Source organism: Podarcis tiliguerta (genome assembly GCF_965153285.1).
Source record: "Podarcis tiliguerta genome assembly, chromosome: 12".
NCBI classification, from domain to species: domain Eukaryota; kingdom Metazoa; phylum Chordata; class Lepidosauria; order Squamata; family Lacertidae; genus Podarcis; species Podarcis tiliguerta.
This window is the reverse complement of record NC_139545.1, coordinates 49,684,523-49,756,611: the sequence shown is the minus strand read 5'-3', so window position 1 is coordinate 49,756,611 and position 72,089 is coordinate 49,684,523. Positions and strand designations below refer to the sequence as shown.

General features: G+C 45.3%; 1 long non-coding RNA gene across 1 annotated transcript; it reads left to right on the top strand.

Annotated features, from left to right (window-relative positions):
- The first annotated feature begins 27,028 nt into the window (after positions 1-27,028).
- Positions 27,029-68,902, top strand: LOC310661178. Its single transcript, XR_014503815.1, has 3 exons — positions 27,029-27,114; positions 30,464-30,559; positions 68,801-68,902. It is a non-coding gene; the product is annotated as an uncharacterized lncRNA (long non-coding RNA).
- The last annotated feature ends 3,187 nt before the right edge of the window (positions 68,903-72,089 follow it).

Genomic DNA, 72,089 nt, shown 5'->3' with positions numbered 1-72,089 from the left:
TGAATTGTGCTCGGAAACGTACTGGGAGCCAATATAGATCTTTCAAGACCGTGTTATGTGGCTTGGCTGCCGCCCCCTGTCACCAGTCTAGCTGCCACATTCTGGATTAGTTGTAGTTTCCGGGTCACCTTCAAAGGTAGCCCCACGTAGAGCGCACTGCAGTAGTCCAAGTATGTGCCAGCCTAATCTTTTCTGAAGCTGGGAAGGGCTGTAGTTGAATGGCAGAGCAGTCCTTGGCATCTCCTGGTAGGGTTTGGAAAGTCCCCAGTCTGAAACCAGTCAGTGTTGGTAATACCAAGCTAGATGGATCAACGGTTTGACTTACAGAATCATAGAATTGTAGAGTTGGAAGAGACACCGAAAGTCATCCATTCCAACCCCCTGCAATGCAGGAATCTCAATTGAAGCATCCATGACAGATGGCCACCCAACCTCTGCTTAAAAACCTCTAAGGAAGGAGATTTTGTATATAAGTGCCTTTGGAACTGCAGGGTGATAGTCCTTTTTTATAAAATAACCCCAAAGCAGAGTGCAATACCAGTTAAACACTATAAAATCAACTAGTAAACAACAAAAGAGTAAAGAAAACAGCACATCCTTACAGTCAAACAGCTGTTTATAGAGGGCAGCAGCTACACAGTGTCAGTCCAAAGTCTGGGTGAATAAGCTGGTTTCAACTGGTGCCGTAAGCTTATAAGACGTGGTGCCAACTGTATTGGGGGCTGATGGGGGGCGAGTTAGGCAAGCCAGGTGCCTGTATCGAGAACACCCTCTCTCATGTTGCTTCCGCTCTCGATTCATATTGCTGCTCAGGAATAATTTTTTTGGGTAAAAATACATGAAATCAATAACAGCAGCATTTGTGCGGTGTTTCAGCCTCTTCAAAGCATTTCCGCCATCACAGTGGTTCCCAGACTGTAGGCCATGACATACACACACACACACACACACACACACACTGTGGGGCAAGGAGTTACCCCCAAGGGCTTCACAAAGTTGCCTGTGTGAGTGAGGAGTGAAAGTGTGAGTGTGAAAGAGAACGAGAGAGGAATATGTGAGCAGAGGGGAAGGGAGGAATCGACCAGACTGCAGACAGTTTGTAAAACAATTGAATTTTATTAATTCATTATTTCCTGCCATTCACTGTAAGGTTCCAGGGTGGGTCGAAGCATTAAAAATGTAATAGAGTCATAGCTTGGTTTTTGAACAGCTTAGTTCCCGAACGTTTTGGCTCCTGAATACCACAAACCCAGTTTGCGAACTATTTTTGGAAGCCGAACGTCCGACGTGGCTTCCGTGGCTTCCGATTGGCTGCAGGAGCTTCCTGTAGCCAATCAGAAGCTGCGCCTTGGTTTCTGAATGTTTTGGAAGTCGAACCGACTTCCGGAACGGATTCCGTTTGACTTCCAAGGTATGACTGTACAGTATAGCTCAGTCAGTAGAGCATGAGACTCTTAATCTCAGGGTTGTGGGTTTGAGCCCCATTTTGGGCAAAAGATTCCTGCATTGCAGAGGGTTGGACTACATGATCCTTATGGCCCCTTGCAACTTTACAGTTCTATGGTTCTATTAAAAGCACTTATAACAAAAATCAGGGACGCGGGTTGCGCTGTGGGTAAAACCTCAGCGCCTAGGACTTGCCGATCGCATGGTCGGCGGTTCGAATCCCCGCGGCGGGGTGAGCTCCCGTTGTTTGGTCCCAGCGCCTGCCAACCTAGCAGTTCGAAAGCACCCTTGGGTGCAAGTAGATAAATAGGGACCGCTTACCAGCGGGAAGGTAAACGGCGTTCCGTGTGCTGCGCTGGCTCGCCAGATGCAGCTTGTCACGCTGGCCACATGACCCGGAAGTGTCTGCGGACAGCGCTGGCTCCCGGCCTCTAGAGTGAGATGAGCGCACAACCCTAGAGTCTGGCAAGACTGGCCCGTCCGGGCAGGGGTACCTTTACCTTTACTTTATAACAAAAATAAAATAGGGTGGGCTTTATGGCTACTGTTGCCAGTCAGTTCAACACCATTCACCGTGGGCACCATTGAAGATGAAGCCCAACTCTGCTATTCCTCTGTCTGGTTCCACCACCAAGTGTTGCACAGTTCAGGATACTCAAAGTCACCCATTACTACAGGACTTCCTCCTTTGATTTCGTTCTCTTAAGATCACTCTGGGTCAGGGGAGACAGTAGTTACAACCCTGTGGCGTTTGCTTCCTAGGATGGGTCATAAGGAAAGGGTTAAAATGGGTGTGATGTGATTGGCCAGTGAGAATGCAAGGGGGGAATAAAAGTTAGAGTGGGAGGTTTTGAAAGTCAGTTGAATTGGAGTGAGGTTTGGGAGTTGAAGAAGGAAGAGGGAGGTTTAGGTGTGGGTTGGTAGAGTTGTATTGTGAGAGACTGAGAGGAATTGTTAGGTGGAGTCAGATAGATAGTTGGAATAATCAGTTTGGAGTTGTTGTGAACAAAGAATAAGAAACTAACAAGAGAAAAATCAACTGAAACCATAAGCTTGTTCCTGCATCTAAAAATAAACTTGATTATTTGTTTATGTTAACAATTGACTGGACTCCGTGTGTCCCCGTGAGAAGCGGGGTGGTGGCACAGGGTCAATAGACCGTCAAACGTCCGGGGGCCCTGTGTGTGATCGCCACAAACCCCAGAACTAATTTACTCTTGAGGCCCAGGAGCGATTCTCTCAGGATTTTTACCTTCTTGGACTCTAAATGCCATCTTTGACGTACATTAGGAAGATTGATATGCTGCAGATGTCGAAAGAATCAGCTTGCACATGTTCGCCACACAGCCATTTTTAAAAATATGCTCCTCCAGCCACCTGGAAGCACAACTTATCTGTACATCCTCGACTTGCCCCAGATAGATAACACTCTTTTGAATTTATGCACTAACAAGGCTTTTCGTTTTCTTGAGGCTGAGTAAAACTATTCCTCTTAATCAGGACCTTGGGAAGACAAGGCATTGCACCCTTTTGTTGCAGGGAGTTTGTGAGCTGGAAACTTCTGATGGTAGTTTGGTTTTAAGTTGCTTTTATATAGGTTTTATTATGTATCTTAACTTTATGTTTGCCACTTTAAGAACCCTGCATACTGGCAAAGAAGCAGACTGTACATTTAAAAACTAAATTACAGTGCAATCCTATATATGTCTACTCAGGAGTAAGTCCCACCGAGTTAAATGGTGCTTACTCCCAGAATATAGGATTGCAGCTTTAATTAAACAAGTCTGGGATAATAGCTTCCCAAGAAAATTACATTTCCTTTTATAGGTTTTCTTCATGGCACCCTCTCCTTTTCACCCTCAGTTCCCCATCTGTGAAATGGGAATAATTATGATCTCCCCTGCAAACACAAGGCAGTTGTTGAAGCAAACACAGTAAAGAAGACTGCATAGTGGTTATATATGCCAAAGCCCTTTGCAAATTTTAAGTGCTATCTCATTATTACACTGGGGTGGCTATTACTCTGCATTTGTGCTACAATGTGTCATTCCATTTCCGTGTTTGGGGACATTTGTAATGGATTTAGGCTGCAGAAAACAACTTAAGGAAAATAACAAATGCTGTAACGATCCTTGAAGATGCTTGATTGATACAACATTAGGATCCAATTTTCCGCTCACCTTCAAGAAAACCTTCATCTCTGGTCTGGAAACATGTGTGAGAAATTACATTCTAATATTTCTTGGGGAAGGAAGAAGAGGGGGGGGGGGTTGACAAGGCGACTGGAGTTTCAATCCAAACTCACGCTCTACCTTCTCTCTTTCACTCCTCCCAACCCTACATTAAAGTTCTTTTCCTATAGAGAACAAAAGTTAGGAGTTTGTATTTTAGAGAATGGCCTGAGATTATGAGCTGTGCAAACAGAGAAGAAAAAAGAAGCCCCAAGGCTGCAATCCTATACCCTGAACATGTACAGTGGTACCTCGGGTTACATACGCTTCAGGTTACATACGCTTCAGGTCACAGACTCCGCTAACCCAGAAATAGTACCTCGGGTTAAGAACTTTGCTTCAGGGTGAGAACAGAAATTGTGCTCCGGCGGCGCAGCAGCAGCACGAGGCCCCATTAGCTAAAGTAGTGCTTCAGGTTAAGAACAGTTTCAGGTTAAAAACAGACCTCCAGAACGAATTAAGTTCTTAACCCGAGGTACCACTGTATAGGACTGCAGTTTCAGTTTGACAATGGAACCGTCTCCCTGGGGAGGTTGTGGACTCCTCTTCCTTGGAGGTTTTTAAGCAGAGGTTGGATGGCCATCTATCATGGATGCTTTAGTTGAGGTTCCTGAGTCTTGGGGTCCCTTCCGTCTCTACAATTCTGTGATTCTAAAAAGGTAGCCCACGTTCCACTCGATCTCTGGGTATGGCAATCTTTACAAAGTGATGCCAATCATCCAATTAAATTTCCCCTTCACAAGAACGTTGCAGGAATTATTTCTGTGTAGGATAATCCACATGGAAAGCGTTACTCAAAGGGACAAATCCATGATTCTGATTTTGAAGGAAAGCCCTTTGAAGCCATTTGCCATTTGTCATGGATCCTTCCTGTAAAATCCATGTGGATTTTCCTTTCCAACACAACGCTATGCAAATTGTGCGCCCATCAGATTTCTCGGGTGTCATGGCTATAGCTGGTCCTCAAAATGTTGCTTCCAGCCCAGATGGGAAGGATTAACGACTTGGGAGTTGCTGTGCCATTAAACTTCAGACAACAGATCTGGATAACAACCCGGATTGGAATGGAGTCGGGGGAAGCTGAGCTGGCAAATAGACAGTTGGGAAAATATACATACACAAATAAAGCTGTATTCGACGGACGAAAGGATATTTGATTTCTTACATGATTGAGAATCGTACAGCTAGGGACGGAGAACTTCAAAGCATTAAAATCGGGGTGTGGAAAATATGGAAACAACGAGGAGAAGCAGAACTGAGATCTGGTGAGGTCTTCAGATCTTCAGATCTTCAGAGGTCCAGACTGTGGGGAGCCCCGAAAAATCAACAATTACAATTTGGATTATAATTTGGTCTTTTTTATTTTAGTTTTTTGTTTTAATTGGATTATGATTGGATTTGTTGATTGGATGTTTTTTATTGGAAAATCAATAAAAATGATTAAAAAAAAAATGTTGCTAGCTTCCAGACTCTAAAGCTCAACCGCTCTCTCTCTCTCTCTCTCTCTCTCTCTCTCTCTGGGCTTGTCCATACTGTTGTTTAACGCCAATAGTAAGCTTCTTGCAGCTCCGTTAATTCTCTGTTGGTCATATGACATTCACTGGCTTCCCAACATTTCCCCTTCCCTCAATCCAGATTTATTCACACCCTCTTCCTTTTCAGAGTATCCTCAGTATGAGAGACGATAAAGTGCTGGAAAGCAGTGGTTTAGATTAGAGGAGAACATACTATTATGAGTTTGGGTGCCAGAGACTGTGGGTGCAAGACACCCATAATTCCTGGATTTAGTAAATGTTAGAATTTCATCAGTGCTTGGAGCACTGAGATGGGCTGACAGACGCTGGATTTAGCAAAGTGCTAAAATACAGGCCAAGCCCATTTTTCCCTGCTCAGGGAAACACCAGAGAGGCAGATCATTAACACAGAACAAGGCTCATCAGCAAGGCAAAAAAAAACACATTTCTGGCTGCCAGATGGGTGAAGCCTGAGCTCTTTGTTAGTTAACAGAAACAAAGGCCAGCAGTAGTAGAAGTTTTAGGATTACAGTTTCCCCTGATGTTTCTGTTGGTAATCAGTGACAAACTGGAGAATAAGGATGGACAGAGCACAATGGGAGCTGACAGTTTGACTCGGTGGCCACCCAGGAAGGAGACGAACCCTCTTGGGGTTTAATGCTGGAAGCCCCTCCATGGTACTCTCAGGTTGTATAAAGGTAAAGGGACCCCTGACCATTAGGTCCAGTCATGGCTGACTCTGGGGTTGCGGCGCTCATCTCGCTTTATTGCAGTGGCGTAGCGTGGGTTGTCAGCACCCGGGGCAAGGCAGTGAGAGAGAGTGAGTGAGCCAGGTAGGGGCAGAGAGCTGCAAGTGCGAGCGCCCCCCCCCCCCGATGTTGCGCCCGGTGCGGCCGGCCCCCCTGCACCCCCCACACTACGCCACTGCTTTATTGGCCGAAGGAGCCAGCGTACAGCTTCTGGGTCATGTGGCCAGCATGACTAAGCCACTTCTGGCGAACCAGAGCAGCGCACGGAAACGCCGTTTACCTTCCCACCAGATTTATCCACCTATTTATCTACTTGCACTTTGCTGTGCTTTCAAACTGCTAGGTTGGCAGGAGCAGGGCCTGAACAACGGGAGCTCACTCCGTCGCAGGGATTCGAACTGCCAACCTTCTGATCGGCAAGTCCTAGGCTCTGTGGTTTAACCCACAGCGCCACCCACGTCCCCCGAGGGTTGTATACCTGTGTAAATAAACCATACAGCATAAAGACGCCACAGTCTCTGCTGTCCCTCATTTCCCAAAGGAAACATGAACCCTGGGGAAGCTCCTGGATGCCAGAATTTTGCATCGACAAAGGAGAATCAGCGGTGGTGCAGGAATCCACATTAAATGACAGTATGGATGAGCCATCAGTCATGCCAAGCCTGCCAGTCAATTGCTCCGTTTCTCACACAGAAGACACCTGAATGATATTGCCTACAGCCAAGGAAGGGGAAAGAAAGATATGGCCATTCTGCCTCTCACTTCCAGATGAGTCTGCAGGTATTTAGTTTCCATAGCAACATCCCCTTAGCTTACATAACAAAGGGGATATGACAGATCGGCTGTTTACATAACTAAAGAAACTGGTTTGACCATTTCAGCTGTCCTCCTCTTTTCTAGACCCCAGTCTCACAACTATATAATGGTAGGGCTAGATTATCCCAAGGGATATCCAGCCCACCACATTAGTATTCTTGTTATCTTTCGTGGGAAATAAATCTCAGAACCAGTCACATAGACTCTATGAAGTCTACGGAGAGAGAAACATCACATTATTTTTCACCGTTGGGCAAAAGATTCCTGAATTGCAGGGGGCTGGACTAAATGACCCTCGTGTGCCTTCCAACTCTACAATTTTATGATTCTATGAAATGATCCGATTTATATGTTCACCTTACCTTTTGTAATGGCTCCCTTAGCTTTTTTCTTTTTCTTTTTAAAGCATGGGGATGTCTCCAATTGGATGGAGTCGAGGTTAAGACTTCTGGATTTCATTTAAAAAACCCCACCCTAGCCTTTCACTCCAGAGTTCAGACATAAACTGTCTGCTGTTATTTCCTCAAAGATGAGGCCTAGAAACTTGCTTGTGAAAATTTGAAAAGTTCAAAAACTATTATTCCTGGGGCCTGCAAACTCCCTTACAGTTCTCTATCCGATTTTACCTGTGGTTCCACAAGTGTGTATTCACAGAGGGAGAGTGAAATATACTCAGAATCAAGAGTGGATTTCATGCTCTTTATTCAGCTCATAGTGGTGAGGAGGGAATGAAAGTCCCCTCAAAGTATCTGCTTTATATACATTATTTACACAATGGGCTGCACATGATTGGCTAATTCTGGAATTATCCTGTAGGCCAATCAGGTTGTGGATTCACTTCTATCTGGAGCTGGATTGGGTGGCTCCTGCCGACCAATCATACTGCTGCATTGTTCTAGGACCAATCAGACTGCTGCATTCTGAATCCTATTGTTCTAGGACCAATCAGACTGCTGCATTTTGGATCCTATTGTTCTAGGACCAATCAGACTGCTGCAGTTTGGATCCTATTCAACTCAGTACATAAGGTAAAGGTAAAGGTACCCCTGCCCGTACGGGCCAGTCTTGACAGACTCTAGGGTTGTGCGCCCATCTCACTCAAGAGGCCGGGGGCCAGCGCTGTCTGGAGACACTTCCGGGTCACGTGGCCAGCGTGACATCGCTGCTCTGGCGAGCCAGAGCCGCACACGGAAATGCCGTTTACCTTCCCGCTAGTAAGCGGTCCCTATTTATCTACTTGCACCCGGGAGTGCTTTCGAACTGCTAGGTTGGCAGGCGCTGGGACTGAACAACGGGAGCGCACCCCGCCGCGGGGATTCGAACCGCCGACATTTCGATCGGCAAGCCCTAGGCGCTGAGGCTTTTACCCACAGCGCCACCCGCGTCCCACGTCCCACTATCTCATAAGATTGTGTCAAATATGGAGCAAACTCTTGGAGGGCAACCAAGATGATGAAGGGCCTGGAAACCAAGCCTGATGAGGAATGGTTGAAGGAGCTGGGTATGTTTGGCCTGGAAAAGAGGAGACTGAGAGGAGATATGAGAGCCATCTTCAAGCATCTAAAGGGTTGTCTCATGGAGGAGGGACCTTTCGATCGGCAAGCCCTAGGCGCTGAGGCTTTTACCCACAGCGCCACCCGCGCCCCAACTCAGTACATAACAGAGAGGCAAAATGACCTGTTCTCTCTGGGGATTATCGGAAAGTACCTAGTGAATTGATCATTCTCCAAGTCATTGGTGGGAAAGGAGGCCTCTCTAGCCTCTCCCTTTTCTTGGAGCACTCTTTGCTGATTGCAAACGGTCCTTAGTAGCTGAAATGGAAACAGCAAGCAGCTATTTTGAGCACGGGGCCCTCTAGGCAAGCTCAGTCCGTTGAACCCTCTCAGCTCTAATTTATTGGAGCAGATCAATACTAATTATTTTAGTGCTTAAGCCTTATGATGGTCCCTCTCAGAGCCATAATGATGATCTTTTACTACCTGTTTTGTAGCTTTACTGTATCATCCTTCATTACGGGGCACAGGGCTCCAAGCAGCAGAAGGAGAAGCCGCTCTAGGCAGGCTGACATGATACACAAGGCTCTTCAGAGCCACATCTTTATAGCTGTTTAACCGGGCAACATCCTTGAGCGTCCTATTGACAAAAAGGAGGGTGGATGTTGAAAGATTCTGGGAGAGGATGATTTCATGCCAGCCCAAAATTCACACCAGATTCCAGGTGCTAGGAAATTGGGAACTTAATGTTACAAGCTGGAGATCGACTCTGTAAGCTGCCGGCAACCCTTTAATGTAGTGGTGCATGCTCTAGTTATCTCCCGCTTGGACTACTGCAATGCGCTCTATGTGGGGCTACCTTTGAAGGTGACCCGGAAACTACAACTAATCCAGAATGCGGCAGCTAGACTGGTGACTGGGAGTGGCCGCTGAGACCATATAACATCGGTCCTGAACGATCTTCATTGGCTCCCAGTATGTTTCCGAGCACAATTCAAAGTGTTGGTGCTGACCTTTAAATCCCTAAATGGCCTCGGTCCTGTGTACCTGAAGGAGCGTCTCCACCCCCATCATCCAGCCCGGACACTGAGGTCCAGCGCCGAGGGCCTTCTGGCGGTTCTCTCGCTGCGAGAAGTGAGGTTACAGGTAACCAGGTAGAGGGCCTTCTCGGTAGTGGCGCCTGCCCTGTGGAACGCCCTCCCAGCAGATGTCAAGACAATAAACAACTATTTTACTTTTAAAAGACAACTGAAGGTGGCCCTGTTTAGGGAAGTTTTTAATGTCTGACACTGTAATATTTTTTTAATATTCGGTTGGAAGCCGCCCAGAGTGGCTGGGGAAACCCAGCCAGATGGGTGGGGTATTATTATTATTATTATTATTATTATTAGCATGTTTTGTGTTCTTCTGGCACCATAGAACCACAGAATTGTAGGTGACTGAGGGCCATTAAGTCAAGTTCCCTGCAATGCAGGCATTTTAAATAAAGAATCCCTGGCAGGTGTCCATCCAACCTCTGCTTAAAAATCTCCAATAGCGGAGAGTCCACTAGCTTCTGAGGGAGTCCATTCCAAGTCAAATGGCTCTAACTTGGAAACGCCCTTCTTGAAGCATCACTCCATTGGTTCTTGTCCTACTCTCTGGAGCAGAAGAAAACAAGCTTGCTCCATGTTCCACATAACAGTCCTTCAGATATTTGAAGAGGACTATCATATCACCTGGGACGCGGGTGGCGCTGTGGGTTAAAGCCTCAGGGCCTAGGGCTTGCTGATCGAAAGGTCGGCGGTTCGAATCCCCGCGGCGGGGTGCGCTCCCGCTGTTCGGTCCCAGCGCCTGCCAACCTAGCAGTTTGAAAGCACCCCTGGGTGCAAGTAGATAAATAGGGACCGCTTACTAGCGGGAAGGTAAACGGCGTTTCCGTGTGTGGCTCTGGCTCGCCAGAGCAGCGATGTCACGCTGGCCACGTGACCCGGAAGTGTCTTCGGACAGCGCTGGCCCTTGGCCTCTTTGAGTGAGATGGGTGCACAACCCTAGAGTCTGTCAAGACTGGCCCGTACGGGCAGGGGTACCTTTACCTTTTTATCATATCACCTCTTGGTCTTCTCTTCTCTAGGCTACACATACCTACCTCATTCTTGGCAAAGCTTGGTTTCCAGACCCTTGATTATTTTGGTCGCCTTCCTCTGTGGAAGCTCCAGCTTGTCAATATCATTCTTAAATTGTGGTGCCCAGAACTGGACACAGTATTCCAGGTGTGGTCTGGCCAAGGCAAAATAGAGCGGTATTTTTCCTTCTCTTGAGCTGGACACTTCAGCTGATGCAGCCTGGCATTGAATCTCATAACACAGTGTCCTTGCAAAAGAAACAGCTGCAAACTTAGGATGCTTCCATATCTGCTTATTTACAAATACATGACCTGAACTTCAGGGGAGCAGGCCAGCATCCAGGCAGGCAGTGTTGGCCTTATCAGTTGATACAGCTCCTTCCCCCACTGTCAGGGCTGGAGCCAGGCATAGGTCATCAACAAAGCAATAACTCACCCAAGGCCAGTGAAGTTAACTCTTTATGCAAGGAAACAACCACACCTCAGGCCTGGTGGTGTCAGCAACTCCTGTGAGGAAGTCTTGCCCTGATGAAACAGTTGTCAGGACTGAAGATCTCCACCTTCCCAGGGCTCACTAGGACTCCTCCTTTTCAGGGTCTTTCCCACACGGTCTCAGGCTGTGTCTACGCACAACCACCCTCTGTAATCCCCGTTTCATTTCTCTGTGTGTTCTAGGAGACCAGGTAGGAAGAGGAGCTGGTCACAGCAGGATGGAGAGACTCCCTGGATTCTTCAGCAGCCAGTTTCCACTTTGCATTTTGGCCACTCTCCCTTCCAGCCTCTGCTTCAGACTCAAGACTCTGCACTGCTCTCTGCCACAGCCTCTTCCTGTTCACTAAACCCCATCTCCCCTTCTGCTGACACCTCCTCCTCTCAGTCTGCTCCTTCTCTCTCTGGCCACTCATCGTCGTCCCACCACCAATCCCCTGGCTCTGAGCCTTCTTCCCCTGGGGGTTCTTAGGAGGTTCCCTGGCTGGTGCCTCCCCAAACTCCTCTGCCTCCGCACGAACCATGACACCCAGCAGCCAACATTCCCACTTGCTACAGCTCCTCCTTCCCAGGAAACCACAGAAACTCAAGCTTCCTTATCCTTTTCCAGCTGCATGCATTGTTCTCTTCAGGCCAAATACCTGCTCCCTCATTTCAGCTCTTTCCCAACTCAACAGCTTGCTGCCACCAGTCGTCAAGGCCTTTAAGCAAGCGAGCTTTGATAAAAGATCACTGCTCACATTCAACAGTTGCAAGGCTGGGCATTGGTTTAAAAAACGACTCCCCTGCCCCTTGTCTTCTCCTGGAAGGACTTTTTCTCTCCTATTGTCTAAGCCTGCCTGCAGAGCATCATGATTTTTGCAGGAGAATTCCAAGCACATACCGTAAATCGAGGTATGCACAATTAAAGTAGATTGAAGCACAAGAAGCACACTTTTGAAAAAAGGACTTTTTGCAGTTGGGAAAACGATGAGGAAATCTGCTGAAAAGTCTTTGATGAACGAATAAGGTTATAAAGATGTATAACCAACACACAAGCAAATCTGTAGAGAACAGGCATAATCTAACCTCTGTGTAAGCTTTGTGCAAGCAAAGCTGGATGCAATAAAGAGGACATCGGGAGGAGCTCTGACCTTTTTTGCATTTTGTGCAAAATGTCACTATGTGTGCATAACCCATTTAGCCTTCACAAAACTGTAGGGTTCCCTCCTAGACTTTGGGTGACATGATACATGCTGCATGGGAAGCAGAATTCCACCCCGTAAGAACCTTTCCCCCAGAAAAGGATTCTCTCTCCCTGCACCTTTTTGTAGACCTGGCCCTGAGAGGCAGAGCAATGCCAAAGTGTTCTAAATTCAAATTGGGGTGACCCCAGGAGGTCTCGCCAATTCGGAAGCAGCTGACACCGACGATATGATTCAGCAGATTGAGTCTGTATTAACAAAAAGCGGCAGATTATTTTCAGCCGGGCAGATTTCTTGCTATCAAAGCACTTGTTCAATTTGGGGCCGATGTGAGAGAGTTTCCCAGACAGCTTGCATAAACAGGAGTATCTCAAGAAATGAAGGGCCTGCTGGATTTATATAACCTTTATGGGAGGAAATAGATTATTGGCAGCGAGAGTGATGGAGAGGCATAAAATTACCCGGCAGTGCTTTAAAAAGAAAACTCTCGGAGAATTCCCATGTGCCCCTGGAAATCCTTTGTGCGTGGCTCAGAATATCTGATTCCTTTGTGATGGTAGGGATGTCTGAACTGTGAAGAAGTGAAGCAGGCTTTATTCTGACCCAGAGCATCATTTTGCCAGCAATTCAAGCAGCAGCCAATGAAGTGAAGCAGGGAGAAGGCATGACAACATCACATCCCTCATTGCGTATGAATGGACAGAGGATGAGGAGGTGGAGATATGGAGCGGATGTTTTAAGCAGATTACCACCCCATAACATCACAGGCTCACACCCTGCAAAACATCAATTCCCTCTTGAGGTGAATATAATAGGAAACAATTGCAAGGAGCTGATATTTTAGTGTGGCAGCAGGTGTGCTTAGGAACTCCCTGCCTATTGACATTAAGCAGCCGCCCTCACTATATTGGTTTAAAGGTAAAGGGACCCCTGACCATTAGGTCCAATCGTGGCCAACTCTGGGGTTGCGGTGCTCATCTCTCTTTATTGGCCGAGGGAATTGGCATACAGCTTCCGGGTCATGTGGCCAGCATGACTAAGCAGCTTCTGGCAAACCAGAGCAGCACACGGAAATGCCGTTTACCTTCCCACCAGAGTGGTACCTATTTATCTACTTGCACTTTGATGTGCTTTGGAACTGCTAGGTTGGCAGGAGCAGGGACCGAGCAACGGGAGCTCACCCCATCACGGGGATTCGAACCGCCGACCTTCTGATCGGCAAGTCCTAGGCTCTGTGGTTTAACCCACAGTGCCACCCACGTTTAGACGCCTGCTGAAAACTCAGCATGAGAACATGAGAAGAACCCTGCTGGAACAGGCGAATGACCCACCTAGCCCCACACCTTGTCCTCACTGTGGCCAACCAGATGCCCTCAAGGAAAGCTCACAAGCAGAATCTGAGTGCAGCAGCCTTCTCCCCACTTGCGACCCCCATCATTCAGAAGCATACTACCTTCAAAAGTAGGGATCAAACAGAGGCATTCTGGCTAGTCGCCATCGATAGCCCTCTCTGCTATGAATTTGTCTAATCCTCTTTTAAAGCCATCCGAGTAGGCGGCCATCTTGCCATCTTGTGGGTAGCACAATTTTTATCATTTATATATAATTTAATTAAGCATAGATAAAAGTTCCATTGATTTTATCTGTGTTTTAATGATGATGATATCCTTGCTTTTTAAAGAGTTTTGTGGATTTTAGCTGTCTTTTACCAGTAATTGCGCTGTGCACTCTGCTTAGAGTTTTGTGATTAAGTATTTTTTTCTAAACGAAAGAATAAATGAAATGTATTTTAACACATGATTGGACAGTGTTCTCAAAGCTACCAGCATGAGTTTGACCAAGCTGCGGGAGGCAGTGGAAGACAGGAGGGCCTGGCGTGCTCTGGTCCATGGGGTCACGAAGAGTCAGACACAACTAAACAACAACAACAAATTTTAACACAGTGTGTGTTTGTGGTGCTGGATCTTCTGTTCATGGGGCCCCATGGGACCCACATATTAGGAGTATAGGTTGACCACAGACAGTAATAAAAGTTCGGAATACAGCAATTGGTACGTCCCCTTTCTCTGCAGATATAGAATCATAGACTCATATAATTGTAGACTTGGAAGGGACTTTGAGAATCATCTAGTTCAACTCCCTGCAATGCAATGCAGCTGCCCCATACAGGGATTGGAGCTGCAGCCTTGGCTCATAGCTGTCAACTTTCAGATTTGAAAATAAGGGATCAGCAGCCTCACCTGTCCCGGGGACAGTCTACGAGATATCTAACAATCCGGGATAGCAGCGGGAAGCAGCGGGAAACGGCGCTGGAATAACGGAATTTCCTGCAAAAAAAGGGAAGGTTGACAGCTATGCCTTGGCTTTATCAGTTCCACACTGTAGCCAACTGAGCTATCCGTGGTACTACTAGATAGATAGATACAGTAGATGATAGATAGATAGAAAGAAGGATAGAACTTTCTTTATGTATGCCACAACAGCAGCAAGAATACTTATCGCAAAATATTGGAAGACACAAGATCTACCCACCCTGGAAGAATGGCAGATGAAGGTGATGGACTACATGGAATTGGCGGAGATGACTGGCAGAATCCGAGACCAGGGAGAAGAGCTGGTGGAGGAAGATTGGAAGAAATTTAAAGACTACTTACAAAAACACTATAAAATTAATGAATGTTAGAATGATGTTGGATTGAGGTTAAAGGGTTATTAGTAATTATGTGGTGAAGAAATATGGAAAGATGGATGGTTGAAAGATGAAAAACTAAAGGTATATTACACTAAGATAAAGATAAGGACAAGGTAGAGGGAAGGGATTTGCTGACTAAAATAATTGGAATTGGAATACAGAGACGGAGGTGTGGGGAAGTCCGGGGAACAAGCAAATGTAAGAAATATCATGGAAATTGAATTGTTTTTATTTGTTTTTATTTTTGTATTTCGCATTTTTGTATTTTGTATTTTTTTCTTTTTTCTTTTTTTTCTATCTGAAAACCTTAATAAAATATTTTTTAAAAAATAGATAGATAGATAGATAGATAGATAGATAGATAGATAGATAGATGATATAGATAGATAGATAGATAGATAGATAGATGATAGATGATGATAGATAGATAGATAGATGATAGATAGATAGATAGATAGATAGATAGATAGATAGATAGATAGATAGATGATATAGAATCAGAAGCGTGTCTATAAGGAGGGTGCACCTTTGATTAATTTGAGAGATTTGAGTGACAATTGATTGCATCTTCAACCCTTCAAGTGAAGCTTCCAAATGGGGATTTATTTGACCTGACGTTCTTGCAGCTTTGATGTCTTCTGCTGTTTTTTTGGGAGCAGATTGTGTGATGACATTTGCCTTGCTCCTCCCGAGCCCTCTAATTGCATCAGCCCTGAGGTTCCCTTCCTTTATTTGTTTTAAATCCTTTTGTAAAATCAAAAGTCGAAGGGGTTCATCGCTGCCAGGAATATTCTATGAGAGCAGAGGAGGAGTCAGTTACAGATGGGCAAAATTAGCTAAGCCAACAGGAATCACTGGAGGAATATTCTTATTAAACAAGGCAGAATTCTGTCACTTTCTTAATCACGAAATGTTGATGAAGCCGTAAGCAGCCCCTCCAAGGTGTTCACCTTTGCCCTGTTCTCCGTTTGTGGGCGTGCGTTTGTGTGCATGCGTGCAAAGACGGAAGAAGTGGAAGGAAAATTACCATTACTAGTGTTGTGTGCCATCCTAATCTCTGAGCAGTGTAGTGGGGTTCTGCCTCAAATTTTGTCACATGAAATTACAATGCGGAGCTCACGCTACTTACAGTGGTACCTCGCAAGATGAATGCCTCGGAAGACGAAAAACTCGCAAGACGAAAGAGTTTTTCATTTTCTGAGTTGCTTCGCAAGACGGATTTCCCTATGGGCTTGCTTCGCAAGACGGAACGTCTTGCGCCTTTTTTAAAAAAACGCCAATGCATTCCTATGGGAAACCGTCAATACACAGTGGTGCTTCGCAAGACGAAAAAACTCGTAGAATGAAAAAACTCGCAGAACGAATTAATTTCGTCTTGCGAGGCACCACTGTACTGAGTAAGCAGGGTTGCAAACCATTCCCCCCTCCCCCCCGAAACAATTAACATGGAAATGAGCACTAAACTTCTGCTAGATTTCCAGAGGTGGCTTTTATGTTGTGTGAATGATCACGCAAAATGCAGGCATTATCAGGTAAGAAAAATCGGAAGAAAGTTCTGTCCGAATGCAGCCTCAGACTCTGATCTGCAACGAGAAGAGCGACAACCGAGAACAGATATACTTGCAAAATGCTAGCTATCTTGTGGTATATCATGTATGAGGTTGTGGTGCAAGGGGCTCCCTGTTTCTGTATCCTTCCTGACCACAGAAGACACACAACCTGATCTTCAGCATTAACATCTTTTTTATTTTACGTTGGAAAACCTGGTTACTATTGACGATAAACAGGTAATTCTTTTTGCATGGATCAGCTCTTCTTCCTTGCAGACTCCTCCTGCTTTTCCTGTCCCTCTCCCAAGTCTCTGTGGCCTCAAAAGGCCTTCTAGAAAAAGGGGGGAAATGTGTGCTTTCTCCTTTAAATGTTAACCACAGGGTTAGAGCCAATTACTTGTCCTTTGATCAGCTACTGCGGCTGACAAAGACCACCTGATGTGATGTAACACAGCAGGACAGGACAGAACTAGCTACAGCAGAGCTGTCCTGTGTCCTTGCAACAGAGCGGCTGAGCTACTAAATGTGGTTTTCCTGTTGTTTCCTCCAGTCGCGCACACACCACCCCCAGCCGAAACCTCCTCCTACACATCATGGTTATGCCAGTCACAAAAGGAAAACGCTTCAATGGCTCAAGACCATCAGTCACAAATGACTGCTTTGAGCTCTGAGTGCTGCAATCATATACACACATTTAATTGGGGAGTAGGTGCCATTGAACTCAGTAGGGCTCTACCATTGAGTTAAAGGAGTGTAGGATCTCGCTGCACAGCCTTAAGCATTTTATGTTCAGTGGGACCTTTCACAACCGCCATCCATCCATCCAGGCTGGTTTATGCTTTAAGGTAACAATGGGAAACTTGTGACCCGTCAGATGTTTTTGTTGGACTCCAGATCCCATCAGCCCCAGCTAGCATAGTCAGGCATGATGGGAGTTGTAGTCCAGCCTCATGTGGAGAGCTAGAGCTTTCCCACTACTGCTCTAAGGCTGCAATCCAAGTTCTACTGGCTACACTAAGACTTATTTCTGAACAAACATGCCTAGCTGCAAAACACGCCTAGATAGCTTTGTGGGCTCTACTGAACACAATTAGATTTTCTTCCCACTCTAGATCTGCCTTCTGGAGCTTCTGGTCCTCATCTTTTGCCCTGTTCTTCTTCTCATGACTTGTTTGGAGTGTCTTCTTCCTTCCTTCCATTTGTATCCTTCTCCTTGAGGGACTGTACTTCATGGACAAAGCTAAGTGGCCAGTGCACCGTTGGAGGAGGGTGGGGAGGGGAATGGTAGAAGACATGGCTTTATCATCATCCACAGCACCTTTCCCAACCTTGGTGTTGTTGGATTACTATTCCCATCATCCTTGACCAGTGGGCCATGCTGGCTGGGGCTGATAGGAATAGCAGTCCAACAACATCTGGGGGCCCAAAGTTAGAAGAGGCTGGTGTAAAGCAGGGATGGGGAGCTGGTGACCCTCTAGATCAATGTTTCCCAAACTTGGGTCGCCATTTGGTTTTTGTACTATAACTCCCACCTTGCCTTGCTAGTAGGACCAGTGGTCAGGGATGATGGGAACTGTAGTCCAAAACAGCTGGAGACCCAAGTTTGGGAAGCAGTGCTCTAGATGTTGCTGGCCTCCATCTTCCAAAATCCCTGACCATTGGCTGGGCTGCTTAGGGCTGATGGGTGACAAGCAACATCTCATTCCCCATCCCTGATCTGAAGTCATGAATTGCAGTAGAGATATTAATATGAGATTGTCTTTCAATTAAGTTGGCAGATTGGAAAGAAGAAGTGATGGATTCTGGCAGGGATAACTTTTCTTTGGCTCTGTATCACAATCTTCCATGCATATTTCTGTACATACAGGAATTTTGTCCTCTGTTGCTGAATTTCATACCAGCATCTTCGGAGGCGCGGGTTCCATGCAACTCAATGAGATTTGCATGTGTAGGATTGCATGGTTATTTTCAATAATTTGATTTCACCAGCATGTCGAAACATTGCAGCAGTCCTTCTAGGGGGGGAAGCAAAAGGTTACTTCCTCTCGTACCTTCCCTTCATGCGGCTCTCTGTTCCTGCCTCCAAGTCTTGACCTTTTTATTATTTTATTTTACGATCACATTATCCCGTTGCAATTGTAAAAGCACATTATAAAAGCAACCAATATTGAACTAATTTTATCACAGGCCTGGTAATAAAGTTTAACACCAACTATAATGTTGCTGCACACTGAAAATATTGCGAGAGCGCTGTAATATCCTGTTAAAGTCATTTTTTCCAGTCAACACCATGAGATCTGCCAAGAGATGTGTGTTTGTGTGTGTGTGTGTGTGTGTGTGTGTGTATGGTTTGGTAAATTTGACTGTGATGTGCCTGATGTGCTTGTAGCTTTGTTGGTCCACAACCACTGGAGCTGGGAAGGGGGGAAGAAATCAATAGAGCAAACTGATACAGAGGAGCGAATAGGGGGAGAGAAGAGTGATGGATTAATCTTTTCCATTTTGCTGAGCCCAGATGAAGACTACTGCAAAAGGGCAAGGAAAGTATATTGATCAATATTCACCCTCAAGAAGCGCATGGGAAGGCCTTACTCGCTAACTGCATACATACAGAGTTGAAGCTGATAGAAAATCTAAATACATACATACACACATCATAACGGCTACTAGCCATAAGGCTATGATCTGGCTCCATAGCTGGAGGCAGGGATGCTTCTGAAGACCAGTTTTTGCGAACCACAGGAAAGAGCTCTTATGTTCAAGTCCTGCTTGTTGGGACATCAATGGAGAGCTAAACTTCCATGGATCTCTGATGGCAGATGAAGGTCCTGGTGCAGAGAGTGTGACTTGAGTCACCCAACCTCTCTTGGTGCAAAATGGAACTAGCCTGTTCCACAGCCAGCTTCAGCCAAAGTTCTTGAGTTGAAAACCACTTTACAGTGGTACCTCGGGTTACATACACTTCAGGTTGCATACGCTTCAGGTTACAGACTCTGCTGACCCAGAAATAGTGCTTCAGGTTAAGAACTTTGCTTCAGGATGAGAACAGAAATCGTGCTCCGGTGGCGCGGTGGCAACAGGAGGCTTCATTAGCTAAAGTGGTGCTTCAGGTTAAGAACAGTTTCAGGTTAAGAATGGACCTCCAGAACGAATTGAGTACTTACCCTGAGGTACCACTGTATAGGCGCATGGGAAACCCAGGATACATTTACTTTAATACTGTCTACACTCAGTCCCTCCCAAGAGCCCCTATTCTCCAGGGACAGTCCTGGATTTACTGTCCCTTTTTCTGATCCTAGAATGTCCCACTTTTCCTTAGGGTGTCCCTATTTTCAATGGAGAAATGTTGGGGGGTATGGAGTTATCCAACCCCCGAGCCGTCAGAAAGGCAATCCTCCAAAGAGAAGTTTTTTTAATGCTTAATGTTTTATTATGTTTTATATATGTTGGAAGCTGTCCAGAGTGGCTGGGACAACCAAGTAAGAAGTTTGGGGTAGTAAATTTATCATTATGGAATGGGACATCCCAATTTTCACTGGATAAATGTTGGAGGGTATGTACACTGCCTGCCAGTGGCTCCCCGGGTTTCAGGTTAGAGTCTTTGGGGAATGAAAACATCTGCTTTGTGGCCGAAGGTCTAGCAAGGAACTGCAGCCTTCCCTTGTTTAATTCTATTGGAGTGACAAAATGGCCTCAACCTTGCTATGTCTACTTAATGGTTCCTATTGCAGTCCTGTACCCCTCCCACCGCCAACCATATTGTGTTAAGTCTGCATTTTATTGAGGCTGTGCTGAACTTTGTGCCTGCAGCTACAATTTATATTTCATATGGATTTTGCATATTGAGTACGCTGTGTTTATGCTGATCAATGAAGAATCGTCCTTTGTTTTGCTTCTTTCCATATTTTCCACGCGCAAAACTCTAATTGCAAATGGCTATGGAGATAAAAGCAGGTCACTGGTCTAAGTTTTGTAATCTATCAAGGGGCCCCAACAGCAAGTAACAACAAAGAAGAAAGCAGTGTTGCCTAGAGTGTTGCTTTATGTATTTATTTAATGTATCATTTCATGTTTCAACGGGAAGCTCTTTTTTTTAAACACAGGAATCAGTGTAAGAAATACAACATGAATTTCTTATTCAAAACCCAATAATATTGAATCTCTAAGAGACAAAACTTTTGATCAAATGCAAAACAATGCAATAGCTGAGCTTTTCCAGAACAAGCAAGTAATTCACATGTTCTCTGCAAGATAGTTGGCCATTCTGTTTATAGCGAAATTAAGCTTTTTTTTAAAAAAAACTAAAACACAGGCCAATAATAATAATCCCACATTGTAGGTAACAATTCAACAGCAATAAATATCCCTAGACAATTTACACAAGCGAAAGAACAAAGAGGCACAAGACTAAATCATATACATCAAGACAGAACATCAAAATACAGCTATTATAACAAAATACATCGTAATGTGAATCCCTTCAGTATTACAGAAAAAAACAATTAAATCTTTCATTCGACAATCACCATGCTAAATCTTAATCATTCACACCTTCAGACTGCTGACCACTCACAGTGTTACGTAATGAGCCAAGAACTTGGGAGTAAGGGTGGGATGTAAATTTAATAAATCAATAGTCAATCAATCAATCAATCAATCAATCAATCAATATTCTTCTGCATCCCATGTCTTCCCTAAACTCCTCTTTGGTGAAAGAAAGAGTGTCCCAAAGGCAAAGAAGGGGCATAACTGGGACACCAGTTAACCAAGGACATTAGGCAAATTCATAGAATCATAAAGTTGGAAGAGACCACAAGGGCCATCGAGTCCAACCCCCTACCAAGCAGGAAACACCACCAGAGCACTCCTGACATATGGTTGTCAAGTCTCTGTTTAAAGGCCTCCAAAGAAGGAGACTCCACCACACTCCTTGGCAGCAAATTCCACTGTCGAACAGCTCTTACTGTCAGGAAGTTCTTCCTAATGTTTAGGTGGAATCTTCTTTCTTGTAGTTTGGATCCATTGTTCCGTGTCCGCTTCTCTGGAGCAGCAGAAAACAACCTTTCTCCCTCCTCTATGTGACATCCTTTTATATATTTGAACATGGCTATCATATCACCCCTTAACCTCCTCTTCTCCAGGCTAAACATGCCCAGCTCCCTTAGCCGTTCCTCATAAGGCATCGTTTCCAGGCCTTTGACCATTTTGGTTGCCCTCCTCTGGACACGTCCCAGTTTGTCAGTGTCCTTCTTGAACTGTGGTGCCCAGAACTGGACACAGTACTCCAGGTGAGGTCTGACCAGAGCAGAATACAGTGGCACTTAGTGGTGGCTAAGGGTGTCCAAAGTCATTGTAGCTATATATTACCTCCAGGTTCAGTGCCTCCAGTTACCTCCAAGAGCAGATAGGGTGTGTGGGCATCCCATGGGCTTCTCATGGGTCATTGAGGTAAGCAGAATGCTGGACTGGATGGTTCTTTGGAGGAAGACCGTAAGAACAGCATGCTGGATCCGGCCAATGTCTCCTCTAGTCCAGCATTCTGTTCTCACAGGGGACAACCAGATGCTATGGGAAGCCCGCAAGTGTGATGAGCATCACAACACTCTCTTTGCATGCAGAATGATACAGCAAGGCTCTTCTTAATGTTTTATGTTTGGAGATTGGTAATGAGGGATCTGTGTTGTTGTTGCTGCTGCTGCTGCTGTTGTCTTTTTAAATATCCTAGCAAAGTGATAAAATAGGCCCGAAGGGAAGCGGCAATAAGCCAGGCCTGTGCAATTTCTGACCGGTCAACAACATTTTATGGAGACCCACCTCCAAATGCTTAATAATCCTCCCATTTTTCTCTCTGGGGCTGCAACCAAGGAGTCGCCAAAGCCTTGAAAATTCATGATACGTTGCTGATGGATGGTCTGCCTTGGGCCCAGTGGACCACAAAGTGGGCAGACTTGCTTTGGTTACAGGAAGGTAGCCGCGTTGGTCTGCCGTAGTCAAAACAAAACAAAACAAAAAATAATATAAATAACTCCTTCCAGTAGCACCTTAGAGATCAACTAAGTTAGTTATTGGTATGCGCTTTTGTGTGCATGCACACTTCTTCAGATACACACTTCTTCAGACTTGCTTTGATGGGACTAGAAGGAGCAGACTCTCAATATTATCCAGGGGGACTCCTTGGCTGAGCCAATCTTTATTTTTTATTTTTTTTAAATGTAGGGTTCCTCCAACTACCTATTCAGATCCAGAACACGCAGTCCATCTGTTCTTTTGACAGTGTTCTTAGGTACATGTTTTGGTGGAAGAGTGGACTGTATCTTGCGGGGCCAGATCTGGTGATTGTACTGTATTTTTCCTGAGCTAAGGTCCTGTCAGATGGAGCTTAGAACTTAATATATTGTCTATGTTTACCAAGCTGTCTCTGGGAATGTCCATAATGATTCTGTTTTTTATCAGGCAACAAAAGAGGACGAAGGTGCAGCGATGCAAAGAAAGATACATTAGCTGTCAACGCGCAGGTAACATATCACGCTAAAACCCTTCATTCTCTTTTCACCCACTGCTTGGCGCACTGTTTTCCTTTAAGAGTCGCCCATCAGCCCTGACAGATGGATTAAACCTGAAAGGCATCAACTCCACTGGAAAACTGGTACCCACTCAAAAGCCAGATGCAGCTCTGTCATTCAAGAGGATTTTGTTTTCCTAATAGGTCCTCTTCTCGGAAAATGGTGGCTGTTCTTTTTCAACTTCTTTTTAAATCTACCAGCGTTTCGCAGGGAGACGTATTATCCACAGGCTGCAGAGGGATTGCGAGAGTATTAGATACCAATGTGGCTTAAAGACAAGTGAAAGGATTGCCACGGTTCTTGTATATATAAGAAAGGAGAAGCATGTTTTCCGTAGTCTTTGCTTGCAACGAAAAGAGTTTAATAAGAATAAGAATAAGAATAAGAATAGGAATAAGAATGATATTACAGTGGTACCTCAGTTTACGAACATAATTCGTTCTGGAAGTCCATTCTTAAACCAAAGCATTCTTAAATCGAGGCGCGCTTTCCCTACTGAGGCCTTCCGCTGCTGGTGCCCTTCCACCGTTTGGCTTCTATTCGGCTACCAAGGCAAAGTTTGCTAACCGGAACACCTACTTCCGGTTTTGAGGAGTTCGTTCCCTGAATAGTTTGTCAATAGGACTGTTCGTAGACCGAGGTACAACAACAACAACAACAACAACAACAACAATATATTATTCATACCCCGTTCATCTGGCTGGGTTTCGTAACAGAAGAAGAAGAAGAAGAAGAAGAAGAAGAAGAAGAAGAAGAAGAAGAAGAAGAAGAAGAAGAAGAAGAAACATTAAACATTAAACATTTAAAACTTCCTTAAACAGGGCTGCCTACAGATGTCTTCTAAAAATCAAATAGTTGTTTGTTTCCTTGACATCTGATGATGGGAGGGCGTTCCACAGGATGGGTGCCACTACCGAAAAGGCCATCTGCCTGGTTCCCTGTAATCTCGCAGTGAGGGAACCACCAGAAGGCCCTTTGAACTGGACCTCAGTGTCCGGGCAGAACAATTGGGGTGGAGACGCTCCTTCAGTTCACACCGCTGCCAGCTCAAGCCCCACCCAATTTTGGCGTCAGCCCCATTCACACTGAGCAAGTGGCCCCAAAGGGAATACAACCCCTTGACATGCAAAAGGCTTCTCTCTACTAGAGGAACCTAACACTGGAGTACTGGGTTCTGTGACCCTTTGCCCTTAGTGGTGTCTGAGCGTCAGAGAACATGGTGCCTTTTAAAGCGACAGCACAGCCAGTCCCCTGAAATGACTTTCCCAGCGCATGGCTGGTAGCGCCATGACATGGCTGCATGGCGGCTGCCTACCTCACGTCCCAGCCTACGAAACAGAGCGTGGAGAAAGTCACTTTGAGAAGAAGAACTGCCGGCCTAAAAAATGATCATTTACTCATAATCAATTTATGCCCATATAAAGATTTTATAAGGAACTCGGCCGTGCTTTATGGGAATAGCTTATTCTATCACTTCAAGGCTTTGTAGTTCTTGCTCCATCAACTCAATATAAAACAGCACTGCAGTTTGCTGGCTAAGACAGCCTTGCTCAACATGGCTTCCTCCAGATGTTTCGGAAGGAGAGGCAGTCCTAAGCATCTGAAGGGGCCCAGGTCGGAGAAGGCTGAGCCGGAGACAGTGTGGTGTAGTGGTTAGAGTGTCGGGACTGCAAGATCTGGAAGACCAGGGTTCAAATCCCGTTCACCCATGAAGCTCACTTGACCTTGGACCAGTCACTTTACCTCAGCCAAGCCCACTTTACCTCAGTTATTGTGGGGAATCAAATGACGAGGGGGATTTTCCTTGGAGAAAAAAGTGATAGAAAAGAGATAAAAGCAACAAACAGATAAATAAGAGATGGATCATAGACCACTAAAAATTATACTTTTCCTATTAATGGACTATGCAGAATTAGATAAATTAACAGGAAGGATTCAAAACCTGCGGGATCAGAGATTCTTAGAGGACTGGAGCAAATATTTGAATCATTTGAAAAGCAGTTGTGATAAACAGATAAAGCTAGTAGGTCTGCAAGAAGTTCTGTAAGGAGGACTTTGTGAAATATTGCAAAGAAGACTTTGAAAAAGAATTATTAGTTAAGGAAGGACAATTAAAAGGAATAGAGAAATTAAGAAATGCAGAAGAAGTGGTAAAGAACGGAAAATCTTCAGAAGTTGTTGACAGAAGACTAAAATATTGTATAAGATAAAAAGTTATGTTAAATGATTGTTGGAACTTAGATGTTAAAAATTATATATATATATATATATATATGCAGGTTTTGGTGTCCTCGGGTGTCTTCCCGTGTAAAAGTTGGGGTGTCTAGGCGACGTTTCGACGAGGTCTCACTCGTCATCTTCAGGCTGGTGCTTTCGGCTTCTTGTTACTGGAACAGAGCAGGATCTCAGTGTTTGAGTTCCTATAAATACTGTTGAGGAGGTGTGGTGTATAGCCTCCAATGTTCTGGGCAGAGAGGAGGTTCCCAGGCTAGTGTGCCTTTTCTTCTTTTGTTCCTTAATTACTTGAGGGATATCTTGAGTGATTTCTTGAGTGATTTCCTGAATCCCACTTAGGTGGGTCATTAGGTGTGGATTAGTTGCTAAAGCCTTCGTGTCTTGAACTCTTGAACTTTGTGAAGAGTTTTTCTGAGAAGATGGCTGTACTGCACTTGGTTGTGCTCTGGCTTGGCGCAGGTGCAGCATCCCCCTGCAATCCCTACACAGATCTGGCTGGCACAGGCCACAAAACCACAGCTCGCCCCTATACACGAAGCCAAGCCAGAGCACAACCAAGTGCAGTACAGCCATCTTCTCAGAAAAACTCTTCACAAAGTTCAAGAGTTCAAGACACGAAGGCTTTAGCAACTAATCCACACCTAATGACCCACCTAAGTGGGATTCAGGAAATCACTCAAGAAATCACTCAAGATATCCCTCAAGTAATTAAGGAACAAAAGAAGAAAAGACACACTAGCCTGGGAACCTCCTCTCTGCCCAGAACATTGGAGGCTATACACCACACCTCCTCAACAGTATTTATAGGAACTCAAACACTGAGATCCTGCTCTGTTCCAGTAACAAGAAGCCGAAAGCACCAGCCTGAAGATGACGAGTGAGACCTCGTCGAAACGTCGCCTAGACACCCCAACTTTTACACGGGAAGACACCCGAGGACACCAAAACCTGCATATATATATATATATATATATATATGAATTGACGCTTTTGAATTATGGTGCTGGAGGAGACTCTTGAGAGTCCCATCGACTGCAAGAAGATCAAACGCATCCATTCTGAAGGAAATCAGCCCTGAGTGCTCACTGGAAGGACAGATCCTGAAGCTGAGGCTCCAATACTTTGGCCACCTCATGAGAAGAGAAGACTCCCTGGAAAAGACCCTGATGTTGGGAAAGATGGAGGGCACAAGGAGAAGGGGACGACAGAGGACGAGATGGTTAGACAGTGTTCTCGAAGCTACAAACATGAATCTGACCAAACTGCGGGTGGCAGTGGAAGACAGGAGTGCCTGGCGTGCTCTGGTCCATGGGGTCACGAAGAGTCGGACACGACTGAACGACTAAACAACAACAATATATATGTATGTGTGTGTATATATATGTGTGTGTGTGTGTGTGTGTGTGTGTGCGCGCTTTCAAAGAACATGAGGTGAGACCTATTGGGGGAGACTTTAAGGCCTATCTAGTCCAGCATCCCAGTGACCAAGTAGATGCCCTGATGTAAAGCCCACAGGCAAGACTTGAGCTCAGTAGTACTTTCCTGCTTATTATATCAAACAGCCGCTGCTCTCAGGCATACTGCCTCTGATCTCCTAGCTCTCATGTGCATTACGGGGGTGGTGGTGTTGACTACAGCAGAATGCTCTCCAACCTATTGAATTCCCAAACCGGGGTGCATGTTTCTGTGCCCATGCAAGTCACGCGACCTGTGTGAGTTCATGGAAGACCCCAAAGAAACCCTTTTTTTCAGGGCGAGATCTCAGTGCAAAATCGCACGAGATCATGGCACCCAAAATGGCCGCCGTGCTCCTGCGTGGGGAAACGGGATGTCCCGTTTTTCCGGGACACTTTCAGGGTATGTAGCAGTGAGTTTAGGGAGTATATTGGACTTGGACTGGGACGATCTAGGTTCAGACCTCATCTTAGCGTAGAAGCTTCCTGGGTGAGCTCTGCAAGGTGCCATCTGTCGGCTTAACCACAACACAGCACTGCTGTGAGGGGAAAACTGGAGGCATGCATGACACCATCGAACTCTGCGAAGGAATGGTGGGTTTAAAAGGAATATAACAGATCAATGCCAAGATTGGTTTCCCTTGCAGGATCCTTGTAAGGACTGGTGTGATAAGGTATACCTGAAGGAGTGTCTCCACCCCCATCGTTCAGCCCTGACACTGAGGTCCAGCTCTGAGGGCCTTCTGGTGGTTCCCTCCCTGTGAGAAGTGAGGTTACAGGGAACCTGTCAGAGGGCCTTCTCAGTAGTGGCCCCCGCCCTGTGGAACACCCTCCCTTCAGATGTCAAGGAAATAAATAATTACATAACTTTTAGAAGACCTCTGAAGGTGGCCCTGTTTAGGGAAGTTTTTAATGTCTGTTGTTTTATTGTGTTTTTAATATTCTGTTGGGAGCCAACCAGAGTGGCTGGGGAAACCCAGCCAGGTGGGTGGGGTATACATAATATTATTATTATTATTATTATTATTATTATTATTATTATTATTATTGAAGTTTCAGCAACTCTGCAGCAAATATATATGTGACACATTATTAATTTAGCACATCTTTTACTAATATATATTTTTTTAATGTCTCCCTTTACATGTGGCAATATCAGGTGTCCCACTCTTAACTTCGTGCAGTAAAAAAGGAATCAGGGGGGAAGCGCTGGGTTTTCAATCTGTCTTCGCGGTGCTATTTTTCAGGTGAAGTGACATGTTTATTCCACTTGGTATATCAACTTTTACAAGGTCAGCCTGGACATTGAGTCCCCCTTTGATTGATCGTGAAGTGCAAAGCACTGTGACTGATCCGCACATTCCTCATTCTTCTCCCCAGCCACAGGCTCAGCCGCAGCCCAGCCCCACCTAAGAACATGGCAGGCTGCCTTATATTGCGTCAAATCGTTGGGCTGCCTAGCCTAGCAATGCCTTCTGCACTGAACGGCAGAAGCTCTCCAGGGTTTCAGACGAAGATCTCTCCCAGTCCGGCCTGGAGATGCCGGGGATTGAACCCTTGACCTTTTGGACGTGAAGCTGATGTTCAATGGTCCTTCATTTCAGTGGGACTGGAGAACAGGTGAACTCTCCTGCTTCTCTCTGTACCAACCTCAAGATGCACGGTTGGCTCTACCATTAGGCAGAGTGAAGCAGCTGCCTCAGGCGGCAAGGCCACCACTACCCCTCCTGAGTCCCTCATGCTAGCTTGCTCTACACTTCCTCCCCCCCCAAATAATTTTTATTGATTTTCTTTTCTCATAACAATTATTCAATATCATCATTTAGCATCCGTTTTCTAGTTTCCCCCCACCCTGTTGACTTCCCCCAACTTTCATTTCTGGTTTGTTACACCAAATGTTACATTCTGCTGTTTATACATAATGTTCTGTAATCACTAATTATATTTCTTGTCCTCTGTAGATAAAGTTGTAAATGTTTATTTAAATCCTGCCAACGAGTCCATTTTTGTTGTTTCTGCAAGTATGTTGCAAAGGGTTCCCATTCTTTTCAAAAGTCACCATTGTCCTTTTCACGCAGTTTATCCGTTAATTTTGTCAGATCTGCATAGTTTATCCATTTTTCTTGCCATTGTTCTTTAGATGGTATTTCTCCAGTTTTCCAATTTTGTGCTATTAAAATTCTTGCTACCGTAGTAGCGTACATGAATAATGTCCAATTTTTCTTTGGCACTTCTTGTCCTAGAATACCTAACACAAAGACTTCTGGTTGTTGTTTTTTTAAAAAAATAATCTTTATTAATTTAAATTACACACATATACAAAGAATCTACAATCTCACACTAAAAAAGAAAGAAGAAAAAGCAGATTTACGTGCCTAAAAAACCTTAATTTTCCTAATTAATACTTAAAGAAACACTTAAATAAAAAAGACCTCTGACAAAACGAGTCTTCCAATCATTCTCATTGTACTGTTTATACTGTCGTCGTTTCCCCCGCACAGTTTTATATTGTTCCCGTCTACTCCACAAACGGTATTTGTTGTGTTTACAAGTATCACTCAAGTTCTGCTAATATGGTGTGGTTGGTACAATATGATCTTATATAATCCTTAAATATTATCCGGCTTTTGGTTTTTTCACAAATGTTATTGCTCTACACTTCCTAACCTAGCCCACTGCCCTTGGGTATGGTAGAAGATGTTGCTCCATTGCCAGTGTTCCAGTAAGGTTCAACCGTCAACCCCTTTGGAGTCTGGACGTGGAACTGGGGTGGGAACCGCCATCAAGTCCTTCACCACAGGCAACAAAATGTTTGGGTCCAGCCCCGAGACACATAGACCCAAGTACCTCATCAGGCTCAGCCCCAATCCACAGCAATGAGTTTCTTCCCCGTACTTGCCAAAGTATGACTGAGGTAAAAAAAACCAGCCTCATGTCCATAAAAATGGTTTTATCTCTACTTTGTTGTTGTTGTTTAGTCGTGTCCGACTCTTCGTGACCCCATGGACCAGAGCACGCCAGGCACTCCTGTCTTCCACTGCCTCCCGTAGTTTGGTCAAACTCATGCTGGTAGCTTTGAGAACACAGTCCAACCATCTCGTCCTCTGTCGTCCCCTTCTCCTTGTGCCCTCCATCTTTCCCAACATCAGGGTCTTTTCCAGGGAGTCTTCTCTTCTCATGAGGTGGCCAAAGTATTGGAGCTTCAGCTTTAGGATCTGTCCTTCCAGTGAGCACTCAGGGCTGATTTCCTTCAGAATGGATAGGTTTGATCTTCTTGCAGTCCATGGGACTCTCAAGAGTCTCCTCCAGCACCATAATTCAAAAGCATCCATTCTTCGGCAATCAGCCTTCTTTATGGTCCAGCTCTCACTTCCATACATCACTACTGGGAAAACCATAGCTTGAACTATACAGACCTTTGTTGACAAGGTGATGTCTCTGCTTTTTAGGATGCTGTCTACAGGCCTCCAAATCCAAAGGCTGGCCCTGATGTCCCCGCTGGGCCACCGTAGCCATGAATGATGCATTTTTCACAGCTTGTAGTTCCTCAGCAGCACAAAAAAGGAAAGCTGAGCATGGATTTGTAGATGAATCACACCGCAGAGTAATTATGCATCCCCGCAGACTACTCAGCGCTGTAATTGCACTGCACTCTTTGCTAGGTGGCTAAGGGGGGAGAAAATCATATATTTACTTCATATTGCAATGTACCATATACAGTAATTACCTTTCCTTGGCACTTAACATATCAATGAATGTTCCACAATTATCACATTTTATAAAGAGCCCTCATGGAGGTGATCCACGGCCGGTAATTTAAAGCTTTTTAAGCTCCTAGCCATTAATGTTTTTAGCGCAACCTGGTGAAAAGCTATACTTATTGACAGTGGTGCTTCGCACGTGGAACATCAGGATCTAAAGATGCTTAATCGTGAAATTCCAGGTGTGTTCCAGCGGAGTGGATTACCATCTTAAACTCTTAAAGAGGGACACTATGAGACACCGCAGAGTTAAAGGACAAGGGGAGTCAAAGAATAAGGTAAATTTTAAGCAGAGATACTGACTTTTGGATCATAAGTTTGAATTAGATGGACCTGTGGAGGAGGCGGAGTCTCAAGGAATCTGGGCGGGGCCAGAGATACAGCCGGAGCTATCGCAGACCTGACACAGGTGACATCAGACAGAGGGGGGCAACTATAGCCCCCTACCTGTCATCATTCCCATTGCTGTTTGATTGAATTAATTATTATTTCATTATTATTTATTAAATTTGGATACCACCCTTCACCTGCAGATCCCAGGGCGGTTCACAACATAAAAACGCAATTAGTTTTTTATTTATTTAAACTATTTATTTGTACTTCTATCTCGTCTTTTTACCTTGAGAATCGCCGTGAGATCTTTTGATGATGGGCGGTATATAAAATCTAATATATCTAGTAAATTAATAAATGAGATAAAAACACAAAATACATAATAAAAACAAGCTCCCCCCCCACCCTCCGCAAACCAATAACTCCCAACTTGCCACTGTATTCTGTATTGAAAATTGAAATAAACTTGCAGTCCCTAGCATGTGAAAGCCAGCCCCATCAAAATCAACATGGCTAATGTTTAGATGCGAGTGCTGATATCAAATTGATATGCCATTATTATTCTTACTATTCCAGAAAACTAAAAGGTGGGACATAGAAGGGGCAGTGTATTTTGCCACTTCTGTGTCTTCCCCACCTCCAATCTCAGTTCCTCCCCTGGGACACTGGCAGAGAGGGTTGGACCCTTGCACTACCTGGCTGGACAATGTTTTAATGGTCAAACCAGAAAAGGGAAAATACTGCCCGGCATATTGTACGTTGTGCACAGTAATGGTGTGTGTTACAGGTGGATGGGGATGTGGGTGGCGCTGTGGTCTAAACCAACTGAGCCTCTTGGGCTTGCTGATCAGAAAGTCGGCGGTTCGAATCCCCGTGATGGGGTGAGCTCCTGTTGCTCTGTCCCAGTTCCTGCCAACCTAGCAGCTCGAAAGCATACCAGTGCAAGTAGATAAATAGGTACCACCGTGGCGGGAAGGTAAATGGAATTTCCATGCGCTCTGGTTTCCGTCACGGTGTCCTGTTGAGCCAGAAGCGGTTTAGTCCTGCTGGCCACATGACCCAGAAAGCGGTCTGTGGACAAACGCCAGCTCCCTCGGCCTGAAAGCGAGATGAGCACCTCAACCCCATAGTCGCCTTTGACTGGACCATCCGGGGGTCCTTTACCTTTTTACCTTACAGGTGGATGGCCATTCTCCCCTTCTAGGAAGGTTGCTCCATTGATAGGAATGCACTTTCACCCACCATCTGCCCTTGCAAATCACTTCCCAAGTAGATGCTGAGCATGGGGAAAGCACATATCTAAAATCAGGGTTGTGTGGGCCTCTAGAGCAGGGATGGGGCCAAAAATCAATTCAGTTTGCATTTGAAGGCCAGATCATCTAATTTGCATTTCTCCTTTTAACCAAACGCCTAGGGTGACCACACCGCGTAGTTGAAGAAGAGTCGGCAGATTTGCATTCATTTTTGCAATAGAGTGGTACCTCTAGTTACGAACTTAATTCATTCCGGAGGTCCGTTCTTAACCTGAAACCGTTCTTAACTAGAGGCATGCTTTCGCTAATGGGGCCTCTTGCTGCCGCTGCACCGCCGACACACGATTTCCCTTCTCATCCTGGGGCAAAGTTCTCAGCTCGAGGTAACTCTTCCAGGTTAGCGTAGTTTGTAACCTGAAGCGTTTGTAACCTGAGGTGTTCGTAACTTGAGGTACCCCTGTATCTGTATGCGAATTAAAAAAAAACAAAACAACGAGTTGAATTTAAGTAAAAAACCAAACAAAAACCCCTCCATGCCAGACCTGAGGTCTGCGAAGAAAAAGAGCAGGAGCGATAAATATGTCGAGCAAGATGGGAGCTGTCAGGGAGAATGCAAATGGCCCTGTATGACTGAGTGCCCCTTGAACCTGCTCATCAAATGTCTCTGGGAAGAAAGTGGCTTTGAGGGTTGCCTCGGAATGCGAAGCAAACTCAGCCCCTGATAATTAATGCAATAAAGGTGGGTTTTAACGCAGCGAACAGGAGTGAAGGTCACGCTGCCCAAAGAGAAGAGAAGCAAAAGCAATTATTCAAACCAATTTGCGGCTGGATATAACTCTAGGGGTGCTAATATGCTGTGCAAGGTGGATTTGAAGTTTTGGTCAAAGTTTGGAAAGTAATAAACAATGGCTCCAGTCATCCCCGTTTAGCAGAAAATATTGTGGATATCTGATATATTCCCTAACAAATCTTGCTCTAAATAGTTTTAAAAACAGGTTCTAAAAGACCACACACACACACACACAAACTCATACGGTCTTTCCATATCCAATGCATTCGTTTTCAGAGGCCTTGCTCCAAAGTGATGGAGGGCCAGTTGGCCGGGACATGGGGCAGAGAGACTTCTCTGTGGTGGCGACAAGGTTGCAAGGTTGTGGAATTTCCTGAATAGACCCTCATTATTGACATTAATTAAAACATATATAAATGAAGACTGCAGATTTTTTTCCTGCAAGCACCTTTGTCTCGCAGACATAATGCATCATGGTGTGGTTTGCTGGCTTGTTGGTTTTAGTCTCATGCCTTGCATGTATGTATTGTACTCTGAACTGCACTGCATTGTGGGTTTTGTAGTCTTTAGGCTGCATCAAGATCTTGCTTTCCTCGTGGATGTGGATCTTGGTCTTGGAGAAGAATGTGGGTGCCTTCCAGATACTACAGGACTTTAGCCCCATGCAACATTATTTACTTATTTAGTTCTTTCATTTATAGTTCATCCTTTTCTCCAAGGAGCAAAAGGTGGCATACGCGGTTCTTCCCTTCCTCATTTAATGCTCTCTGAGGCAGGTTAGGTTGAGGGGCAATGACTGGCCCAAGGTCACCCAGGGAGCCTCATTGCTGAGTCGGGATTTGAACCCATGTCTCCCAGATCCTAGTCTGACATTCTAACCACAGAGGTTGATAGGATGAGAGGAGGGTATTCCAACATCTGGAGGGAACCGTTTTGGCTACCCAGCCCACTCGCTCTAGGTCTTGTCTGATATCATAAAATTGAAATACTTTATTGTCACTTGTACAACTTGTATACAGTGAGATTACACAAGCACCCCACACTCAGCTCTCTTAGTCTTAATTCCCCTCATTTACTGACGCACACCCACCAAACCCGAAAGTCAGTTGCCCTGTTGTTATCTTTTCATTCAGCAGCCTAACAGCCCACGGATAGAAGCTGTTCTTTACCCTGTTGGTGCGACTAATCAGGCTTCTATATCTTCTGCCTGAGGGCAGGAGATCAAGAAAGTGCCGGCCAGGGTGTGAATCATCCCTGAGAATTTTCCTCACTCTCCTGAGGCAACGTTCTTCCGCTATTTCATCCAGCGGATTCACGGGACAGCCCATAATATCTTGAGCTGTATTCACCACCCTCTGTAGGCACTTCCTATCAGTTGATGTCAAACCAGCGTACCACACCGTGATGCAGTATGAAAGGACACTTTCTATTGTGGACCGGTAGAAGGAGATCATCAAATGTTGATTGACATCGTTCTTTCGCAATACTCTGAGAAGATGGAGTCTCTGTTGGGCTTTCTTAACCACCTGGGTTCTATTTATTTTCCAAGTAAGGTCTTGACTGAGATAAACTCCTAGGAATTTAAAGGAAGAGACTCTCTCCACACAGCCCTCCCCGATGTACAGCGGGGCTAGTTCTGCTCTCTTCCTCCAAATGTCTGGGTGAGATAGCAGTAGCAGATGCAGACACACCACACAACCTGCAACAACAGGCCTTCCCCTTTGTTTTTCCACAATTACTCCCTTGGGAGATGGCTCCATTCCCCTGAGAGCTCTCAGGCAGGACACCAGTCGTCACCAAAACAATTCCCATGATCACAGAAATGCGGGATACTTGTGAACGTACGAGATTTCAGACTCTGCCACACAAGGCCTCTCCACTCTCTGATCCTTTCGGGCTTGGCAACAGAGAAGGATGTGGTGTAGGGAGGAATTGGTCTTGTAAATGGTTGCGCTGCAGCCTTTTGCTTTAAACCACACTTTACACCTATAAAATAAATGGCCTGAATGAAAGGAGTGGGGGGGGGGGAGAGCGGGGGGGGGGAGGAAGTGAGCACACACCAGAGATCGATAGAAAGCATTTAGCAGGCAAGGTGACAGAGACAGAGTGCATTTAAATCAGAGAGGGTCTTTACTTCAGAGTTTTGGGAGCACGGCTGTGCGCGTTCAGGCTGTGTCGCACTTCTTAACAATTCTCTGATTAGCAGTTTGCCGTCCTCGGCTGAGCTATAAGGTCTCAGGGACCAGCTACTGCTGCCAGGACCATTTGATTAGTCTGAAGTCGCGGCATTTCCCACACGGACGAGCTCCCGAACAGATTTACGGGCTGTGTGGATTTCACACCGCGAAACTGTTTAGCAGAGAGTTCTCTCCCTTCTGCCATGTGCAAAAACGGAAGCAAACAAACAAATAAACACCCGCCAGCTGCAGTGGGGACCAGCTTCCACAACACTAGCCTGCCCAAATGCTACACCCATCAACCAATATTCTTTTCCAGGTCCCACCACCACCACCTGAAGCCAGGTGACAGGGAAAGAGGGGAAATGGCTGGGCATTTGCCTTGCATGCAGAAGGCCCCTTGTGCAGTCTCCAGTATCTCCTGGTAGATAATAATAATAATTTATTATTTATACCCCGAACGTCCAACGCGGCTTTTGATTGGCTGCAGGAGCTTTCTGCAGCCGATCGGAAGCTGTACCTTGGTTTCCGAACATTTTGGAAGTCAAATGGACTTCCGGAACGGATTCTGTTCAACTTCTGAGGTACCATTGTATATGAGTCTTTATCATCTCTTGAATTGACAAGGGAATGAACCAGTTCCATCCCCCCATCTTTCCCATTAGTTTCAATAATTATTTCGGTGAACCCACATAAGGTGTAGATTATGGGTGTCCATAATCTACCTAGGGGAAATGTAACTGGGACCCCAGTTTGACCCAGCCACAAAATGTACACAGAAACAAAAAAAGTGTGTGTTTGTGGCTTAGATATAACTTTAAGGTGCTTCAAATGAGCTTTTTATTTTAAATCTCCTTTTAGCCCTGGTTCACAGTAGAGAACACTATAGCTCCACTGCCAGATGGAGAATGTTTTTGAAGGATGCATCACTGGGAAAGCTAGACTTTCCCAATCACCTTTTGCCCACAATAAACAGCGGTTGCAACGGCTTTCCAAACTTGGTCCATTTTTCACGCTGACTTTTTTTCTTATGCACAAACTACAAATATAAAGCTTTTCCAATAACAGCTCCAGTTCCTTTGCTATACAATTTAACCTCTCAAAATTGTATTAGGCTACCTGGTCATCAAGTGGCCGTTACAAAGCGGCAAAACCGCAGCTTTCCAAATGGCAGAGCAATCAGCTTGAAAAAAGTGCTCATTACATAATCAGGTTGCTTTCAGCATCTCAGGAGGATGAATTGTGATGACTATAAAGTTGTCTCTAGAGTGCTGGGCAAAGACTATAACCGCCCCTCTCCAAGTTTAAAAACCTATATTAACGGAGCAATCCAAATACACTTTGTGCCTTTGAGTGGGTGGGGGCCGGCAGACTGTATTGAGTGACAGTATATCTCTGCCCAGTGCTGCTGGCCTCTCCAGCCTGACCCCGGTGCCAATCCTTCTTAAAGCTGTAAGTTTAATATGCATAAAATGTAATGTTTGCATGCATTCAAGTTAAAACTTAAGTAAAGCTTTCCATTTCCAAAGCAGAGAAGTGTGCATTAAGTGAGAGGTTTCACTCTAGGTGAAAGCGGAAGGCTGGTGTTTTTCCATTTCAGAGGGTTTTGACTACTTGATGAGAGCCAGTGTGCTGTAGTGGTTTAGAGCGATAGACTCGTAATCTGGTGCAATCGGGTCTCCGCTCTTCCACATGCAGCTGCTGGGTGGCCTTGGGCTAGTCACACTTCTCTGAAGTCTCTCAGCCCCACTCACCTCACAGAGTGTTGGGGGGGGGAGGGAAAGGAGAATGTTAGCTGCTTTGAGACTCCTTCAGGTAGTGATAAAGCGGGATATAAAATCCAAACTCTTCTTCTTCTTGATGACTCATTGCTGGGAACCTAAGCAAATCCCTTGTCATTAGGAAGCTGAAATCTAAGAAGCTCAGCATCTCCCTGTGTTGTGGGAAGCCAATAGAGAGACCATCAGCTCACGGTGTTGGGAAAAGAAGCTTCCAGCATGATGAAGTCTCTGTCTGGAACAGTGGCGTAGCGTGGGGGGTGCAGGGGGGGCCGGCCGCACCGGGCGCAACATCTGGGGGTTAGGGTTAGGGGGCGCAAATCCACGGGTTAGGGGGCGCAAATTACTTGCCTTGCCCCGGGTGCTGACAACCCACGCTACGCCACTGGTCTGGAATCAAAGAGAAAAGTTCCTGAATTGTAATAAAGGACCGAACCGCGTTGCTTGCTACTTGAGTGCAATGTGTTACTTTGTTTGTTTGTAACGTTTATATGTAATGAGTTTTAAGATGGTTCTGCAGTAAAGCTTTGAAACTCATTCTTGGGGTGGAAGGCTCATTCATTTCTACACAAGGTAGAAAAGATCAGGGATTCCACTGAACAACTCTAACATTCCTTCAGTGCAGACTTCCACTTCTGCCACACACAAACCCGGTCTGCGGTTTCCCTGCCATTATTGGGCAGTGGAAAGCCTTGATACAGGACATTCTGAGGGTGGGGAGGTACTGAATCATTCCAGCATCTGTTGGATCTTGTGCTGGCTCTGCTGCCGTCAGGGGACAGTACAGTGGCACCTCGGGTTAAGTACTTAATTCGTTCCGGAGGTCTGTTCTTAACCTGAAACTGTTCTTAACCTGAGGCACCACTTTAGCTAATGGGGCCTCCAGCTGTCGAACCCCTAAATTGTTCAGACTTGCTTGAATATCTGTGTGTGTGTGTGTGAGAGAGAGAGAGAGAGAGACTGGCAACCCAGTCAGATGGGATGGGGTGTAATAATCATCATCAACATCATCCTCTGTGTTTTTAATGTTATTCTATGTTTGCAGGCTACCCTAAAAACCTTTGTTGAAGGGTGGTATAGGAGTAAAAACCCCATAAAGAAAGAATCATGCAAATAAATAATGGTTTGCTTATCGCCACTTCTTCAACTCCAAGGATCTATCTAGTGTTAGCATACTTGCTCACATTATCCGTGGCAATTTTTACTATCTTCCTGAGTGGAGACATTTTGCAAGGTACTTGAAGAACTCAAGGCAGTTAAATTTTAAAATAACAATAAACAAACAATAAAATAACAATAAATAACAATTTGTTATTTTATTTTTCTTTTCTTGTTACTTTTAAACCTCTTTTTGTACTTTTTGATGTGGAGAATTCTTTTTTTTCTTTTTCTTTTTCTTTTTTGTGCTTAACTTTTTTGTACTTACCTTTATTGTATGATTGTATTTTAAATCAATAAAGATGTATTATAAAAAGAAGAAGAAGAACTCAAGGCAGAGGCACATAGCACAGATCTGCATGGGATTTGCATATGCTAATTAATATGCATAAAGGCCTCTGGGCAAATTACAATGGTTGGAGGCTTCGGAAGCCGCGGCATTTCGCGCTGCGCCCAGGTACGCTGCAAGCAATTTGAAAATGAAATATATTGTTTGCTAAAATTTTAGGAAAAGAAAAAGAAGGGAGAGGGGCTTGGGGGCTGGTGCCTGGTGCAATTGACCCAGGGGATCAGAACACACAGGTACCACCTGGGTTCCTGAAACAAGGTGAGATCCAGGGTGGGGGGACGAGGGGGACATGAACATGGCAATGAAGATTCCAGCAGGTGTTGCGTAAAGCCATCCAGGTCAACCTTGGAGCTCTGACTAATTTTTGGACTTACGGGGTGTGGTTGCTAATATAAATCTACAATTTAAAATTTTATTTTTAAATGACTCGTGCTTCAGAATGAACAGGCGTAAGGAGTTTTAATGTGACTTTTCATCAATGTCTCCTTCCCCTCCCTCCTTTCGCTGGTTTCTTTGAAATCCTACACACACACACAAAAAGAAACACAAAAACACACATGGATGGATGAATCTATCAATTTCAGTTCCTCTCAGTTTCTTGGCTTTTTCCAGGACTGAGTTCAGTTTGCCATCTCTCTATATCAGTTTGCATTTTTAAAGAAGAGTCTTTAAGAAAATTCACCAGCATTTTAGGTTTGAATCCAACAAAATAATACACAGAATAGATCCACTGAAGTCAGTGGATGTGACTAACTTACTTCCATTGATTTCAATAGGTCTACTCTGAGTTTGACTTCCTGGATACAACCCTAATATGCATATTTTTGAATGACATTTTGCTTAATGCACACACTTTGGTAAGCAATTTTCCTTAATATAATGGTGGTTGGCATGCTGTACTTTCTCCTAATATACTTTTTTGTATAATATATGTACACTTTCTCCTAATATACTTTTTTTGTATAATTTTTCTTGGTCAAAGAACTGCCCTGCAGAATTCAGAGATCCGTGAATTTCAAAGGATTGTAGAGATTCAGTTCACATACAGTTTCAGACAGTGCAGATTAGATTACTTTGCATTAACTATGAACTAAAATAAATTTCTCCCCCAACAACAACAAGAACAACAACAGTTTATTACTTATACCCCGTCCATCTGGCTGGGCCTCCTCAGCCACTCTGGGTGGCTCCCAACAGAATATTTTAAAAAAACAATAAGACATCAAACATTAAAACTTCCCTAAACAGGGTTGCCTTCAGATGTCTTCTAAAAGTCAGATAGTTGTTTATATCCTTGACATCTAATGGGAGGGCATTCCACAGGACAGGCACCACTACCGAGAAGGCGCTCTGCCTGGTTCCCTGTAACATCACTTCTCGCAGTGAGGGAATTGCCAGTAGGCCCTTGGCGCTGGACCTCAGTGTCTGGGCTGAACGATGGGGGTGGAGATGCTCCTTCAGGTATACTGGGCTGAGGCCATTTAGGGCTTTAAAGGTCAGCACCAACACTTGAATTGTGCTTGGAAACATACTGGGAGCCAATGTAGGTCTTTCAGGACTGGTGTTATATGGTCTTAGCAGCCACTCCCAGTCACCAGTCTGGCTGCCACATTCTGGATTAGTTGTAGTTTCCAAGTCACCTTCAAAGGTAGCCCCACATAGAACGTATTGCAGTAGTCAAAGCGGGAGATAACCAGAGCATGCACCACTCCAGCGAGACAGTCCGCGGGCAGATAGGGTCTCAGCCTGCGTACCAGATGGAGCTGGTAGACAGCTGCCCTGGACACAGAATTGACCTGTACCTAGCAAGCAATGTGCCCAATTATTTCACTGGGTCACATACACTTTTCTCTTCAATTTGTGGCTAGTTTCGCTAAATCCTACATTCCATGATCTGCCTTCTGCAGTTAAACAGGTTCTACCTCCTATATGCCTTACACTGTGTGTGTGTGTGTGTGTGTGTGTGTGTGTGTGTGTATCCCCTGCAATTTCTTGTTGGGTTGTTACTCATTCCATCTATATAATATACATATTGCACTTGATGCCTTTAAAAAAAATGTTTGGTGATTTTCTGGACTTGGTCTTCAAAAAGGAAGCAATTAAAATATATCCCATAGTCATACCGGGAAGATAAAAAGTTCCTTGTATTACAGCCCCATATGTCACCAATATGCTGATTATTTACTGTCTCTAAAACATATGCTTTAAAAGCAGTGAGATGGACATCCATCACTTCCTTGGCAACATGTCCTAGTTGCTTTTTCGCTGCCTGAAATTCTTTATTCTCCAGCACTTGTATGATGTACTTGTGAAATAGTGGCTCTCTTTTTTTTCCCAAACAGCAACAAGCAGCAAGATGCGAGAAACAGGGAGTTCTGGATCTGGTGCATACGGTTTGCAAAATGAGCACTCAAAAAGCATGTTGTAAACCAACAGCTATTAAATCCTGTTAAGTTATAATGTGTCTCCTGTTGCCAGCATGGAACGACTGAGCAGCTTTTCAACAGGACCCATGCAAATGTGGACCAAGTTTCCTTGGAGACTTCCTTGGAGGGTGTGAGCAGCCAGCAGGTTTTTTGTATCACCTTGTGGTGTGGACTTAGAATTTAAAAGGTAGTTTTGGAGCAGGGGGAGGGCACAGAACTGAGCACAGAAACTACTTGTGACCAGGGCTGCCAGCTCCTGGGGACCAAGCCCTTTTGGGGGGACATCACCTTGCCAACAAAGGTCCGTATAGTTAAAGCCATGGAGGAGACTCTTGAGAGTCCCATGGAATGCAAGAAGATCAAACTGATCCATTCTGAAGGAAATCAGCCCTGAGTGCTCACTGGAAGGACAGATCGTGAAGTTGAGGCTCCAATACTTTGGCCACCTCATGAGAAGAGAAGACTCCCTGGAAAAGACCTTGATGTTGGGAAAGATGGAGGGCACAAGGAGAAGGGGACGACAGAGGACGAGATGGTAGGGTAGTGTTCTCGAAGCTACCAGCATGAGTTTGACCAAGCTGTGGGAGGCAGTGGAAGACAGGTGTGCCTGTTGTGCTCTGGTCCATGGGGTCACAAAGAGTCAGACACGACTAAATGACTAAACAACAACAACAACATATTTCGAGGGTGGCACTGTGGGATAAACCACAGAGACTAGGACTTGCCGATCAGAAGGTCGGCGGTTCGAATCCCTGCGATGGGGTGAGCTCCCATTGCTCGGTCCCTGCTCCTGTCAACCTAGCAGTTCGACAGCACGTCAAAGTGCAAGTAGATAAATAGGTACCGCTCCAGCGGGAAGGTAAACGGCGTTTCCGTGCGCTGCTCTGGTTCGCCAGAAGTGGCTTAGTCATGCTGCCCACATGACCCGGAAGCTGTACGCCGGCTCCCTTGGCCAATAAAGTGAGATGAGTGCCGCAACCCCAGAGTCGGTCACGACTGGACCTAATGGTCAGGGGTCCCTTTACCTTATTTTTTGAGGGTAGAGGCTGGGGGGATGTTAAAAAAAGCACAAAGGCAAAGTGTGGAGCTGACCGTGGTGCTGGTTCCTCCTGCTGATGCTGCAGCAGACGAGAAGGTGGGTCAAAGCTGCCAGTGGCAGCACCCAGGGCCTTGCAGAGCCAGGCAGAGGCCCAGGCCAGGTAGATAATGTGCCTCCCCCTCTTTTTATTACCCTGGGGATAACTGAAGTCTTATAAATAAGTAAGTATATAAATAATTTTCACAAATGTTATGCTGACAAATAATTTTATTTCACGGATTGAACTGTATCTGCATATAAAGACAAAATGGAATATATAGATATATAAAAGTGCTTTTAAAAAATACATAGGGGAAAGGATTATTTTAAGTATTCACATTTAAAAATGCATTCCTAGCTTTCTTTTCTGCAAATTCTTGAATTATGCCTTTGCGCCTCCGCGTTCGCCCCAGTGCATCCCCTGCGATTGTGAATATGCTGACCGAGGCCCCCTTTGGAATCGGGGGCCCGGGCCAAGGGCCCATATGGCCCCCCTTCTGTCTGGGCCTGGCAGCACCAAGAGGAGGCAGAGGTGCCATTGAAGCCATGTGGCCACCAAGTTCAGCTCCATTCCTGGCTCATCCCGATACCTTGATGTCGCATGTGTGACGCTGGGGCTCCCCAATCGCCCTCACAAGCTGGCGCCTCTGGTTGCGAGCCTATATTGGTAGGGTGCTAATTCAAGCCAATTCATACCCAGTGGGGGCTGGGTACTTTGGTTTATCATGGTAACATTAACCTGATATCTCCAGGTCAAAGGGAATGGGTGCTTTTGAAAGAAGGGATCTATTATGGAGATGGAAAGGTTGCAGTGAGGGCAGGCTGAAAAGCCCAGGCTGTGAAAGAAAGGAACAGAGAGGCAGCAGGAACATCTGCGGCTAATTTCACATCAGCCAATGATCGCTGGCACAACGCTAACTGCAGCTGGGGCACCATTGTCTTCCATCCCCCTTGTCCCCAAGTCAGCATGATTTCAAATAAAGTGGTATCTCGGTTCGCGAATGTAATCCATTCCAGAAGTCAGTTTGAGTTCTGAGACTATATATATGGTGTGCATGGGAAAATGTGTTAAGGTAGGGGAAACGGCTTGCAAAGATGTGTGTGTGTGTGTGTGTGTGTGGCAAAACTGAGCAGTAAAATGTGTCTATTTGTAAAAAAGCACAGTAAAATGCTGATGAATTACTGGGATAACTTTTAAACATAAACAAATACAGTGGTACCTTGGTTTACAACCATAATCCGTTCTGGAGGTCCCTTTGTAAACCAAAACAGGTTGTAACTCAAGGCGCGCTTTCACCAGTTGGGCCTCCAAATTTTTTTTGTTCGTAATCCAAAAAAATGGGTTGTAATCCAAAAAAAGGTTGCAAACCGGGACACGCACTTCTGGGTTTGACTCGTTTGTAATCCAAAATGTATGCAAACCAAGACGTATGCAAACCAGGTTACCACTGTATATTTATCATAGACTGGCAAAGTGAACTTAAAGCTGGAAAAAATGAGAAATTGAGAGACACTGTAACGGATTTGTCCATCCCAAACCGGGCAATTTATTTGGCAGTTGGAACAACAAAGGCAAATGCCAGCAGTGTCCCCTCTCCTCTGTCCCCAGTGAGCATTGGGGGGGGGGGAAGGGATTTATTGATAAACCCTTCAAGTACTTAACAACAAACAACAACAACAATAACAACTAAGCTGCCTCCTTTGGAAAGGTAGAGTCCCACTGCACACTCTTTCTGAGATTAATGACAGCTTTGGAAAGAAAATGACTAGTGGCTTTATTGATGAATCCCAATGATTATTACAGAGAGATGGATGGAGGGATGGATGGATATAAAGGACTTGACTTCACAGAGACTGATCACTGGGAACACAGAGAAAATTGTTCGTTCTATGAGGTGCATTTATTTTTAAAAGAAAGAGAAGAACCCAGGGAAGATTAATGGCCTTTGTCATAACCTCTCTTGATGACAAACAAGGCTGGCTCGCCAGCTCTTTGGCCCGGATCACTCGCAGTTTAGCCAAGTGGTGTAGATAGGATCTGGGGGGCAAAGCATACTCTCCTATCCCTAAAGTGCTGACCTTTTGTCTTGACCCCCGCAAATGCCTTTGACTAGGAACAGAGGAAATATATACTCTGGAAGGCACAGTGATCAATACTCAAGCGAAAGGGCCTTCCCCAGAGAGCCAGTATGGTGTAGTGGTTAGAGTATTGGACTAGGATCTGGGAGAACAGGGTTCTAATCCCCGGTCAGCCATGGTACTGGTTTTAACCTTTAAAGCCCTATACAGCCTAGGACCCTCGTACCTACGGGACCGCCTCTCCTGGTATGCCCCACAGAGGAACCTACGGTCTGCAAATAAAAACATCCTGAAGGTCCCAGGCCTCAGAGAGGTTAGGCTGGCCTCAACTAGAGCCAGGGCTTTCTCGGCTGCGGCTCCAATCTGGTGGAACGATCTGTCACAAGAGACTAGAGCCCTGCGGGACCTGACATCTTTCCGCAAGGCCTGCAAGACAGAGCTGTTCCTCCAGGCCTTTGGTCAGGGCCCAGCCTGACTCCCTCCTCTGGCAACCTGCACAGAATTTTGCTTAACGGTTGCCATTAATTTGATTTTAATTAATTTTTATAATGAATTGTTTTTAGAATGTTGGATTATTTGATTGCTTGATTATTTGATTGTTGTTAGCCGCCCTGAGCCTGGCTTCGGCTGGGGAGGGCGGGATATAAATAAAATTTATTATTATTATTATTATTATTATTATTATTATTATTATGAAGCTCACTGGGTGACCCGGGGCCAGTCACCGCCCCTCAGCCTAACCTACCTCACAAGGTTGTTGTGGGGATTAAATGAGGAGGGGGATACCTGCCCCTTCAAGCTCTTTAGAGATAAAAGTGGGAAAGAAATGCAGTAGATAGATACATAGATCTACTTGCAACAGGTTATCCAGCGCTAGAGATTATTATTATTTTTGCAAATTTGCAAATGGGAAGTGAGATTGTTTGTTTACAGCATTTATATACTGCTCAATTAGCCATGACCTCTGGGCACTTCACATTTTAAAGATCAATACAGCAGAAATACAATCAAACCGAAAAACAATTCAGCTAATTAATAATAAACAACTCACTAGAACAGCACAAGGATCACATAAAAACAGGATAAAACCATCAAGAGGCAGCAAAAGATCATAAAACAAGGATAGCGTCACTAAAACCCAACGAAAGGGGTTGGTGACAAAGTAGGTCTAAGAATTTAAAAATGCTGAGCCTTAGGCTGCAGTCCTAATTCCACTTGCCTGGGAGTAAGCTCCTTTGAATTCAACAGAACTTACTTCTGAGTAGACATGGCTAGAATTGCAGCCTTACTCCCAAAGTAAAGCGTGCTCACGATTTCACAGCTTTAATTTCACATGTTACATTGAGGCTTCTGCCCTGGGCTCTTTCAGGAAGGACAGGGTATCAATTCGAAGAAGAAGAAGAAGAAGAAGAAGAAGAAGAAGAAGAAGAAGAAGAATATGGGGGGTCAGCAGGCAGAGGACAAAATTGGGGTTGGGGACGTCAAGGGGTTGTATCCAACATCAGTAATTACTCAGAGTAGACCCATTAAATTGAATGGCTATGACTGACTTGGGTCCATTAATTTCAATGGGCTAACTCTGAGTAAACATTCGTTGGCTACATCCCAGGATGTTTTAGATGATTGCTTATCATGCCTATTATTATTAGTAGCAGTATTATTATAGCAGCTAACAATAAAAATAAATTGGGCAATTCCCAGAGGAAGGCGCTTCATCAATCAGCGGTGGAAAATTGAGCGAGCGAAAGGAAATGAGCAATCGTCAGGGCGTTAATTCAGATTGACTCTCGGATGCTCCCGGATGCATGAAGCACAACGGTTGCAGCGGAGGAAACCCTCTGCTGCTTTTTCATCTTGGCATAACGGAGGCTTCCTTGAGTGCAGTCCTTATACGCTTCGGGGGCCAATAGTTCGAAGAAGTGCCAAATCTGACCCAAACCACGTACTCCTCAGGAGCTGCATGTCCAGTAGGTCTGCCTCTCCATTTACTGCAGATTAATTCTTTGTGCTTCACTGCCTCTGAGGAGGTCGCATCTAATTTTGGTTCTACCCTGGTGATGTAGCAAAATGATAAGAGGCGTGATAGATGGGGAAATGGGTCAGGTACGCACCTAGCCACTCGGCGAGAGCATCTTTCTAGCTGCCATCTCAGGGGCTATCAGTGATGCCATCATGATTACTAGTTATGATTACTAGTTATGGCCACCTCATGAGAAGAGAAGATTCCCTGGAAAAGACCCTGATGTTGGGAAAGATGGAGGGCACAAGGAGAAGGGGACGACAGAGGACGAGATGGTTGGACAGTGTTCTCGAAGCTACAAACATGAGTCTGACCAAACTGCAGGAGGCAGTGGAAGACAGGAGTGCCTGGCGTGCTCTGGTCCATGGGGTCATGAAGAGTTGGACACAACTAAACGACTAAACAACAACAAATGATGGCTATGGAGAAACTCCAGGCTCAGAGGCAGCAGTGGACCAGCACCATAGGAAAGAGCTACTTCCCAGACATTCAGCTTATGGCTTGCTATAGACATCTGGTGAGTCACTGTGGGCAACAGGATACTGCGTTAGTCTTTTCTGCTTTTACTTAGAAGGCCTCTTCCTATGTCCTGTTTTGCTGATGGTTGGTGGTGCAACCATAGCTTCATCCAACATCACTCTGGCCCTCCAGATGTTGCTGGGGAAGAGAAGCCAGATGGGTGGGGTATGAATAATATCATCATCATCATCATTATTACCACCACTCCCATCATCCCTGGCTATTGGCTGTGCTTGTTCGACCTGATGGGAGTTGTACTTCAGCAAGTTCTGGAAGGTCCTCAGTCAAACAGCTTTGGACTGTTTATCCTACATGAGTGTCAAATCAGGCAATCCACAACAGAGTCACCTTTCCCGAAGCTGAATGAAGCAGGCAGAGTATGTTGCCAGGTCACCAGCAACATGGCAATAAATTTCTGCAGACAAGCCTATAAAAACTTATATTCAGGCAACTTAACTGACTCCAAAATACATATTCAAAAGGAAAGGGATGATGACGAGGTCAGCTTAAATTCCATGGTAGAATTACCATGTCCACTGAACACAAAACCGAAATCACTTATCTTAAGTTAATAACGTATACCTTTTAATATCCAAAGTTTAACAAAGAGACAAAAAAGAAGCAGCAGCGCCCTAAATCATCAACACAAAAAACTGAGAATAGGACCCTCCTGTCCATAGGTGAATGATGATCAAAATATAAGTTGGAAATGATGTCATTTTGGGAAAATGTAATCCGTATTAAAATCATTTGCATGATGGGAATCTGAATTATCTGCATGGCGCTAACCTGAAATATTCCATATGAAATCCACAGTTCTAATTAGCTGAGATTAAGCTGGTCTCATTTTCCCATGCAAAAGAAACCTATGAGACTGGAAAATAATAGAGAGAAAGGCCTAAAGGAAGTTCTTAATCAAGAAGTTGGCTGCAATCCTGCACACATTTTACAGGGGTTGTAAATCCCATTGACTTCAATGCGATTTTGAAGTGTGTAACCTTGCACAGGATTGTGGTCTCTGTCAATGCGAGATTCATTTATTTGGATTAATTTAGGGCGTAAAGATTACATCCTGGGCTGAAAACTGTCTTTTCACTTTCAGAGCAGTTGATTCTGGAATATGAAGATTGAAAATTAATCAAAAGGTGCTAAAATACTTCCTCCCGTTTATACATTGGGCCCCAGGCTTCGCTTTGCATCCATAGCTGCTGCACTTTTAAAAATTCCGGTCTGTTTCTGAATCCCTCTGTGCTCTCTCTGCCTCTAGTCTGCGTTTCAGGTTCTAAACCACTCTGTATGAATGTTACTCTATGATCCGAATTGACTATAATTTCAAAACAGCTATTACTTTCCCTCTGCTTGGCCAAAGTGGATGAAATTTACAAGCCCCTCAGAGTGGATTAAGCCTGCAAGAATATAGACAAATCAAGTGTCAGGGGCTTTGGGTAAGGAAGTAAAAGGGATTCACTTTCCTTCCTAATCCCTTATTTATAATCAGCCTTCCCATTGCAGTGCTTGTTCCTATCCTCTCACAAACCCTGCTTAACCTAGAACTTTCCAGGTCCTTGATATGTCCTACAAAGCGAGGCTGTCTAGAATGTTGCCTGTGGAGTTCCGGAGAGTTCTAAATTCTTTTGTTGGGGGGGGGGGTGTTGTGGTTCGAGGACCCGACCCCCGCAATGTGGAATGAACACACAAGGACATGTGATATAAGGTTTATGGGCAAGAAAAAGGCCACAACTTTATTGATTACAGCAGTGAAAAGGTATTGGCTTAGGCATTGGATGTCCAAAACAAGGGGGTTTATTTACCAGTAGGTGGAGCCTGTTGATGCTAATCCAACTATAGGCTCTCCCCTGATGTCACCGAGTGTCGTGCCATGGCCCCCCACCAAGCAGGCATTGGACAGAATACATGACCGCCAGATTCCTTTAACGGAATACCCCAAAATTGAAGGCATAGGCGATGGCCACACCTAGCCCTTCGACACACCACATTATTCCAATGCCTAACCTACCCACCAATACCACGAAAGTTGTGACGATTGCTACGAGGTAGGCGAAAAAACCAAAAAGCATAAAGCCAAATGGAAAAATTCCTACCAGACCCCCCGGACAACCAGGGCAACCAACCTAAGGTCCATAGCAAGGCCAAGGAAAACTTAGACCCTGAGCTAAAAGGGAGTGGAGGGTGGGTGACTGGCGACGGGACGACGGAGAGTGAGGCTGAGGAGGGGCTGGCACCGCAGCATTTAGGCTGCTGAACACGCCCCCTCGGAGGCACCTGGTTGGGTGCCTGCCGATGGGCGTGGGCGCCAGCCAGGTGAGGAGGGAGGCAGGGGGCTAACGCCCCCTGCTAGGGGCGGTGCTCGGGTTCCCGCCCACAACCACTCCCCTCCCTTCCAGGGAGGAGAGTCTTTGTTAAAGTAGAGCAATGAAGTTTTTGTTTTTAAAGAAAAAATTATCCACTGCTGTGGTTTAACTAAAAACAACCCAGAACACTTCAGTGTAGATAGCTTTTTGGACAACCTCACATCTTGCAAAGCCCGTGGACTTAGAAAAATATAGAGGTATATAGGAAATTACAGAATTTTGTAGTTCAGAAAGAGAGTGATAGAGATGCCTGAGGCGTTTTTGAGAGGGTGGGGCTGATCCAACAGGAAAGGGTGGTTTGGGCATCATGATTCAAGCCGGGAAAAAGTAAAATCACCCCAAATCACTCCAGTCTCCCTTTCCCAGAATGGTTGCACGTCCTGAATGCATACATTAAAGTGGTCTATAACCTGAAAGAAGACTGTCTACACGGCTCTAATATCACCCCTACAACATTTTCTCGCATGATTGCAACATTTAATATAAATGAAATATGTCAAAGGTTAAGTACTGTTCTAAGAATGCATTAGAATGGAAACAAAGGATACGCTAATAATGTTAGGTATATTCACCATCAGAAGGAAAACACACATCGGGAAATGATAGGAAGTCCAATTATGTGGTTTTTTGTTTTTTAATCTATGTTAATAAATAGAGAAGAAAACAAGAGATAGTAGAAATATAAATTAAGTTTATTGTTTGTTAACAAATGGAGTGTTATTTGTATATGGTTGTTGTTTTGTTTATAAGATTTATGCTCTAGTTAAAGAAGATGTATATTATATTTGTTGTATCAGATTGTCAGTAAAGTATTAAAGGCGGAGGGGGGAAGATAAAAAGAAATTTCTGCGAGTGATTATTCCCAGCACCCTTAACAAAACTGCAGTTCCCATGATTATCTGGAGGGGAAGCCATGTGTATTGAATACAGCGGATGCTCGGGTTGCGAACCTGATCTGTGTGGGATGCACGTTCGCAATCTGCAGCGTTTGCAACCCACAGTGGCGCTTCTGTGCATGTGCGATCACCGAAACCCGGAAGTAACCCGTTCTGGTACTTCCGGGTTTTGGCGGGTCCGTAACCCAACCTGAAGCATCTGTAACCTGAGGTATGACTGTACAGTGGTACCTCGGGTTACATACACTTCAGGTTACAGACTCCGCTAACCCAGACATAGTGCTTCAGGTTAAGAACTTTGCTTCAGGTTGAGAATAGAAATCGTGCTCTGGCGGCACGGCAGCAGCGGGAGGCCCCATTAGCTAAAGTGGTGCTTCAGGTTAAGAACAGTTTCAGGTTAAGTACAGACCTCCGGAACGGATTAAGTACTTAACCCGAGGTACCACTGTATATGGCATGGCTGTGGACTTATCCCCATTCCCTCTGAGACCTGGGATGAACCAGACTTTGAAAAGCCTGTCCACCCCTAATTTGGAGGGTGGGGTGGAGGGGAGGTAAGGTAAAGGTAAAGGTACCCCTGCCCGTACGGGCCAGTCATGTCTGACTCTAGGGTTGTGCGCCCATCTCACTCAAAGAGGCCAAGGGCCAGCGCTGTCCAGAGACACTTCCGGGTCACGTGGCCAGCATGACATCGCTGCTCTGCCGAGCCAGAGCCGCACACGGAAACGCCGTTTACCTTCCCGCTAGTAAGCGGTCCCTATTTATCTACTTGCACCCAGGGGTGCTTTCGAACTGCTAGGTTGGCAGGCGCTGGGACCGAACGACGGGAGCGCACCCCGCCGCGGGGATTCGAACCACCGACCTTTCGATCGGCAAGCCCTAGGCGCTGAGGCTTTTACCCACAGCGCCACCCGCGTCCCACCGGAGGGGAGGTAGCAGGCAGCAAAACAGCTTCCGCAGGCCCTGCTCAGTGATTCCATATGGGTAGAATAAGATACATCACAGTGCACTGACTCATCCTCTGCTTCGGTGCAATGAGCTCTGCAGATTTAGAATCTCGAGAATTCTTGGTACAGGATTCCCCTCCCCTCCCCCAATTCAGTACCTATTTCTGCAAAAGCCTTTCGGACGCACGCCAAGCCCAAGAGCTGCAGGGCTGCAAAAACAGGCGGTGGAGGCCAGGCTGCTATATCAACATATCCAGCAGGATATAAAATGGGTGTGGTGTCAGAAAACTTACGCTGAGCATCCCAGGCTGCATTTTATAGATCTCTGCGGAATTCCCTTTATAGCTTATATGACACAATCAAGCAAAACGCTGAAAGGGAATGAAAAGCGATCCTTTCCCTCGTAGACGTGGGGTCATAAAACCAACCATCTTTCCCTTCCCCCTCTTTTTTCATGAGTTCCTTTGCTTCAGTGTCACCAGGTAGTTTAATGTAAGAACACAAGAAGGGAGAGAGAGATGCTGGATCAGGCCCAAAGGCCTACCTAGGCTAGCACCCTGGGCTGTGTAGAAATCTTCCGTTTTAAGCGCATTTCAAGCACTTGACTCGCCCCTCCCAAGAATCTTGCAAACTGTTGTTGCGCAGAGAATCTACAAGAGGACAGTGGAGCTACAAGAGCTCCTTTTAGCACCTGAAGAGGGTCTGTAGAGAAGGTAGAAGCCTTTCAGGTCTTCTTCTTCTCCTTCTTCTCCTTCTCCTTCTCCTTCTTCTTCTTCTTCTTCTTCGATCACTTGTAGCTGAGTCTTCCAGAAGCACGATTTTAACCGTGAGTCTGTAAGTGACTGTGGAGGCCAATTCTGGATCCACACGTCCTTCCACAGTGGGGACATAAGCTTCCAGGCAGGAGTTGATCATGGTGAGGATTTGCCAAGTGTGCCTTCCTCTTAGCATATTTCTCCCTTTCATCCTGAGTTCGAGCGTCTTCAAAGCCCATGACACCTTTGGTAAAGGCTGTTCTCCAACTGGAGCGCTCGCAGGCCAGTGTTTCCCAGTTGTCAGTGTTTATACTACATTTTTTAAAGATTTGCCTTGAGAGAGTCTTTAAACCTCTTTCGTTGACCACCAGCAGTACGCTTTCCATTTTTAAGTTCGGAATAGAGTAGTTGCATTGGAATTCAGTAATCAGGCATCTGAAAAACATGACCAGTCCTACGAAGTCGATGTTGAAGTTGATGCCTTTCAGGTACTGGGGGCCTGATTTGTTTAACCCTGGGTATAGGTAAAAGTAAAGGGACCCCTGACCATTAGGTCCAGTCGGGACCAACTCTGGGGTTGCGGCGCTCATCTCGCTTTACTGGCTGAGGGAGCAGGCGTACAGCTTCTGGGTCTATGGCCAGCATGACTAAGTCACTTCTGGCAAAGGAGAGCAGTGCACGGAAACACCATTTACATTCCCGCCAGAGCGGTACCCATGTATCTACTTGCACTTCGTGCTTTCAAACTGCTAGGTTGGCAGGAGCTGGGACCGAGCAACAGGCGCTCACCCCATCACGGGGATTCAAACCGCTGACCTTCTGATCGGCAAGTCCTAGGCTCTGTGGTTTAACCCACAGCGCCACCCGCATCCCAACCCAGGGTATAAGCAGTGCTCCCCCCCCAAAAAAATGTTTAGGGGTATTCTCATTTTGTCTCAAGAAAACCACCGTTTTATAGTTCAAATTGGGGGAAATAAATACAGTGGTACAGACGGTTCAGGTGACAGATGCTTCAGGCTACAGACGCTTCAGGTTACAGACTGCGCTAACCCAGAAATAGTACCTCGGGTTAAGAACTTTGCTTCTTGATGAGAATAGAAATTGTGCAGCAGCGGCACGGCGGCAGGGGGAGGCCCCATTATCTAAAGTGGTACCTCCGGTTAAGAACAGTTTCAGGTTAAGAACGGACCTCCAGAACGAATTAAGTTCTTAACCCAAGGTACCACTGTGCCGTAAAGTAACAAAAGTACAAAGATTCACAAAATCTTTAGGGGTATGCGTACCCCTGTGTATTCCTAGGGAAAAATGCACTGGGTATATGCATCCTTTGTCCCTACCCACTGCTGGTATACAGTGGCGTAGCGTGGGTTGTCAGCACCCGGGGCAAGGCAAGTAATTTGCGCCCCCTAACCCATGGAGCCAGGTAGGGCCAGAGAGCTGCGAGTGCGAGCGCCCCCCCCCCCCAGATGTTGCGCCCGGTGTGGCCGGCACCCCCTGCACCCCCCACGCTACGCCACTGCTGGTATAAACACATCCTTTCCCCCAAGGGGATGTTTCAGTGAGTGCTGTTAACTTTCCCCACAACCCTGCTGTTAATGCAGCCCAGATAACATTCCCTAATCTTATGCTATCCATCTCCGCAAAACTCCTGTTAGTGAATTCATAGTCATTCCTGTTTAAAAAATGATTGCTGCGTTAAATAGTTGGGGGCGGGATGTGGGGGGGGGGACCCATCGTGTGCTAATCCACTTCAGCGCCAGGTCCGCCAGCTCTCCAAAAATGCAAGCCAGTCTGCTGCACAGGGGTAAACACAAACCCAGGGAGGAAGGCATGTTGATGTTTTCTCCCTGTTTGGGTGGAAGCAAACAAACAGAAGCACAAAAAGGGCCTTCTTGGCACGGACAGGACTGTTTTGCATGTTGCTTTTCCCACACCCACCCACACGCGCAACAATTTCCTCTTGAATCAGCACAGCTCTGCAATAGCCCGGCAGGTTGTTGGAACCGCAGCCCTGTTTGTGCGCCTGCTATTTGCCGAGAGGAGGGGGCTGCCTCGTCGCCGGCGGCTGCTCATGCGGCATGGACAAGCGCTTAATGTCAGCACGCTGGTGTAAATATCATCTGGGCTGCTGGCAGAGAGAGACGTTGCATAGAACTGGCTCCAAGAACGAGGAGGTGGGAAGGAAGGAACCCTAGGAAGCAATCTTATTCTGAGTCGGACCATTGGTCCATCGAGCCCAGTGTTGTCTACACAAACCGGCAGCATCTCTCCAGGGCTGCAGCGATGGACTCCCTCCCAGCCCTGCGTGGAGATCCCGGGGATTGAACTTAAGACTTTCTGCATGCCAAGCAGATGTTCTGCCACTGAGATCTGGTGCCACCCAATGAAGAAGAAGAAGAGTTTGGATTTGATATCCCGCCTTTCACTCCCTTTAAGGAGTCTCAAAGCGGCTAACATTCTCCTTTCCCTTCCTCCCCCACAACAAACACTCTGTGAGGTGAGTGGGGCTGAGAGACTTCAAAGAAGTGTGACTGGCCCAAGGTCACCCAGCAGCTGCATGTGGAGGAGCGGAGACGCGAACCCAGTTCACCAGATTACGTGTCTACCGCTCTTAACCACTACACCACACTGGCTCTCAATGAGATGCTTTATGATTTTCCCTGGTCCCCTTGGAGCCTGTGTGAGCAGAACAAGGGCCCCAGACCACACAACGGACACCGTGTGCCAATATGTTCCTTGGGAGAAACTCTAGAGATGTTTTGGACTACAGGAGAGCAAAAAAAGCAACTTCTGATAATTCCTCTTACTTCTCTGGTTGGAGGACAGAGGGGGCTGTGGGAGCTTCTGTAGGGACTACTGCACTGTAGGAAGGTAGCAGTTACATTCATTGCTCCACCCACTTATTCATTTGGCCCCTCCCACTACTGGCATGTGGCCCTCAGAAGCTTGAGCAGAAGGGGATGTGGTCCCTGAGCTGAAGAAAGCCATGACCCCTTGTTATAAATCATGACGATGAGCAAACATTTAGGCTGGTCACATTTTACTCCCGGGAGTCCTGCTCAGATCCTGAGATACCTCCAGGGCCAAGTTGTACATAAGAACTTTAGGGGCTAGAAAAATCTATCCTTAAATCTCAGATTAGTGATGTATATATCTATATCACTAATTTAGGATTGCCGGGTATGCTTTGGTTGCCATTAATGGGATATCCACAGCTTGGGATGAAGGACTTTGCAGTCTGTACAAGTGCTATCTCATAAGATTGTGTCAAATATGGAGCAACCTCTTGGAGGGCAACCAAGATGATGAAGGGCCTGGAAACCAAGCCTGATGAGGAATGGTTGAAGGAGCTGGGTATGTATGGCCTGGAAAAGAGGACACTGAGAGGAGATATGAGAGCCATCTTCAAGCATCTAAAGGGTTGTCTCATGGAGGAGGGAAGAAGAAGAAGAAGAAGAAGAAGAAGAAGAAGAAGAAGAAGAAGAAGAAGAAGAAGAAGAGCTTGGATTTGATATCCCGCTTTATCACTACCCTAAGGAGTCTCAAAGCGGCTAACATTCTCCTTTCCCTTCCTCCCCCACAACAAACACTCTGTGAGGTGAGTGGGGCTGAGAGACTTCAGAGAAGTGTGACTAGCCCAAGGTCACTCAGCAGCTGCATGTGGAGGAGCGGAGACGCGAACCCGGTTCCCCAGATTATGAGTCTACCGCTCTTAACCACTACACCACACTGGCTCTCCTGTAGTGTGTTTTCTCCTGCTCTGGAGGGTAGGACTCAAGCTAATGGATTCAAGAAAGGAGATTCCACTGTGGAACAGTGGAATGGACCCTCTTGGGAGGCTGTGGACTCTCTTTCCTCAGTTTTTAAGCAGAGGTTGGATGGTCACCTGTCATGGATGTTATAGCTGAGATTCCAGCATTGCAGGGGGCTAGAATGGATGAGCCTTGGGGTCTCTTCCAACTCTACAATTCTATGATTCCCAGGGCAGGCCTTCTTGACCTGAGACCCAACAAGCACAGCTCATCATGCGTATAATACATATTCCTCCAGACCCCATCCTTCCCCCTTGTGTTTCCAGACCCTGGAGGTTGATCCATCCCCTGCCAGGCCACCCTATGTGGCCCGAGAGGCTGCGTACGGGTTGGTGGATCACCCGTTGATCAGGAGAGGGACCACCAGCTGATCCCGAATCCACAGCACCAGGAGGGGATGCACGAATTCATTGCAGGAAGGGAAATGCAAAGCCATGTTAAGACCCACATTTTCCTACACTGTTCCCTGGTGTTGAAAACAGACCCTAAATTGCACGGCGCAGCTTCTTCTGCCCTTGGCAAGCAGAGGTTGAGTTCCTCAGCTCAGGTCAGATTTCGTTGAAGAAAGCAGGTTTATTTTTGTTTTTCGATGGATCCTCAGCAGCAGCATCCCTTGAGTAAACAGTCAAGAGTCGGTGCTGTCCAAGTAAATTCTTTTCCAGACTTGGCACAAAATGAGCGTATCGTTGCAGGACGCCATTGCGAAGGAGGGAGAGGTAGAAGGAAACTCTACATAAGCTTCCCTTGCCCTCCCAGCCATGTTTTCAGCTGTAAATAATAATAAAAATACCAAGGTAGGCCTCCAACAGGGTGATTTAATTCCGGCACATGCTGAGCTGTTCTTCACAACTAAGCGGCTGGCTACCTTTGCAAAAGACAACAAGCCAGCGCAAGCAAATTAGCATTCACAAAGGCCGTTCCTGAATCTGCAGGGGCAGAGATTTATGTTGGATGGAGGCCCAGGCCCTGCCACAATTTCAGTGGGCAGGTGCTGATCTCAGGAATGGCCTAAACCGGCATTTGGAGTTTGGCACCTGAACGGCCAGTTCATGTCAAGCTGCCCAAGACTCCTGCACATTGGGGAAACTTTTAGCTACTCGCTAAAAATCAGAGATTTTCTCCATAATGCGCTGGATTATGGAGAAAGCTAGAGAGCTCCAGAAAGACATCTACTTCTGCTTCATTGACTATGCAAAAGCCTTTGACTGTGTCGACCACAGCAAACTATGGCAAGTTCTTAAAGAAATGGGAGTGCCTGATCACCTCATCTGTCTCCTGAGAAATCTCTATGTGGGACAAGAAGCTACAGTTAGAACTGGATATGGAACAACTGATTGGCTCAAAATTGGGAAAGGAGTACGGCAAGGCTGTATATTGTCTCCCTGCTTATTTAACTTATATGCAGAATTCATCATGCGAAAGGCTGGGCTGGATGAATCCCAAGCCGGAATTAAGATTGCCGGAAGAAATATCAACAACCTCAGATATGCAGTTGACACAACCTTGATGGCAGAAATTGAGGAGGAATTAAAGAACGTTTTAATGAGGGTGAAAGAGGAGAGCGCAAAATATGGTCTGAAGCTCAACATTAAAAAAACGAAGATCATGGCCACTGGTCCCATCACCTCCTGGCAAATAGAAGGGGAAGAAATGGAGGCAGTGAGAGATTTTACTTTTTTGGGCTCCATGATCACTGCAGATGGAGACAGCAGTCACGAAACTAAAAGACGCCTGCTCCTTGGCAGAAAGGCGATGGCAAACCTAGACAGCATCTTAAAAAGCAGAGACATCACCTTGCCAACGAAGGTCCGTATAGTTAAAGCCATGGTGTTCCCAGTAGTGATGTATGGAGGTGAGAGCTGGACCATCAAGAAGGCTGATCGCCGAAGAATTGATGCTTTTGAATTATGAATGATGCTTTTGCTGGAGGAGACTCTTGAGAGTCCCATGGACTGCAAGAAGATCAAACCGATCCATTCTGATAGAAATCAGCCCTGAGTGCTCACGAAGAGTCGGACATGACTAAACGACTAAACAACAACAACAACAAAAATCAGAGAAATTCACAGCTCACATTTCAGTGGCACGGGTCGTTACAGTTCAGAATCGTGATCTCTGAAACGCCATCGAATTCAAAAGTGCTGTATGCACTCAGGCAATACTTTTCTACAGTAGGAACTTGGACAATAACTCTTGTGAGCCACACACTATTTTATCATTTATTTTTATTCATTTCATTTATATTCCAGCTTTTCTTCAAGGAAACAGCTCCGCTAATCTAGGGTTGCCATATTTCAAAAAGTGAAAATCTGGACAAAAAAAGTTGGCCAAAGTTGTTGAGCTTTTTCCCCCCTTCTGATTTTTTGAGCTCTTTTTAAAGGAAAATTGCCAAATAAAATACTTTTGATTGCCAGATAAATTGTCAAAAAAAATGCCAAAAAATTATACTTTTTTCCTACTGTCATATTCCGGCTATGTCCAGGAAATTCTGTACATATGGCAACCCTAGTTAACCCAGTGACTGGCCCAAGGTCACCCTGTGAGCTTCATGGCCAAGTGGGGATTTGAACCTGGTCTCTCAGGTCCTGGGATGCGGGTGGCGCTGTGGGTTAAACCACAGAGCCTAGGGCTTGCAGATCAGAAGGTCGGCAGTTCAAATCCCCAAGATGGGGTGAGCTCCCGTTGCTCGGTCCCTGCTCCTGCGAACCTAGCAGTTTGAAAGCACGTCAAAGTGCAAGTAGATAAATAGGTACCACTCTGGCAGGAAGGTCAACAGTGTTTCTGTGCGCTGCTCTGGTTTGCCAGAAGCGGCTTAGTCATCCTGGCCACATGACCTGGAAGCTGTACTCCAGCTCCCTCGGCCAATAAAGCGAGATGAGCGCCGCAACCCCAGAGTCGGCCACGACTGGACCTAATGGTCAGGGGTCCCTTTACCTTTACCTCTCAGGTCCTAGTCCGACGCTCTAACCATTACAACACTGGCTGTATACATGCCTGAGGTCCAATGCACACGCTTAGGCAACTGAAGCCACTGCATGAAATTGCTTCCAGTTGCTGCATCAGGCCTTCACTGCCAGGTCTACTCATGTTACTTTTGGTTTGGAGGTGATGGAAGAAAGATCTACCTTTGAACAGCAACTCAGGCAGCTCCTACCAGCACCAAGGTGCATTGCCCTTAACTTGACACCTGTTATTTCTGGATCAAATGAAGGAAAGTCTAAGGACTATAGGCTTGCTTGGAGGGATGCTACTGCACTGAAACTCTCAAGGCAGATGGTCTTTGAAATAGAGGACTTGCTAGCTTGGAAAGCAGGCATCTTCGCTTGCTACCATTGCTAAGTTTAATAGAGCCAGGGCTTTCTCGGCTGTGGCTCCAATCTGGTGGAACGCTCTGTCACAAGAGACTAGGGCCCTGCGGGACCTGACATCTTTCCGCAGGGCCTGCAAGACAGAGTTGTTCCATCAGGCCTTTGGTCAGGGCCCAGCCTGACTCCCTCCTCTGTCAACCTGCACAGAATTTTGCTTAACGGTTGCCATTAATTTGATTTTAATTAATTAATTTTTATAATGGAATGTTTTTAGAATGTTGGATTATTTGATTGTTTGATTATTTAATTGTTGTTAGCTGCCCTGAGCCCCGCTTCGGCTGGGGAGGGCGGGATATAAATAAAATTTATTATTATTATTATTATTATTATTATTATTATTATTATTATTATTATTATCAGACTAGGAAGGGTGACCTGCTTCTCTGATTGGTAGTTAGAAAGGGGTTAGAGATGTGAAGGTATGGAAAAACATTAGAAAGAGTCCAGATTTTTCTCCTGAATATTTTTTTGGGGTGGTGGTGTTCCCCACCCCCATTTTGTGGGAGCATTTCCCCTCATTTTCTTCTGGGTTTTGGAGGGTCTTCGCATCTCTAGGAAGGATTCAGGTGCTTGTTGGTCTATGCTTCTAATTTAGATTATTTCTTCTAAGTTCCAACTGCAAGTGGACTTTAAAATAAACAGGCAATTTAGTGGCATGAAATCTGCCCGTTAATTTGATACATTGATGACGATAATAATAGCTAGCTTATGCATGTTTTCTTGTTTTATTTCCTTGCAGGGGAAACCATCGCTTTAAGTTGTCAGATAAACAAAGCCTTTTAAAAGCACCGGCTAAAAATAATGTAGGTAGAGAGACAAGACACCAGCAAGGATGCCAGTAAATACTGTATATGCAACAGCTATGCTCTATTAGCAGAACAAGAAGTTTCAACATATATTAAGCTTTTGCTGTTGTTGCTTAGGCAGTTCGTTTATCGCCCTTTGCTCAGGCCAAAGGGCGGTTTGCGACAAAGTCAAATAAATGAATGAAAGGAATACAGAAAATCTATAAAATAACACACCCCTTTGAAAACACAACAACTCAAAACAACTCACTAAATAGCAATTTATCAATAGTGGCAGCAACTAATCCATTTTCCCAGTCAGGTCTCTTCCCTTCCAACCATCTCCTAAAAATATAAAGAATTGGTGCCAGACACACCTCAGTAGGGAGTTCCACATGCATGGAGCCACCACTAAGAAGACTCTTTCCTTGTCCTCCACAACACATACTTCATCCTGCTTAGACCCACAACATACCCTCCAACATTCCTCAGATGAAAATAGGTACATTTCTCCCTCCCCCACCACTGGACCTACTAGGATCCCCCCCATTTCTGCACCCACCCACAGACCATTTCCGCCGCCATTGCACCAATGGGACACAGCACATGTGCCCTCCACCATCCTGAGAAAACCCCCTTAATTCCAATCTTATTTTATTTTATTCTTTGGTAGATTTACAAAAAGAAAACAAACACCAATAAATAAATTTTAGAAAGGGGCGAGATTCGACACGGACACACAAAGCATTTAAAACAACAACTCAAGACTCCTCGTGATCTGCTTTGCTCATAGCTGTCAACGTTTCCCTTTTTATAAAGGGAAATTCCCTTATTCCAAATAGGATTCCTTGCAAGAAAAGGGAAAAGTTGACAGCTATGGCTCTGCTCCACCTTTCTTCTTCTTTTGGTTGAAAAAAAGTATGAATATTTTTAGAATGAAAACAAAATATCCTCTATCCGTAGTTGTTACACTGTGTGCCTGCGCTGGGCACTGGAAGTTTCAAAGGAAGCATGTGTGTTTTCCTGTCTTCTGAACATGTACATAGAATTCTGGATTCCTCAATGTTCTTCCGTGCTTAGTCAGAACATCTGTTTAGGAATATTCTAATGCCTAGGATCCACCTCTATCCCTTTCTTTTCATGACTTCTACTCCTTTGGCTTATAAGATTTGTCTATACAACATGAGGGAGCAGTGGCGTAGCGTGGGTTGTCAGCACCCGGGGCAGGGCAAGTAATTTGCGCCCCCTAACCCATGGATTTGCGCCCCCTAACCCTAACCCCCAGATGTTGCGCCCGGTGCGGCCGGCCCCCCCTGCACCCCCCACGCTACGCCACTGTGAGGGAGAGTGGTTCAGAAATTTTACCTACACCTTCTTTCCGAATACTTGCTAAAATGCTTTGTTCAGAGTACAATCAGGGTCCACACATGTGTACACATGTTGCAAAGGAGCCAGGATTTGTTGAAGCTTTGCGTTGAGTATGATGTTGGTGACAACCAGGGCTCCCCCCCCCCCAGCCAGAACTAATCAGAACTCGATTCTGGCACCTCTCGGGTGGGTGCCATTGCCATTATAAGCAAACAAGGGAGGGAGGTATTCGTGGTGAGTTCCAGCACCCCTTTTTCTAGAAAAATAGCACTGGGACAACCCATCTGGCCAAAAAAAGCCAATTCATGTCCTATGGAACCACCAGCTAAATATAGATTTATGGTGGTAGTGTGAAGTGTGTGTTGATTGGAGTGATCCAACTGCTTCTTCCATAAATCCAGTGTCTGGTCAATCTGACAATGAATCAAAGTTAGCATCCGGCCTTGAAGAATGAAACTAAACAAAACGTACCACTGAAACACTCATATCGTAAGAAATGAGATAAATAAGAAAGATAGGAAATTATTTTTGTACGCAGTAACAGCAGCGAGAATATTGATAGCCCAGAAATGGAAACAAGAAGAACTACCAACATTGGAAGAATGGAGAATGAAAATGATGGACTTTGCAGAACTGGATAGAATGACAGGAAGAATTAGGAATCGACGAGATCAGAGATTCACTGAAGAATGGGAAAATTTTTTAGAATATACGCATAACCTAAGTGAAAAACAAATAACGCTTGTAACGTTTACCGAAGCTTTGTAAAAATGAAAGATAAAATTTGGAGTGAAATTAGACTTAATTTATAAAGTAGATAAGAACTAAGAAATGTGCGGAAAATTGAGAGGGGAAGGAGTACCAGCCAAGTTGAGGGAAGTCAAAAAATGAGAGAATGGTTTAAAAAATTGTATGAATTGTATTAATTTGTTTTATTTGTAAACTGAATAAAAATTATATTTTTTTAAAAAATGAAACACTCAGTTGCTCTAGAGGGAAGAAGGGGCCGGAACAGCCCCACTGGGGTTGTTAAGAGAGACCTATTAACATAACCCTAAAATGAAATCCCATTGGGCACCATTTACAATATTAAAACAGCCCCTCACTTAATTGAGCAAAACATGAAAGGAAGCCCGTGGAATAATGAGATCCACCTTCAAGTTTCTGAGGTTTTGTGTGAGCGGGGACATCAAGGAGACTTGTCAGCAAGGCTCTTTCTCGGATATTAGGTGAGCCTCGCTTCAGCCAATGGGTCTACGCCAGCGTAAATAGCCACTGAATCACCTATTAAGGCAGCTATTGTGAGGAGCTGGGAACGCTTGAAATCCACTGAGGCCGAAGTAATTTCTCCTGAATGCTGGCCCCAAAGGCAATTGTGCAACGGGGAATAAAGATATCAACATGGGCCTTTCATCGTTGGGTGGCAGGGCTGGTACTGCGCATGGAGAGCCCCTTGACCATTTAATTAATGAAGGAGGCCAAGCCGCCGGAATTAATGCGCTCCTGAAAGCATCAAAAAGCCCAAGCGAAGGATCAAGCTGATATTTTCATTTATATATTAGCTTCTTCTGACGCCTTGTTGTGTCCCCTCTTTCACACGACAGAGCTGGCCCGTCCTTTGCGCTCTCCTCACCCGTAAGCTCCTTTTCAATCTCCCTCCACATCGTTTCAGCGGGATGAAGGCTCACTCACCCCAATTAACAGGGACAATCGGAGCGGAGGGGGATTTTTAGCCAGCTCAGCAGGAACGCTTTTCTGTCCCAAATTCTTGGGGGGTGGGGGGAGGGGTGGGGAACGGGATTATCTGAAACTTGTGGGATGTGCCCCTTTCTTGTTCTGATTTGTAGTCGTCGTCCCCCCCCCCTCTTTCTTCGAACACAACACACAAAAAATTGCACAATTCACGTGACCCCATACAGTTTATCGCTACTAAGTTTAGCATGGACAACTTTTGTCTTTGTAGAGCCTGGTTGGTTGGTTGGTTGGTTGGTTGGTTGGTTGGTTTTTAGAAGAGCAGGACTACAATACACTGGTACCTCAGGTTAAGTACTTAATTCGTTCCGGAGGTCCGTACTTAACCTGAAACTGTTCTTAACCTGAAGCACCACTTTAGCTAATGGGGACCTCCTGCTGCTGCTGCGCCGCCTGAGCACGATTTCTGTTCTCATCCTGAAGCAAAGTTCTTAACCTGAAGCACTATTTCTGGGTTAGCGGAGTCTGTAACCTGAAGCGTATGTAACCTGAAGTGTATGTAACCCGAGGTACCACTGTACAGTTTGTGCCACTTTAGAACATAAGGAGAGCCTACTGGATGAGGCCAATGCCCCATCTAGTCCAGGGTCCAACTAGATGCCTGTGGGGAACCTGCAAGCAGGTTTTGAGCAGAAAATCCGCTCTCATCCCCTCCTGTGGTTTCCAGCAACTGGTCTTTGGAAGTGTTGCTGGTTTAATCTGCGGAAACAGAACACAGCCACCATGGCTAGTAGCCACTGATAGCCCTCTTCTTCTCTATTAATTTGTCTAATGCTTTTTTTAAAAAAATATTAAAGATTTTCTTGATTTACAAAAGTGTGTGCAATGTCTCTCTCTTGTATATATATATTTTCCCATGTAACATTTTTAAAAATCAGTTTCTTTTGTTGAGACATTAGGAAGAAAGGGGGGAAAGAGGTGGAGGGGGGAGAGATGGGTGGGGGTGGGGTGGGGTCGGGTGGCGATGTTTCTATTTTACTTACTATATGTAGGGTTTGGTGTCAGCGTTGCTTGTGCAGGTTCTTTGCTGTTCACTTGTGTTCCTTTGGTGGTGAGAAAGGTTGGGGTTGGCCTAGGATGTGGTTGTTCATTTGTGGTTGGCTCTGGTGGTCTTTGTTTTCATGTGTGAGTGGAGTGGGTGGGTGTTTTGGATCAGGTTTGCCGTATTGATTTGTATGCCGTTGGTGGATTTTTGTCATTGTCTTGTTGGGCTGTGTATGTGATAAAGGGGAGCCAGGTGTCTTCTTCTATTTGTCCCCGTGTCAGTTTCAGTTTATTGGTTAATTTTTCTAGTAGGGCTGTTTCCCATACTGTTTGGTACCATTGGTCCATGCTTACTCCTGACAGGTCTCTCCAGTGTCTGGCTATGATGCTTCTGGCTGCTGAAAGTAGGTGGGTTATGAGTTATTTGTGCTGTAGGTGGGCATTATTGTTTTGGAAGGTCTAATCCTTTTTTAAAGCCACAATGGTTGCCTTCGGGGTCTCCTGTGGGAGGGAGTTCCACAGTTTAACGATGCACTTCGTGAAGATGTACTTCGTTTTGCCTGTCCTGAATCTTCCAACATTCAGCTTCGTTGAATGTCCGTAACATCTAATGTTATGAGAGACAGAAAAAAGACTCCCCCCTGTCCTCTTTCTCCATGACATGAATAATTTTATACGTTTCTATCAGGTCTCTTACTTGTCTTTGCTCTAAACTAAAAAGTCCCAAATACAGCCAGCTTTCTTCATGGCGGAGTGAATTTCTCCTAATAAATACGTATCTGTGTAGCGTTTCCTCTAATATGCACACCTCTGTCATTTTTCCTAACGTAAGGCACTTCTACAGGTTATTTTCACTAATACGTGCATTTTCCTGCAGACTTTAGCCTGGTACGTGCACTTTTGTACACACTGAGTGGCTGGAGAACTGCCCTGCGAAATTTAGGGAGGTGCAGATGTCGAAGGATAGCCATGTGTTGGTTTGCATATAGTTCTGGAAAGTGCAGATTGGGTAAAGGTAAAGGTAAAGGGACCCCTGACCATTAGGTTCAGTCATGACTGACTCTGGGGTTGTGGTGCTCATCTCGCTTTATTGGCCAAGGGAGCTGGCGTACAGCTTCCAGGTCATGTGGCCAGCATGACTAAGCTGCTTCTGGCAAACCAGAGCAGCACACGGAAACGCCGTTTACCTTCCTGCCAGAGCGGTACCTATTTATCTACTTGCACTTTGATGTGCTTTCGAACTGCTAGGTTGGCAGGAGCAGGGACCGAGCAACGGGAGCTCACCCCGTTGCGGGGATTTGAACCGCCGACCTTCTGATCGGCAAGCCCTAGGCTCAGTGGTTTAGACCACAGCACCACCCGTGTCCCGATGCAGATTGGGTAGGACTGGCTATAAATCCAAACTGAGTCGAATTTATTCCCCTGCCTTTTATGCATAGCTCACACCGTTGCTGTTTTCCGTTACAAATCCTTAGGAAAAATTCCTCTGTGTGTGAAAAGATCACCGGTCTCTCTGTGCATATACAAACACCAAATGATTAAACAGGTTTATTGGATTTCATGACACAGAGAAAGCTCCCTCCCCCTTTTTGTGTGTGCATTACGTGTGCGGAGCAAAACGCCACCTTGAATTTTACGTGAATATCAATACCAAGCTCTGTTTAATCAATACACTCCCGAGGTTTTTCAGCTTAGATCTCTTTTAAAATACTCCATCACTTTCCAAATAACACTCCCCTAGGAAATGTCTAGGGCACAAATGCCAGCTGTTTCTTGTTAACCTTTTACTGCGTTTGGGGGGCGGGAGAAGATGGGAGAAAGAACAACTGGGCCCATCACCTCCTGGCAAATAGAAGGGGAAGAAATGGAGGCAGTGAGAGATTTTACTTTCCATGATCACTGCAGATGGTGACAGCAGCCACGAAATTAAAAGACACCTGTTTCTTGGGAGAAAAGCGACGACAAACCTAAACACCATCTTAAAAAGCAGAGACATCACCTTGCCAACAAAGGTCCGTATAGTTAAAGCTATGGTTTCCCCAGTAGTGATGTATGGAAGTGAGAGCTGGACCATAAAGAAGGCTGATCACCGAAGAATGGATGCTTTTGAATTATGGTGCTGGAAGAGACTCTTGAGAGTCCCATGGACTGCAAGAAGATCAAACTGATCCATTCTGAAGGAAATCAGCCCTGAGTGCTCACTGGAAGGACAGATCCTGAAGCTGAGGCTCTAATACTTTGGCCACCTCATGAGAAGAGAAGACTCCCTGGAAAAGACCCTGATGCTGGGAAAGATGGAGGGCACAAGGAGAAGGGGACAACAGAGGACGAGATGGTTGGACAGTGTTCTTGAAGCTACCAGCATGAGTTTGACCAAACTGCAGGAGGCAATGGAAGACAAGAGTGCCTGGTGTGCTCTGGTCCATGGGGTCACGAAGAGTCGGACACAACTAAACGACTAAACAGCACAAAGGAAATGTCTAGGGCACAAACGCCAGCTGTTTCTTGTTAATGTTTTACTGGGTGCTGGAGATGATGGGAGAAAGAACAACTTCAAAAGTTACGCTAATCTCATGTAATATGAAAATTGCACAGCACAAGAGAATATATGGATCGTGTTGAATTGTTGAGAATATAAACAAAACTAAAGGGATTTATTCAGCCACAATCCAGCCTTCCATTTCAACTGAAGAGGTGCAGTACAGTCCTCAGCTTCTCGTAGAATTACAAAACTGCAGTTGGAGAAACCTAAAGGGTCCATTTAGTCTACCCTGCTGCAATGTAGGTTTAAGATTGCAACCTTTAGAACATGCTTTTTTTTTCCTACTGAAAATATAAGGTTTGGCCGCATGGTTCCCACGCAGAAGTATGTCCCACTAAATTCTACAACTCCCATCATCCCCAACCACTTTTTCCTGGAGAAGTGTATATAGGATTTCAAGCTAAAAGCGATTAACTTTAAATGGATCGTGGCCATTTCTATATAATGAATTATCTTCATTTTAGGCACTGGCATTTAGGGCCTATCCAAGCCCATTGATAGATGGGGGAATAATGCTATTTTTAAAAGTAATATTGTGGTTTTGCACAATACGATAAAGATGCAAGGTTCAACAGAACACCTCCAAGGTTCCCCAATTTCCGAACCAGGAAAAACTGGCATCTTTCTTTCAATCTGCTGATCAATACACTTTGACCACAGCAGGACTTTAATGATACATTTACTCATGGTTTTTCCTCCCCAAAGGGAACTCATCTGAACTCAGTGCCGGCACCTCTCAGGTGGGTGCCATTGCCATTATAAGAGAACAAGGGAGGCCTTCAGGGCAAGTTCTGTTTTTCTAGAGAAATAGCACTGCACTTACTGACACGAGAGCGTCTCACTCGTACAACCTCCATAAATTTGTGGATACTCACTTGTGTTCTCATGGGGAGGAGCCAAGAGCTGGAAAAAAACAACTGGCAATCCTGCTCATTCTAGTTCCTGCCATTCTTTGCGAGGCATTGCTCCCACATTTTCAAAGTCATCCTCACAGTCTTGATGGCTAGAGATGGGGCCATTTCCAGACTGTCACTATTCCATTGTGCAGCTATAGTAAGGTAAAGGTAAAGGGACCCCTGACCATTAGGTCCAGTCGTGACCGACTCTGGGGTTGCGGCGCTCATCTCGCTCATCTTGCTTTATTGGCCGAGGGAGTCAGCGTACAACTTCTGGGTCATGTGGCCAGCATGACTAAGCCGCTTCTGGCAACCAGAGCAGCACACGGAAATGCCGTTTACCTTCCCGCTGGAGTGGTACCTATTTATCTACTTGCACTTTGACGTGCTTTCGAACTGCTAGGTGGGCAGGAGCAGGGACCGAGCAATGGGACCTCACCCCGTTGCGCGGATTCTAACCGCCGACCTTCTGATTGGCAAGTCCTAGGCTCTGTGGTTTAACCCACAGCAACTGGGCATCAAAGCTTCTTTCCCCCCAAAAGGTGAGACCTTTTAGCAGTATGGAAAGTGATAGGAAATCATTTTCACTTCTCAACCCCTTCAGATCCAAGGCTACTGATAGTGGATGAGTATGCTGATAACCCAGTTGCTACTTTCCAAGGAAATGATCTCGGCCTGCCACCTAATTTAATTTGTTCAAGTTTCAATCTGGCGCCTTTAAGTGGAACTCCGAAGGCTTCAGGTCATCATTACATGTTTCCTGTCCTGCAGCGCAGATGGGAATAAAAGGCAGCAAACAGTAGATTAATAAACACACCTGGAAAGGTAGAGAATGGAGAGGAAAGCCCAAATTCCAACAATGTTTGTTCTAGAAAGAGGTGCCCAGATGTTCTACAGATGGTCATTCATAACTGGTCTGTGAAGAAACACAGTGGAATAATGAAAACAGAATCTGAACTGCAAGCAGTATTATTGTAAAAACCTGCATTATTGTAAAAACTTATATAGATGAGATATAATGAGAATAATTTAAAGAATAAGTTGAGGCAATTTGGAGTATGCAGGAAAGGACGGAAATAAATTTAAGGAACTGCAGAAAGAGGAGGAAGGGAGTTGAAAATGTTAAAATTATGGTTAAATAACTGTTGCAATGTATATAAATGAAAATTATAAATAATTTTTTTTAAAAATGAACTGCAAGCAGGAACTCAAGCCATTGGAGGGGCTTCCCTGGTTTTAGGAAACAGTTTACATTGTAAATACCTGTCTAATTGTGAATAGAGAGGCGGTATCGAGCTAACCTTTCAGGACTCTGATGTATTTTGGTCTGCAATTCATATGTTTGCTGACAGATTTGAGTTTGTTAGTGTCTTGGGCAAATTATCTCTCTTACATTATGGATGTTGGCAAATTGGATTTCCAAAAGGTAAAATAATATTAGAATTAGAGTTGTCAGAGATGCACAGGGGGAACTGGGTTTTAATGCTCAGGAACTTAGCAAAGTCCTTTTCATATTATGGATTGTTATATTATGGATGCATGTTCTGTATTATGTTATTAATCCTATTGTGTAACACAAGTTTCTCATGGCCTTTGGCTAGAAAAATAAACTTACAAACTTGAACTTTCTTTCCTCTGCCCTGAATATCTGGCGTTCCTACGGGCAGTTCAACCCACCATTCATATTTTCCATCCAGAACTTTTACCCCTGCATCCATAGCCATTCATAAACCTGCTCCCGATCAGAGAGGCACCGTAAAGCTGCAGCCCCTGGAAAACGCTGTAAGATGTGGAAAAGCCACTCCATGATTCATGACTCGCTTGAAAGCAAACCTTTCTGGGGATCATTAGGCAACCTGCCTTGTCAGCCACAGAAGATGAGAAAGGGAAACTGTATTCTGTGTTCTGGCGTCAGGCGGCCTGGAAGAGAGCACCGTGTGTGTGTTTTGAAAACACTATCCAGAGTGGCGATAGGGTTTTTTTTTTGCCAGCTTTTTTCTCATCCAAAAATCAATAAGGGAACCCTTTTTAAATTACTGTTAATGCAAGCTGCTCCTTTTGTTTTGTCTCTGTGCAGCTCAGGTACTGGAACATAAGGAGAACTGAGAGTCCCCATTAGCACCTGAATGACAGGAAGCTTAAAGACACAAATCTGGTACACAAACTAAAACCAACAGCAGCAACAAGACAATGGCGCTCCAATCCTGGGCTTCCCTCTACCCCTCCATGGTTTCCATCGTTATTCTTTTCCAACTGCATCTTATAATGTTCTCCGTATTTTCTTAATACTCAGTTCTCACCATAGTTTTCGCTACAGTGCAAGTGTTTTTTCAGAATCCTTCCAATCTTTTTAATTGTTTACAATGTTCTTTTAAGTAACTTATCAATTTTCCCCATTCTTTATTAAATTTATTACCTCCTTGATCTCTGATCTTCCCGGTCATTTTCGCCATTTCCGCATAGTCCACCATCTTTATGCGCCATTCTTCTGTAGGTAGTTTATCTGCTCACAAACAAAATCTCAGAGAGGAACACCTGCAAAAGGAAGGGTGTTCCCAGTCATTCTAAACTGGTTGCTTTTGTAAAACTGTCTTTGCCAACCTGGTGCCCGCCAGATGTTTTGGACTACAACTCCTGTGCTGGTCCGGGACTGATGGTAGTCTGAAACATCGGGAAGCAACAGGTTTGTGAAGTCTGCTAAAAACATTTCCCCCTCTTTACCGCTCCTGTTAAGGTTTGTTTTGCTGCTGTTGCTGGATAGGTGCAGATTCATCATGTGAGGGGAGCGCTATTGTGCAGTGACCTCTCCTCTCCTCACTGCACTGAGCAGGATTGTGCCCCATTATGTAGAGGACAGGGGTTGTGGAGAAGGACAGAGAGGTATTATGGAGAGGGGAACCTCTCCAGGATATGGAAACAGGGATAAAGAACCTTTGGCCGTCCCAGGGGACTACACCTGCCATCATCCCTGGTAGCTGAACATGTTGACCGGAGCACATGGGAACCAGAGTCCAACAGCAGGCAAGATCCCTGCATTGCAAGGGGTTGGACTAGATGTCCCTTGAGGTCCCTACAATTTGATGATTCTATTATTAACAAGCACTCCATGGGGGATAAAGCTTGATAGTTTCACTATTAATGGCACAGTACAGTGGTACCTCAGGTTAAGTACTTAATTCGTTCCGGAGGTCCGTTCTTAACCTGAAACTGTTCTTAACCTGAAGCACCACTTTAGCTAATGGGGCCTTCTGCTGCTGCCGCGCCGCTGGAGCACGATTTCTGTTCTTATCCTGAAGCAAAGTTCTTAACCTGAAGCACTATTTCTGGGTTAGTGGAGTCTTATCCTGAAGCGTATGTAACCTGAAGCATATGTAACCCAAGGTACCACTGTACTTATCATCCATCAGAAATACTGTTTCAGCTTATCTAATTCTAATTCTCCACAACCCAAACTGTTTCTATTTAAACTGTTCCCTCCTCAAATGGCTGTCCACTTTGCTCCTGTAAACACACCTCTAGCCCCTTTCTAGGTCTTTTTCCTCTTTTTCCTCCACGTGAGGAAATTGAACAGGTTTATCCTGCCTGACAGACCCCTAAGCGCCCCTAGCAACTTCTAAGGGACTAACTCTCTCTTTTCCACCCTCACTCTCTGCTGATTGGCTGCTTCTCCCCGCTACCGTGATTGGCTAAGGATCTCCGGGATGACGACAGGATGACCTATCCATCGAAGTGAGCACCACCAAGTTGAATGGAGCTGAGCACCAGGTAAAAACAGGCCTTGGGCTGCCGTCATATCTATCACGTGGCTGCCCAGAGACCTGAACCCAGGACTCAACAGCCCAATTCCCACATGCTAACAATCACACCACCCATTGCTGCTTTACAAGTGTCAGATGATCCTAAAATGGACTTTATGCTATGAACCTCTGCTCATTGCAGGGCGTAGACTATTTCCACAGATTAAAAAGGAATCAACCCAGGAGCTTGGAGTCTCCCTGGGGGTTGCAGTTGTGAGGGCTGCCGTGACTTTGAGTTCCTTCACTTCAAAGTTTGCCACCTCACCATGGGATATTTACCATCTCGCCTTCAGGGCTCCGTTGCTGTCTCTCTTAACTACACTGATTCAAATGCAGCACCCTTTTGTGAATATTAACCACCGCGGCCGAGGCACCCAGGGGCTGATCATTAAAATTTTGTTCCCATTCGACTGAAGAGCCTCAAACCTGTTTGGCCAAACTTCTTAGGAGACTGTCCGAGAGCCTAGCTAAGGAATCTCCTCCCCGCTCCCTCTCCTCCTTTCCAAAGAGCTTCCATGAATTGTAGGGTACAGTCAATTAACTTGAATATTAATTATCTATAATGAATGTACCCTTCCTGAGGGCTTGAAAAGAAGCAAATTACTTGGAGAGGGACTAATTAAGATGATGTAATCTTGACCACGAAGAATAATTCCTTCCCGGTGACAAAGATGATCTAATTGAAGTATCTCATTAATTAACGTCTCGTGAAATTGACTGGGGGAGGGGGCATTTCGATGAATGCCATCTGAACCCGGGGCCAGCCGAGCATTGTAACGCACACAATCCCCTTCCAGACCCTGTTCCTGACAATATAATTAGCCCCTAGAAGCAAGCTGGCTTCAGAAAGATTTACGGCTCTGCAGTGCCTCTGAGAAGGCCCTACGCACGAAGCTGAAGCAAGACTCTCCTCCGTTTCCAAACAGAGCAGAACATTTGAAGCCAGAGAGTGGGAATAGATGGCCACGAACAATTCTCTGTCTTGGGATAATTACAAACTTCTCCCACTACGATTGAGCCCTGGACGGTTCCTCCCTCCCTGTAAGAAGTTGCCTACTACCACTGTTGGTTAATGGGTGGGTCATGGCCTGAACTTATGGAGGGTGGTGCCAGAATCAATGTTTACCTTTTTCTTTATGTATACAGTGGTACCTCAGGTTACATACACTTCAGGTTACATACGCTTCAGGTTACAGACTCCGCTAACCCAGAAATAGTGCTTCAGGTTAAGAACTTTGCTTCAGGATGAGAACAGAAACCGGGCTCCAGCAGCGTGGCAGCAGCAGGAGGCCCCATTAGCTAAAGTGGTGCTTCAGGTTAAGAACAGTTTCAGGTTAAGTACAGACCTCCGGAACTAATTAAGTACTTAACCTAAGGTACCACTGTGTGTGTGTGTATACACACACACACACACACACACACACACACACACACACATATATATATATATATATATTTGCTTTCGTAGATTTTCACGGGTACAGGAATGCAGGTTTTGGTGTCCTCGGGTGTCTTCCCGTGTAAAAGTTGGGGTGTCTAGGCGACGTTTCGACGAGGTCTCACTCGTCATCTTC